Source organism: Anomaloglossus baeobatrachus, chromosome 5 (genome assembly GCF_048569485.1).
Source record: "Anomaloglossus baeobatrachus isolate aAnoBae1 chromosome 5, aAnoBae1.hap1, whole genome shotgun sequence".
Taxonomy (NCBI): domain Eukaryota; kingdom Metazoa; phylum Chordata; class Amphibia; order Anura; family Aromobatidae; genus Anomaloglossus; species Anomaloglossus baeobatrachus.
Window position 1 is genome coordinate 576,403,480 of NC_134357.1, and position 72,089 is coordinate 576,475,568.

The 72,089-nt window shown below is 45.9% G+C and overlaps 1 protein-coding gene across 2 annotated transcripts; it reads right to left on the reverse strand.

The window, feature by feature from the left end:
• Positions 1-10,082: 10,082 nt before the first annotated feature.
• Positions 10,083-54,489, reverse strand: LOC142312434 (uncharacterized). 2 transcript variants are annotated; one of them, XM_075351374.1, is made up of 6 exons: positions 54,076-54,489; positions 53,895-53,992; positions 50,658-50,748; positions 45,955-47,260; positions 29,699-29,711; positions 10,083-11,558 (listed from the first exon to the last, which is right to left on the reverse strand). In XM_075351374.1, exons 1-6 carry the CDS (start codon positions 54,206-54,208, stop codon positions 10,401-10,403), a joined length of 2,799 nt encoding a protein of 932 aa, XP_075207489.1. In that variant the 5' UTR covers positions 54,209-54,489; the 3' UTR covers positions 10,083-10,400. The 2 variants fall into 2 exon arrangements, with proteins under 2 accessions (XP_075207489.1, XP_075207488.1); XM_075351373.1 differs by lacking the exons at positions 29,699-29,711; positions 45,955-47,260; positions 50,658-50,748; positions 53,895-53,992; positions 54,076-54,489 and adding exons at positions 18,982-19,072; positions 19,270-19,367; positions 19,451-19,872 and having other exon boundaries at positions 10,083-11,929.
• Between the last annotated feature and the right edge of the window lie 17,600 nt (positions 54,490-72,089).

Genomic DNA, 72,089 nt, shown 5'->3' on the forward strand with positions numbered 1-72,089 from the left:
GACTGACCAGAGCAAGGCTGATGTGTAGCTTATGGACACCGTCCCCACACCAGTTACTTTGGGGTCTGACCAGGAAGAGGTCCATATGGAGTTTATGGACAGCCTCCCCACACCTGTTGTTTCAGGGACTAGCCAGGAGGAAGTTGAAGTGGGGTTCATAGATGGCCCCACCAAGCCTGTTGTTTCGGATACCACTCAGAGGGAAGTGAAAGTGGGGCTTGGGGATTACCTGCTCACACCAGTCATTTTGGAGAATGACCTAGGACAAGGACTATCCAGTCAGTTTGAAGCAGCCATCACCCATTTCCAAGCCAAGCAGGACCCTGATGTGGATCTTTCTAACATCTTTTCCAAGGATAATTCACATTCCCAGTCTCCAGCATCCACTTCTGAGCCAAGAACCGTGAGTAAGCCTAACCACACTGTGGCTATTGACTGGGGGAAGATTGATAATAAGAAATGTATGCAAGCCCAACTCATGGACCCCACCTTAGTGCTTGTCCACAATATGGCTGTTCAACTTGGGGGAGGTAATCAGGGGGAGGTGTATAGATGCGAGCCTCTGTTTCTGACCTCACCATTAAAAAGGACAGTGCCGTCAAGAGGAGAAGGATGATCGGAAGCCTATCATGTCTGGCTAATATTAAGAAGGGGGAGGAATGTGACGACATGGACTCTCATGGGTTAAAGTTTCTTAAAATTCAGCCAGACAGGATGATAGATTGTTTATAGACGGGGGATAAGTCTCTCATTGTTTTTACAAGATTCTTGTTGACTCATGTAATTGTGTTGGCCACTGAAAGCCAGATGTATTGTTTCTCCAGACTCTTCCAGTAATCATTGTATTTTAGTTGTGTATTGCTAATGTGATTACCTTAGTAGCCATTATCTAGTCTATGCATTCCAGACTACATGTATACCCTCAGTCTTTCTGTAGACATCATTTGGATGAACATTGTCCATGCAGCTTGAGATTCATCCAATGGGAGAGGCGATCTTGTCCAACCAATCGATGAGGACGCAGTGTATCCAAGTGGAAGGCTGTGGCAATAAAAGGGATTTCTTTAAGCCACCAGGTTGATGAAGGTTGTTGATGGATGCTGATGGATCCAGTCTAAGCTCTTAGGAGCTGACTAGAGGATCAGGATATCTTATGGCTTCAATCTAGGGACTCCGGTTCCGGTTGGAGACCATATCCACAGCCTAGGGATTTCGACTCCGGCTGCCAGGATTGTATCATCATACCAAGGACTACTTAAGGAAGAAACACAGGTTGGGACAATTTGGTCTCCTGGCTACAGACTTTGCAGACCTCAGCCAGCTTCCTAAATCCGGTGCTATTCCTTTCTCGGTGGGTGCCCGACGAAAGCGGGGTGCTGCTGGCTTGGAGTAAGTGGCCCTGGAAGCTCTGAGGCAAGGACATTCTAAATCCCTGGTGAGCCAGTGGAAGGGTGAGACTCTGTTGCCTGTTACATTTGTATTTTGCTGGTTATGTGTTATGTGCCGTTAATTGTTTGGGGATCCAATAAAGTCTAATTATTGTGGTTCCCTCACCCTGTGTTGTCTGAGTAGTGTTACGCCCACGGTTAAGGAGGCTGGCGTTCAGTTAGGATGAGCCCTGAGCCACGCTGTCTTTCTAAAGGCGGCTGGTTCAGTGGACGAGGCACTCACTGAGCCTATGAAGTTCAAAGCTCAATGAGGTTACAAAACCAATTTAGTGCGTTCAGTAAGTCAGTAAAAAGTAGTTAGGAGTGTTCAAAACAAGCAATTGATAAGGGTGCCCATACTTATGCACCGGTCAAATTTTGTTTAAATGGAGATTGCACATTTCTGTTAGTACAGGAAACCTCATTTCAATCCAGAAATATTACTGAGTCCAAAATTTATTAGATATATGAAACTGAAATAGCTGTTGCAAAAACCCAAATTGCTATAAAGAAAAAAGGTTAACATTAATAGGGGTGCCCAAACTTTTTCATATGACTGTATGTGAATTGGGGAATAGAGAAGGGAGTCAGTTCCCAATGATGATGAAAAAAACACTAAACTGATAGTGTCGTGGGCGGAGGAGGGGACGCTGCGCTTTCCCACTGCTCGGGTCCGGCTCACTGCTGCTGCTGCTCAGTGGTGGCTCGAGCGGTAGGCCGGATCCCGGGGACTCGAGCGGCGCTCCTCGCCCGTGAGTGAAAAGGGGAATTTGATTGTGGGGGATTTGATTATTGTCCGTGACGCCACCCACGGTTGTGGTGATTTTGGTGACACCACCGCTACTCTAGACGGGGATCCCGGGAGCGGTGACAGGGAGCAGCTTGGTTGTTATTTCTCCCCTCCGTGGATAGGGGGTTGTTTGTCCCGGGGCCCGGTGATGGGGGTAGGGATGGTTGGTGCAGGCGGGCTACGGGGCCTGGCGAGGTGCAGGGTCGCGGGGGCAGCGCTGTGCCGTACGGCACGGGGGTACTCACTCAGCCTGAGACGATGACACAGTTCTCGGTAAAACACTCGGCTGGATGGACGGGTCCCCCATACGGCTGCGGTTGCTTCTTCCCCGTAGGTTAGTGATGACCGTCTCTCCCTGCACCTATGTTCTATGTTGATTCCGATGGGTTCCCACCGGTAACCCGCTCCCCGACTTGGATGTAGGCTGGAGGAGCCCCTTTTTGCCCGCAGGCGCTGGCCCTGGGAAACGGTTGCCCTTGGCGGTGGCGGTGTCTCCCCTTCACGGTTGGACGGTTGCCTTCTGTCGGGACTTGACTGTTTGGAAACCCAGGAGGTCCCCTTCACTAACGGATTCGGCAAATTCACGGCGACTCCTAGCCTTACCGGGGTCCGAAAAGCCCCTGCCAATGGTGCTGGCTTCTCCTTGTGTACCGGTACGGTACCGCCGGGCCACCGCCCGTCCACGGTCCTTACGGCAAACTCCGATAGGCCACTCCTGCAGACGGTCACCACCGTCTGCCAACCTTGCTGCTCCGTCCGGGCCACACACCCGGACTCACTTCAGTCTACTCTCTTGCCACTTCACTACTCCTCGCTCTTCCTCCTTCCACTTTCACTGCCCAAGCTAATCTGCTCCTTTTCCCTCCTCCAGGACTGTGAACTCCTTGGTGGGCAGAGACCAACCGCCTGGCTCCACCCCCTGGTGTGGACATCAGCCCCTGGGGAAGGCAACAAGGGTTTTGTGTCTGGCTGAGATGTGCCTAATCGGGGTGTAGGGTGTGGTGGTGTAATTACCTGTGGCCCCTGGCTTGTCCAGGGCGCCACAATAGTGATTGTAAAAAACTTGATCCCACCAGATGTTTGATGTTCCCACAAAGGAATGGATGGTAGATGGAAATAGTAATTTGTAATGTGGCGCACCTGAGGCTTCCGTCGCCACAGAGACATTGCACCCCAGTCAGAGGTGTGATGTCCCATCCTGGGTAAGGAAATGGTACATGCCAGTTCACAGGTAAAACTGCACTACACCCATTGCTAGGCACACACTGGGACAAGGGATAGTGGCAGTAACCCTCCCATGCTGCGTGCTGGGAGGGGTCGTAAGACCCATCCCTGCTCCCATAGGGTGGTAGATTAGCAACCAGGGGGTGGGAAGAGCCAGCCGAGTGTAGAGCAGAGAGGAAGGTCAGAGTTTCAGTTTACCTCAGAGAGTGAGAGAGTGAGGAGCCAGCATGTAGCTGTGAAAGAGAAAGGAGCTCTGTGAGCTCAGAGTGTCCTCAACAGAGAAAGAAAGCAACAGAGAAGGAGAGAAACAGAGAGTAGAAGAAGAGCTCTAGTCAGGCAGGAGCTAAAGAAAGAAGAAAGTGACGCTTCCTGGTGAAGACCCTGGGACTCGGAGGGTCCAGGTGACACCAAGCAGAGAACGAAGGGATTCCAGGGCCACAGATAGCTTCAGAGCTGGTGGCCAGTGAAGTCAGCTGAGAAAGGACACAATTAGAGGGGTGCACTGGCATCAATCCCCAGATCTACCCGGGATCGGCGGAGGTCCCTGACGGTGGTCCCAGCAGTCCAAAGGCTCCTGCAGGCCTTGACAAGAACTGTGAGTAAAGACCTTGAAACTGCACCCCTGGTGTTGCCTCAGTTATTTCTCTGCATAGACACGAATAAGCACCAACAGTGTCCCCGGGGCACCGCTCCACCTGTGGGGAGCAGTACCACCATTGCTGCCATATCATCACCCCGGAGGCCTCACACAGCAGCGGCGGCTTAATAGCCGCATACCACAGGTGGCGTCACGAACACAAACCCCAAGTCATCAGCCATATTTAACTGACACCCACCAGGGCCACGGAGTCGGGCCCCGCCACCACTGATTACCCCCGGACTAGTCCGGTCCGGCACCGGGTGTCCCATAGCCCTGGGGTGGGCGAGTCAGTAATATGAACATGTTTATTATTATAGTATAGAGAAGTTACAGACATTGTTCAGACATAGAGATTGTGCGCTGAAAGTAAAGGCCCCGTCACACATAGATAAATCTTTGGCAGATCTGTGGTTGCAGTGAAATCATGGACATATTGTTCCATTTGTACACAGCCACCAACCTGGCACTGATTGTCCACAATTTCACTGCAACCACAGATCTGCAACAGATCTGCCACAGATCTGCCACAGATCTGCCACAGATATATCTCTGTGTGTGACAGGGCCTTTACTGTAATGAATGACAGATCGCTGTGATTGGGAGTTAGGAAGAAGAGGGAGGAGGAATGTTGGGTGTTTTGGGGGAGGGTTGTAATACTCTTCTCCACAGGGCCGCCACTAGAAATTTCAAGGCCCCATACTGGCAAAATTTTTGGGCCCCCTTGAGACTCCGCCCAGGCTCTACCCCAGCCCCGCCTCCACCCCTCAAACCTTCCACAGTCCTGCCGCCACTCTTTGAAAAACTAACAAATATATTATGCACATACATATCACACACGCCCTGCCCCTCCTATCTCACACAGCCTGTACACACACACACACACACACACACGCACCCCCATATCACACACAGCCTGCGGCACCCCCATATCATACACAGCAAGAGGCACCCCCATATCACACATAGCCTGCGCCACCCCCATATCACACACAGCCTGCGCCACCCCCATATCACACACAGCGTGAGGCACCCCCATATCACACATAGCCTGCGCCACCCCCATATCATACACAGCCTGCGCCACCCCCATATCACACACAGCCTGTACACATATACACACACAGCCCGCAGCAACCCCCCGTATTACACAGCCTGTACACATGTATATACACACACACTCTGCAGCACCCCCATATTACACACAGCCTGTACACATATACATACAGGCTGCAGCACCCCCATATTACACACAACCTGTACACATATATACACACATAGGCTGCAGCACCCCCATATTACACACAGCCTGTACACATATACACACACAGGCTGCAGCACCCTCATATTACACACTGCCTGTACACACACACACACACACACACACACCCCAGCACCCCATATTACACACAGCCTGTACACATATACACACAGGCTGCAGCACCCTCATATTACTCACAGCCTGTACACATATACACACATATCTGCAGCACCCCCATTTTACACACAGCCTCTACACATATACACACGCAGGCTGCAGCACCCCAATGTTACACACAGCCTGTACACATATATACACACATAGGCTGCAGCACCCCCATATTACACACAGCCTGTACACATATACACACATAGGCTGCAGCACCCCCATATTACACACAGCCTGTACACATATACACACAGGCTGCAGCACCCTCATATTACACACTGCCTGTACACACACACACACACACACACAGGCTGCAGCACCCCAATGTTACACACAGCCTGTACACATATACAGAAAGGAATAACTTCGGCACACTGTATGTTTCCCAAAGAGAAAAAGATGGACACAAGAAAGTTGATTTCAAATCCTTTTCTTTTATTCAATGTAAAAAAGTGGGCCGGATCCGGGGACTCGAGCGGCGCTTCTCGCCCGTGAGTGAAAGGGGGTAATGTGGTTTGGGGGATTTGGTCCATGATGCAACCCACGGTTTGTGGTGAGGTTGGGGCACCACCGCTGCTATTGACGGGGATCCCGGGAGCGATGGCAGGGAGTGATGGGAAGTCAGTGGAGTTTAGAGTTCAGTGAGTGAAGTTAGAAGAAGTGGAGAAAACTGACTGTGTCCGGGTACGTGGCCCGGGCACCGAGAGCAAGCTTGGCAGACGGTGGTGGCCGTCTGCAAGAGAGGCAGATCAACGCGGAACCGTAGGACCGGGGACGGGCGGTGGCCCGCCAGTACCGAACCGGGGAGCGAAGTGAAGCCAGCACAAACCGGCAGGGCCTGAGGACCCCGACCAGGCTTGGAGTCGCCGTTAAACAGGTCAAATCCGTTAGTGACCGGAACCCGAGGGGTTTCCAAACAGCCAAGACCCGATTGACGGCAACCGTCCAACCAGCACAAGGGAAATACAGCTACCGCCACAGCTAGAGTTCCCAGGGCCAGAGCCTACGGGCAAAAGGGCTCCTCCGGCCAATATACACGCTGGGGAGCGGGTTACCGGTGGGAAGCCATCGGGACCGAAGAAACACAAAAGGTGCAGGGAAAGGCAGCCATCACCACCCGTCCGGGAGAAACCACAGCAGCCGGCTGCGGGACCCGTCCATCCAGCTGTTTGTTTTACCAGAGACTTTGCATCCATTTGTGGCTGAGTGAGTACTACCGTGCTGTCCAGCACTGTGCTGCGCAGTCCAAGCGACCCTGCACCTTGCCCAACCCTGCCTCCCCGTCACCTCACCGGGCCCCGGGACCACCAACCCCCCTACCCACGGAGAGGAGAGAAACATCCCAGGTTCTCCCTGCCATCGCTCCCGGGATCCCCGTCAATAGCAGCGGTGGTGCCCCAACCTCACCACAAACCGTGGGTTGCATCATGGACCAAATCCCCCAAACCACATTACCCCCTTTCACTCACGGGCGAGAAGCGCCGCTCGAGTCCCCGGATCCGGCCCACCGCTCGAGCCACCGAGCAGCAGCGCCGGACCTGAGCGTGGTGAGCGCAGCGCCCTCCCCGCCCGCGACATAAGAGATAAAGGGACAGTTGTATCAACATCAGTTAATTGAAAATACCAGAAGCGTCTAGGGATTAGCTTAGTAAAAGGTCCAGGGAATCTGGCTGTCAAAATCCAGGAAACTGGCAGGCTAAAAGTGAAAGGGATAAATGAGCATGCAGAGCATACAGTGACTCCTGATCACCCAGCCGAGTTACCTACCCTGTGCCTCTGGTGCAGTGTGTGCAGACCGCGTGTCCTGTGTGGTGCTGACAATGTGAGGAGTGGGCGTTTAATGCTAATTGGAAGTGACGTCTGGATACCTCTCCCTTTTAAACGCCCACTCCTCACATTGTCAGCACCACACAGGACACGCGGTCTGCACACACTGCACCAGAGGCACAGGGTAGGTAACTCGGCTGGGTGATCAGGAGTCACTGTATGCTCTGCATGCTCATTTATCCCTTTCACTTTTAGCCTGCCAGTTTCCTGGATTTTGACAGCCAGATTCCCTGGACCTTTTACTAAGCTAATCCCTAGACGCTTCTGGTATTTTCAATTAACTGATGTTGATACAACTGTCCCTTTATCTCTTATATAGCCCACTTTTCATCCCTTCTCTCACCATTTTCTCACCCTTAGACTTTCCATTTATTCCTGGACCTTACAGCGCCCCCTTCTGGCTCTGAGTTCTGGTAAATCACCTCTCAGGTAAATCTCCCTTGGATTTCATATCCCAGACCCTACTACACCCTGAGTTATACCCATGACTTGATATGTATTTCCCCTTTCATATATGGAGGATCCCCCGGCCTCTCTATGAACCACGACCCGTATACTATATACAGTGCCATATCGTGCTAGATCTTTTACGTCACTGGAGGTAAATAATCCCCATTACAGTCTATGTCCTCCTCCTATGTATAACTCTTGTATACGTGACTCTTTTTCTATATATATATCTCTTTATATAGGTCTCATTTCTACAGCCTCTAGACGACCTACCTTTCCTTGTGCGGTCTCCTACTATAACACACAGGGACTCGTGTTCAGACCATATGTGCGGATATCATTTGAACCTTCCCTGACTAATAGGTATCTTCCACACAGTATTCAAGACATATCGTTATGTACTTCATTTTCATGTCATCTACTGTAACATTTTCCCTATAGTCCCGTGTGATGACACTACCACTTCCCTACAAGTGCCGTTCCTTCATGTCACAGCTTATACGCTGTTCGTGATTACGCATACTCTTTGTGGTACGTTCATACGGCATCTACTTTTCTAAGACTGTATCCTGCGATACCCCACAGGCTTATTTTTCTATCCCTTTCCACAGCAGGTGTTAAGCACATATATACATTCTGCTTGCTGATCTCCAGTGATTCCCGTCCATTCTAGGTGAGCTCTCCTGCCCCTGACACCTCACCTATTAGTTACACCGCGTACCACCTTCATCTCGTATTTATCCCATATACACCCATAATACGCGGTATATTTCCTTTTTACATGTCTAGATTTACTCCCTCTTGATATTCTTGATGTTGTGATCCTATGATTCTCTGCTGTTCCCTCCTCAGGATTCACTTATGCATTTCGTACTGTATTATGGTATTATGTCAACATTATCCGTATATTCATATTGATGGATTTCCTTTTGTTTTGTTTTATTGTATATAACACTACATCCAGTCTGTCCGACCTGAGGAAGGCCTCTTGGCCGAAACGTTGTTCCTGGCGGACCTTTTGTTTTGTACAGCACTTCTTCACTTTTTCACATTGAATAAAAGAAAAGGATTTGAAATCAACTTTCTTGTGTCCATCTTTTTCTCTTTGGGAAACATACAGTGTGCCGGAGTTATTCCTTTCTGTATTGACGCTTTTCTCCTGAGCACCTGTGCAAGGTGATGCAAGGTCTTTCTCTCTTTTTTTCTACACATATACACACCTAGGCTGCAGCCCCCCCATGTTACACACAGCCTGTACACATATTCACACATAGGCTGCAGCACCCCCATGTTACACACAGCCTGTACACACACACACACACGCGCTGCAGCACCCTAATATTACACACTGCCTGTACACATATACACACACACACAGGTTGCAGCATCCCCATGTTACACACTGCCTGTACACACACACACAGGCTGCAGCACCCCCATGTTACACACAGCCTGTACACACACACACACACAGGCTGCAGCACCCCCATGTTACACACAGCCTGTACACCCACATACACAGGCTGCAGCACCCCCATGTTACACACACCCTGTACACACACACACACAGGCTGCAGCACCATGTTACACACAGCCTGTACACACACACACACACACACACACGCTGCAGCACCCTAATATTACACACTGCCTTTACACATATACACACACACAGGCTGCAGCACCCCCATGTTACACACAGCCTGTACACACACACACACACACACAGGCTGCAGCACCTCCATGTTACACACAGCCTGTACACACACACACACAGGCTGCAGCACCATGTTACACACAGCCTGTACACACACACACATTACCTCATCTTGCATTTCCAGATGGTGCAGACCAGGAGAGGAGACACTGGGATCTGCACGGAGGCTGCAGAAGTTCCAGTCACTTTCCCTGTCATGAGATCAGGCACATGATTAGTCAGCTGACATGGAAGTTCCTGAATTTACAGGTCCTTCACCTTCTCAGCTCCTGCAGCCTCCATTGTGGTCCGGTACGTTTCCTGTCCTGCTCTGCAGAGCATGAAGAGAGGTGGCAGCTCTCTATTAGCGGCCCGGGCCCTCCTCATTGCCCTAATGGTAGCCCCTGCCCTTGGGGCCCGGTGAGCAGATGAATGAAACGGGAGGGGCCCGGTGAGCAGATGAATGAAACGGGAGGGGCCCAGGCTGTCATCGGGGCTCCTCTCCTGGCTTCTGCCCACTACAGGAGTCACAGTAGTAATACCCTGATGGCAGCCCTGCTTCTCCATATAGTGATTATATAAATATATAACAATGTGAAATGTTCAGTGCACATGGAATATTGCTTTTTATTGGATTTTTAGAAAACAGACATCTATTAGTAACTGAATATATTTTGACTCTAATGTAACTTCTAACATGCTTTCCTTTTCATGTACTTACTTGCCTTTACTTTGACTGTCTCTTTTGTGTTTTCTTGTCCTGCTTGCCAAATATATGGTTTCTCCCCATGTGAATTTTTCTTAGTGGTCAATAAATTATAATTTTCAAGTAAAACATTTCTCACCTTCTAGGTATGATAATGGCCCTTGTGAGTTTTGTGATATTTAAAAAGAAGTCATTAGTTTGTAAAATATTTCCCTCATTCTGAACATGGCAAGGATTTCTCCCCTGTGTGAATTCTGTGGTGTTTACCAAGTTGCGATTTTTGGGTAAAACATTTCCCACATTCTGAACATGAAAAAGGCTTCTCCCCTGTGTGAGTTCTCTGGTGTCTAACAAGAAGTGATTTTTGGGTAAAACATTTCCCACATTCTGAACATGAATATGGCTTCTCCCCTGTGTGAGTTCTCTGGTGTGTAACAAATTGTGATTTATCTGCAAAACATTTCCCACATTCTAAACATGAAAAAGGCTTCTCCCCTGTGTGAGTTCTCTGGTGTGTAACAAGAAGTGATTTTCGGTTAAAACATTTCCCACATTCTGAACATGAATATGGCTTCTCCCCTGTGTGAGTTCTCTGGTGTGTAACAAAGTGTGATTCATGTGCAAAACATTTCCCACATTCTAAACATAAAAAAGGCTTCTCCCCTGTGTGAGTTCTCTGGTGTGTAACAAGATGTGATTTTTGGTTAAAACATTTCCCACATTCTGAACATGAAAATGACTTCTCCCCTGTATGAGTACTTTGATGTGTAACAAGATTTTTTTTCCAGTTAAAACTTTTTCCACATTCTGAACATGAAAATGACTTTAACCCTGTATGAGTACTTTGATGTGTAAGAAGATTTGTTTTCCGGTTAAAACATTTTCCACATTCTGAACATGAATATGACTTCTCCCTAGTATGAATTATCTCATGGTTAACAAGACTTATTTTCTGGCTAAAACTTTTCCCGCATTCTGAACATGAAAAAGGCTTCTCACCTGTGTGAGTTCTGTGATGTGTAATAAGACTTGATTTGGTGTTAAAATATTTCCCACATTCTGAACATGAAAATGACTTCTCCCCCATATGAGTTCTTTGATGTGTAACAAGATTTGATTCATAGATAAAAAATTTCCCACATTGTGAACATGAAAATTGTTTCTCCCCTGTATGAGTTCTTTGATGTATAACAAGATTTGATTTCCGGGTAAAACATTTCCCACATTCTGAACATGAAAATGGCTTCTCCCCTGTATGAGTTCTTTGATGTCTAACAAGATCTGATTTCTGGTTAAAACATTTCCCACATTCGGAACATGAATATGGATTCTCCCGTGTGTGAGTTCTCTGATGTTTTAGAAGGTTTGATTTCTGAGTAAAATATTTCTTACATTTGGAACAAGAAAATGTCTTCTCCTCTGTGTGAATTGTTTGATGTTTAACAAATGATGTTTCAAGGGGAAAATTATTTCCATTATTTAATTGTGAAATTGGCTTCTTTCCTTTAAGAGCAGTTAGTTTCCTACTGCCTTTTTTGTGACTTTTATTTATTTTAGTAGTCTGTAAAGATTCAGAAGAGAGGACCCGTTTCATAGGTTCAGATGATAGATCTTTGCTGTGAAAGGAAGATGGGATATCTGGAATAATGGCATTCACTTTAGTTGAATCCTGTGTGATCTCAAGGTCATCTGACTTATAAATTGAAGATGTCAGTCGTCCCACTGGTCTCATGGTACAGTCATCTGTTAAGAATAAAACCTGTTATTTTTTTCATAAAATATGCTTGTTGCAACAGCACTACCAAATCAGATAAATATTAATCAAATAGCATCATAAAATTTAAATCTTTATTAATATAGAAATTTTAAAAGGAAGAAAATTCTTTCTTCTCTTGGATTTATGTAAACTCAATAAGCGGTCAGGGTTCCCAAACTATTTAGCTGGACCAGCATATAGCAATAATGCCCTATAGATTACCTCTGGCACTATACTGGCCCATAGATGGGGGCCTCTGCAACAGCCACAAATAGTCATACAAAGAAACACAAGAAAAAAAACCCACAAAAAAACAGAAAACAATACTATTACATTTGCTATCAAGTACTGGATAGTGGTCCTAGGTAAAAAGAACACAGCAAAAGCAACAGAAAAGACCTAAATAAATATATACATTTTCCAGGGTGCTGACAGCGGTCAAACACACGGGACAGTATATAATACAATACAAGGACTAGGACAGATCTCACCGCGCCCTATTAGGTCAGGGTATACAGAGTCTTCCACCAGGAAATTAGGTCCAGGGCCTTTCTCCAAATTTAGCTGTCCCTAAGACCTCCTGGAGAAAATAAAAGAGCTGTCTGGTACCCCAAGCTCCCGACCTAACAACGACGGTCCACAGCTAGATCTGTAACGCTGGACCCCTACATTGACCCTATCAGCGTCCCGACGCATTTCGTCTTAAACGACTCTTCAGGGGACATAATGCTTACTGTAGATGAGGTTCTTATACCCAGCTATCATCTGCTCATAGTATTAGAGAGCCTGACGTCTCTCAAATGGGGTCTTTTATAAATGTTAACATTACATCTAGTCCAATCATGCCCGTTTTATCTCACCTGGTATCAATTCCATTGAAAATTGCAATCGCCTCGCCATTAGCTCCCTTCACTTCCTGGATTGCACGGCGTGCGTTCCATTAGGAAACACGCCCACAGTATCCACCATAACGGTGATTACCTTATCATTTAGTCACTTCATTTCCTGCATTGCTCGGTGTGCGTTCCATTCAGAAACACGCCCACAGCATCCGGACGTTGGGGAGCGGAGGAGGGAACTCCTCCTCATTTCCTGACAGGCAATACATGCGCTCTATTCCAAGCCTCGTTCTCAGCGGCCGGAAGTCCAGCACAATTTGAGCACAATGTGGCCATTTCACTTAGGGGTACTCATGTTTGTTGCCAGCACTTTTGACAGTAATGGCAATTTACATTGTTACACAAGCTGCACACTGACACTGTACATTACATGAAAGTGTCAGATCTTCAGTGTTGTCCCATGAAAATATAGAATTCATTATTTACAAAAACATGAGAGGTGTACTAACTTTTGTGATATACTGTATCTGCAATTTTCACTCTCCAACATCCACTGCGTGCTAATTCCTGGAAAGTGCCTGTCAGTCAAAATAGTCACTACTAGGGCTGAGAGGATCCGGACTGTAAAAGTCCGGATCCGCGCGGTTTCAACACTCTGAGTGCCGGACCCAGGCCCGGAATTCTGGGTGCACGATCCAGATTCGGCAATTAAAGTAAAAATAAAAGAAGAAATAAGTGAGAGTTTCATACTTATCGGGACTCGGTTTAATGGCGGCACACTGCTTCCGGGTCGCGCATTCACTTCCTGTACTGTGCATTGCATACACACATCTTTACGTGTTTTCCACGCCCACCGGATATCCTCTCATCTGTGATTGGTTCCAGGTTGACGTGCCCCTACAGCCTGTAACAGTCTCTGCTGCAGTCATCGCTCATTGCGGCTCAGTAATAGGCTACACTTAGAGCTGGCAGTCTTCTCTACGGCTGCTAGCTGTGAGATGTAACAGAGCTGGATGTGTCGTCATCGAACCTTGTGTGGATTACGCAGGAGCTGCAGGGTGTTTGGGCTTAATAAAGTGGTGCGTTTTGTACTTTATGCCAAATAAAGGATTTTTCTCTGTCTTGTTTATTTACATTCATTTACAGGTTTGTGATGCTGGTAACTCATAGGCGCCCGTGCCATCACAACCTAGCTGTGCGCTGCTGTTAACCTCCTATTACCCCGATTGGCACCGCATCACACCACCAGAAAGGGCCGGTAATGTACCGGGATTGTCACATCTAACATATGCGGCAATACCGGGCTGCTGCGGGCTGAGCATACCAGCCTCCAGCCGGCATTAATATGGCTGGGGATGAAAATTAAGGGGGACCGCACGTCTTTTTTTTTAAATTATTTATTTTAAAAAAAAAAGCCGGAGTCACACTTGCGAGAGATAGACTGGTTTCCCCGCCCACTGGCTGTCCTGGCGCCTGTGATTGGTTGCGGTTAGTTGACACGCTGCCACTCAGGATGGGGGCATGTCTAACAGAAACCAATTACACGCGCCGATGGGTGGGTAAAGTAGTGAATATTGAATTGTTGGCTCCGGAAGGGAAAAACATGACCCGGAAGGAGTTTGCCGCCATGACAGCAACTCTGAATATGCCACGCTCGCTCCTACAGTGCTGGCCAAAAGTATTGGCACCCCTGCAATTCTGTCAGATAATACTCAGTTTCTTCTTGAAAATGATTGCAATCATAAATTCTTTGGTATTATTATCTTCATTTAATTTGTCTTCAATGAAAAAAATAAAAAAAAATCGTCAAAGCCAAATTGGATATAATTCAACACCAAAGATAACAAGGGGGTGGACAAAAGTATTGGCACTGTTTGAAAAAATCATGTGATGCTTCTCTAATTTGTGTAATTAACAGCACCTGTAACTTACCTGTGGCACCTAACAGGTGTTGGCAATAACTAAATCACACTTGTAGCCAGTTGACATGGATTAAAGTTGACTGAACCTCGGTCCTGTGTCCTTGTGTGTACCACATTGAGCATGGAGAAAAGAAAGAAGACCAAAGAACTGTCTGAGGACTTGAGAATCCAAATTGTGAGGAAGCATGAGCAATCTGAAGGCTACAAGTCCATCTCCAAAGACCTGAAAGTTCCTGTGTCTACGGTGCGCAGTGTCAAGACGTTTAAAGCCCATGGCACTGTGGCTAACCTCCCTAGATGTGGAAGGAAAAGAAAAATTGACAAGAGATTTCCACGCCAGATTGTGCGGATGGTGGATAAAGAACCTCGACTAACATCCAAACAAGTTCAAACTGCCCTGCAGTCCAAGGGTACAACAGTGTCAACCCATACTATCCGTCGGCGTCTGAATGAAAAGGAACTGTATGGTAGGATACCCAGGAAGACCCCACTTCTTACCCTGAGACATAAAAAAGCCAGGCTGGAGTTTGCCAAAACTTACCTGAGAAAGCCTAAAACGTTTTGGAAGAATGTTCTCTGGTCAGATGAGACAAAAGTAGAGCTTTTTGGGAAAAGCCATCAACATAGAGTTTACAGGAAAAAAAAAAAAAGAGGCATTAAAAAAAAATAACACGGTCCCTACAGTCAAACATGGCGGAGGTTCCCTGATGTTTTGGGGTTGCTTTGCTGCCTCTGGCACTGGACTGCTTGACTGTGTGCATGGCATTATGAAGTCTGAAGACTACCAACAAATTTTGCAGCATAATGTAGGGTGCAGTGTGAGAAAGATGGGTCTTCCTCAGAGGTCATGGGTCTTCCAGCAGGACAATGACCCAAAACACACTTCAAAAAGCACTAGAAAATGGTTTGATAGAAAGCACTGGAGACTACTAAAGTGGCTAGCAATGAGTCCAGACCTGAATCCCATAGAACACCTGTGGAGAGATCTCAAAATGGCTGTTTGGAGAAAGCCCCCTTCAAATCTCAGGGACCTGGAGCAGTTTGCCAAAGAAGAATGGTCTAAAATTCCTGCAGAGCATTGTAAGAAACTCATTGATGGTTACCGGAAGCGGTTGTTCGCAGTTATTTTGGGTAAAGGTTGTGCAACCAACCATTAGGCTAAGGGTGCCAATACTTTTGTCTGGCCCATTTTTGGAGTTTTGTGTGAAATGAGCAATATTTGATTTTTGTTTCATTCTCTTTTGTGTTTTTTCATTGCAAGCAAAACAAATGAAGATAATAATACCAAAGAATTTGTGATTGCAATCATTTTCAAGAAGAAACTGAGTATTATCTGACAGAATTGCAGGGGTGGGAATACTTTGGGCCAGCACTGTACCTACCTATCCCCTCCACAAACATTTTTAATCTCCGAATTCTGGTCCCCATTGACTTTTATGGGCACTGGATTCTGGAGCGGATCGGACTCTTTTTAAAATCTGGCTGTGATCCGCCAGTCCCGGTTTTTGGTGGGTTCGATCAACTCTAATCACTACAACTATGGAGAAATTCACTGAGGGCTATAATTTCCAAAACGGAGTCACTTTACGACACTTTCTTCTGCTCTGGTTTTCTGCTGTTCTGGGCTCGTGCAAATGGTGTGCCAGATCTCCTCTGGGATCTGCTCTAGCGACATCAGATTCTGTCACCAGGCACGGCCTTATTCATTCTGCCGGTGGAGCTGGTGATGGAGATGTCAGAGCCTGACGCTACAGGTGGTGCAGACTCTGTCTAGTCCCTAAGATTAGGGTGGCTGGGATGTGTAGTACAATCCAGTCTGGCAGTGTGTGCAGTCCAGCTGAGGTAATCAGCTCTCTGCTTCAGCCAATTGGAAAGCACCACACCCTACTAGAGCTGGAAGTATATTGCTGGAAGCTGCCAGATACAGCCTTGTTCTCCTCTGGTTCAGTCCTGTGTGTTCACATCCTCCGTTTCCTGTTCTCTTCCCGATCTGTTTGCTGACTACTCTTACATCTTCTGATTTTCTATTTTCTCTGCCTCCTGGTTCTGACCCGACTACCTGACTATTCTTCTTGCCATCTCGCACTCAAGCAGCAGCTAACTCTGTGGCCCCAGACTAGGGGTCCCTGTGTAAGTCCAGATCCATGAATAGTGGTTAAAGGGTGATGTTCAAAGTAGTCACTAGGATCTGAAAAGCCGAAAAGACAGTAAAGCGCTGTGGAATATGTTGGCGCTATAGAAATAAAATTAGTATATTATTATATAGTCCAAGTCTGTTCATGGTTGCCATGTCTTGAGCTGCCAGGTGACCACAAACACTCCCCCTCGTAACTTTCTACCTGTAAACTAGTTTTTGACTGCAAAATCTGTGTTCCAAAAACTAAATCGACTCTTTCCTTTCTGATCTCGGCCATGTGCCCAGACAGTACTGTACAGCCGAATATCGGGTATTGTCAGATTCAGGAGAAATTGGAAAATAATTAGTAAGTTCCATAGTTTCCTGTTACCCTTTGTGAAAATGAAAAAATTATGATCAAACCAAAATTATATTGAAAAATCTACATTGCTTTTTTGCATTCCACTTTGTGTTAATTCCTGAATGTGGTGTTTGATACTATGAAGAGAGCAATTTTCTAAAATCTAGATCCCTGAAAGTAATTTTAAAAGTGAATTGTTATCCAAAAAACAGGAATTACACCTACTGGTAATTGTATTTCCAGGAGTCTATCATGACAGCACACGAAGTGCGTTCTGGAGTGGAAGACACGCACTGCACATCACCATAAGCACAGTTGCGGCCATCATAGCAAGACACCAACAGCCCTTATGCGAAGAAAGTGGCTGGCGCTAGGAGCATTGTCCCGCTCTACTGGGGCAGGGTTAGGACTTCCCTGGAAGAGGTGTAGGCCTCAAACCACTTTACAGGAGGAAGGAGAAAGGTGAACCCCCCGAGCCTCCCGAGTCTGCCTCCAGGTAGGTGCCTCACGCTGCTGCACTACCTCCTGCGTCTGTCCTGTATCGGGACAGGAAAACACTGAGAGGGTGAGGGTGGGAGAGGCCTTTAACCTCTCGTGTGTTTCCTGTCCCTATAGAGGATATGAGGAGCAACCTCCTATGGTGCTGTCATGAGGAACAACCTGGAAAATAAGTTTTGTTGATTTAATTGAACATATAAACACTTGTTTCTAAACTTTTAAGCCTCCTAGCATCTACAAAAAAATAAAAGGATGTTAGAAAAATTAAAGGGAATGTTTGAAAATGCTGCCGTCCTAAAGTAGGAATAAGGTAAATGTTATTTAACTATTTTGTGTGGTTTCTATTTTAAGAGCATAAAACTTTAAAGTTTGAAAATTACAACCTAAAATTGCCAGAAACATAAAGTACAATGTGTCACAGAACAAATATCTTAGAATCATTGGAATCAGAAGAAGGTTCCAAAGTGATCACCTCGTTAGGAACGGAAAAACTGGGTGCGGGAGGTGGTGAGATCAGATTGTTTTGGGCGCTAACTACTGTAGTGAATAACTGAGTATAGACAATAATGAATCTACTGAAATGATCAAACTCATCACTCTTCATCAGTAAAATAATTAGTAACGAGCGGTGACACATCTCTGGGTGATTAGAGGATGTGGCTCTTATCTGTAGATTAGAGCTATCAGCCACGCACAGCTGAGGGATAGATCACGGATCATGGTCTTTTTTTGCAGTTTATTGCAATTTTGTTGAAGTTAGTCGGTTTTAAAGAAAATTGAAAAGTCAAAATAAAGGGAAACTATTGTAGAGAAATTCACACTTGGATCTCACTGGACATTTAATGTTGGCCATCATAAAAGCAAAGTTTGATCAAAAAGACTGGACCTGGTGTTGTAGGGGCCAAATTATCACATTCAGCAGCACAAAATACAGAGAAGGAAGATTCATCTTATATGATGCCAGGATTCTAGGGAAGAAACAGCATCATTACCCTCCGATATCTCCTACAGGCCATCATAATATCATTCTACAAGTGATTTTCTAACTTGTCCGCACATTCTACATACACTGTCGTTTAGATTTCTAGTTTACAGATCTGGGCAGCTGTGAGAACAAGACTTCTAACTCCAACAGAAGGACTCCAATGCCCAAAGTAACGGGGACAGATTCAGCACATCAGTTTAGAGGTAGAATGGGGACCACTTGATTGTGATATGGCCGAACTACACCACCGATAAATCAGCCACAGCCGGTGACTGAGAAGAATCTGTGACTTCTCTGCATTTAGTGGTCACTACTCACCTGGGCGGTTAACTGTAGGAATCTCCTCTTTACTCCGCTCATCACCCCTCACATATGTCTCTGTAGTATTAATATGGGGCAGATCTTCCCCCTGAAACAAATATTGTAAAAGTCACAGACAGATGGAGAAGTCCCATCTAAGATCAGCTCTAATCCTGCCATCTCCACCGCTCTCATTACACAAGTATAACACATATAATACTGGAGGATAAAACAAGACTGAGCACAAGACCTTCACAGCCGTCTACACATCATTGGGAGATTTCATGGCACCTTCTCTCCATCTACCTGATGATCCTGAGGAACATCGGGATCTTCTTGTTTACAGTCCTTAGGGAGAAGAGGACGGGGACATCTCTCTGGTGTTGTCCTCTTACTGGATAGACCTGGAGGAGACACATACAGGGACTGAATTCATTCCTTACATACAGATAATTATAGGCAGTGTGTATGTAGTCCTGTCTATTACCTGGTGAAGTGAGGGGCTGGGGAACCGCCATCATGACGTCCTTGTACAGATCTTTGTGTCCTTCTAAATACTCCCACTCCTCCATGGAGAAATAGACGGTGACGTCCTGACACCTTATAGGAACCTGACACATACAATGATACCGTCACCCCCGATCCCTTCATAGCGTTACTGTATAATGTCCCAGCATTCCCAGCAGTGTCACCTCTCCAGTCAGCAGCTCAATCATCTTGTAGGTGAGTTCTAGGATCTTCTGTTCATTGATGTCCTCATGTATCGGGGGGTGAGGTGGAGGCCCCGTGATTGGGCTCAGGGGTCTTCCCCATCCCTCAGACACAGGGGCCTGACAGCGCTCACTAGAGGTCTTCTTCACTACTGTGTAATCCTGGTTATGGAGAGACACAGTAATAAATCTCACTCCAGACATTTCCAGGGTCCTCACCTCTCCAGTTCTGTCCGTTATTCCCATAGATAAGAATGATGTAATGTGACGTCATCAGAATCTCTCACCTCTCCAGTAAGCCGGAAGAGGATCTCTAGGGTGAGGTGTAATATCCTCTCCACCATCTTGTCCCTGTCCATATCCATCCTTCACGGGGCAATCAGGAGAATTCTCTTCTATAGAAGATCTCCACTGAGAGGATCCGATATTGTAGGGACCTGAATGGGGAGAAGATGACGATGTAAAATCATAAAGAATCTGCTGTAATAATACAATTACTGGAGAGAATAAGGGGAAACATATAATGAGAATATTCTGGGGGAACATTATACTGTGGGGGCAGAAAGGGTCCGAGGACCGAGGGCAGAAAGGGTCCGAGGACCGAGGGCAGAAAGGGTCCGAGGACCGAGGGCAGAAAGGGTCCGAGGACCGAGGGCAGAAAGGGGCCGAGGACCGAGGGCAGAAAGGGGCCGAGGACCGAGGGCAGAAAGGGGCCAAGGACGGAGGGCAGAAAGGGGTCGGGGCCGAGGACCGAAAGGGGCCGATGACTGAGGGCAGAAAGGGGCTGAGGACTGAGGGCAGAAAGGGGCTGAGGACCGAGGGCAGAAAGGGGCCGATAACGGAGGGCAGAAAGGGGCTGAGGACTGAGGGCAGAAAGGGGCTGAGGACGGAGGGCAGAAAGGGGCCGGGGCCGAGGACCGAAAGGGGCTGATGACTGAGGGAAGAAAGGGGCTGAGGACTGAGGGCAGAAAGGGGTCGGGGCCGAGGACCGAGGGCAGAAAGGGGCCGAGGACCGAGGGCAGAAAGGGGCCGAGGACTGAGGGCAGAAAGGGGCGGAGGACTGAAGGCAGACGGGTTTCCTCACTTCCGGCCTCTCATAGTTGGGGCGTCTGTATCTATCAGAGGAAAAGGAACAAAAACCTCATGATTCCTAGAAATCAGCGAAAGAAAAACTCCAAGAAAGTCTCAGAGCTGAAGGGGTTAATGCTGCCTGCCCCAGTAATGGGGAATCTCCACACACCTCCACCTGCAGAGCCGCACACTAGATATATAATACCCTGCACCTACCTCCACCTGCAGAGCCGCACACTAGATATATAATACCCTGCACCTACCTCCACCTGCAGAGCCGCACACTAGATATATAATACCCTGCACCTACCTCCACCTGCAGAGCCGCACACTAGATATATAATACCCTGCACCTACCTCCACCTGCAGAGCCGCACACTAGATATATAATACCCTGCACCTACCTCCACCTGCAGAGCCGCACACTAGATATATAATACCCTGCACCTACCTCCACCTGCAGAGCCGCACACTAGATATATAATACCCTGCACCTGCCTCCACCTGCAGAGCCGCACACTAGATATATAATACCCTGCACCTACCTCAACCTGCAGAGCCGCACACTAGATATATAATACCCTGCACCTACCTCCACCTGCAGAGCCGCACACTAGATATATAATACCCTGCACCTACCTCCACCTGCAGAGCCGCACACTAGATATATAATACCCTGCACCTACCTCCACCTGCAGAGCCGCACACTAGATATATAATAACCTGCACCTACCTCCACCTGCAGAGCCGCACACTAGATATATAATACCCTGCACCTACCTCCACCTGCAGAGCCGCACACTAGATATATAATACCCTGCACCTACCTCCACCTGCAGAGCCGCACACTAGATATATAATACCCTGCACCTACCTCCACCTGCAGAGCCGCACACTAGATATATAATACCCTGCACCTACCTCCACCTGCAGAGCCGCACACTAGATATATAATACCCTGCACCTACCTCCACCTGCAGAGCCGCACACTAGATATATAATACCCTGCACCTACCTCCACCTGCAGAGCCGCACACTAGATATATAATACCCTGCACCTACCTCCACCTGCAGAGCCGCACACTAGATATATAATACCCTGCACCTACCTCCACCTGCAGAGCCGCACACTAGATATATAATACCCTGCACCTACCTCCACCTGCAGAGCCGCACACTAGATATATGGCTGCTCTGTGCTTACAGGACCTGTGATGATGTCACATGAAGGGGAGGAGTCAGGGTCACATGATCAGCTCCTCAGTGTATGCAGGGCTCTGCTGTGCTGGTTGTCATGGTGCTGGATGAGGGGAAGTTTATGTGTGGGGTCAGGAGGGGTTTACAGTGTGGATGTTGCACACCCGTGTGTGTGTGTGTGTGTGTGTGTGTGTGTATGTACGAGGTGTGCAGAGCCGTGTGTGTACGAGATGTACGGAGCGGAGCCGTGTGTATGTTGAGGAGAGCCATAAGATGAAATACTTAATTAACCTCTTGACAAGGGATTGTGGGAAATATGTCGATTTGCCTTACGTAATTCAGGTTTCAGATCATATACATGACACAGATATAAAGGTGGCTGTCATTGCCTGTTTCTCCACACCTTGCCTGGAATGCAAGGAATGTCCAGGTGTAAGAAGATACCATATAAGAGAAGACCAACCAAAAGATCAGATGACATTACAGACCAAACCATCCAGCATGGATCCACCAGATGACGTCCCTCCCATCACCATCACCATGGATCCATCCAATGATGTCATAGACCCGCCTACAATGACGCCCACCAATCAGCTCATGGACTAACACATTGTTCGACCTACTGACCAATGAACACATCCGGACATGCCCCTTGGCAAGGTTATATCAGAGCAAGCTCAGTTGTAATAAAGGCAGAGCATGGGCTGACTTCTGTCAAGGAAAGATGAATATCCGACTGTGTCTGATCTCATTTTTCAAGCATGCACTCGATCCACACCATTTAGACCAGGCAGTAGGCAACTAGTGATCTCTAATTAAGAGTTCACCTTAACATTATTGGTGCCCAACGTGGAGCCAATAGACGGAGACACCTGAAATCCTGATGAACCGGCAACTGGAATGGCATGACGTGCTGGACACCCCAGGAAACTGATCACTTCCTAACGAGAGTATGGTAGGTCTGCTGATTTTTCATAATCTCTAGTCTTCCCGTGGTCTCGGTGGGGTGTGTAGCACTGATTGCCTGACTGTGTCCGGTTTGTTGGGGTATCTGTTGACGGACAGACGGGTCTCACGGCTATTGGCCATATTAATCTCGGAAAACTGTCACATATTCAGTTGCCTGCTGTCTGTTGTGTGTATTTGTGAAGAGGGGAAATTAAGAGAGCATGTGGGTTTGTGAGTTCTGTTAGTTGTCGCCTGTGATATGGTTTGTGGTTTTGTGGATCTAGTGGAGACTTAAGTAGTTAATACGGTTTGGTACAAGACCTAGAGATATAGCGCAGGTTTTAATTGGTCAGGTTAGGCACGTGTTTTTCACGGGCTCTCAAATTTGTTGATATGGTAAAGGATTTTGTCTGTGGTATAGTATACGGTTGTCGCCTGTGGTACAGTTAATGGCTCTGTAAGGAAATACGTGGGACTGCTGGTACGTGGTAATCTTGGGGCCTAGCGCAGTGTAGCGTGGAATGGCTGGTACGGATACCATTGGGGCATAGCGTTTAAGTTGCGCATTGTGGCTGGTACGTGGTAGTCTTGGGGCCTAACGCTGGACGTGAAATGGCTGGTATGGATACCATTGGGGCTTAGCGCAAGCTTGGGTGATATAATTGCTATGACGTGTCTTGGGGTCTAGAAAAAGCGCTGGACGTGAATCGGCTGGTATAGACACCTTGTAGTCAGGGGTGATATTAGGTGGTTTTTTATTAGGCTAGTTATAAGTCCTCCAAGAGAGGCGAATCGGCCGGTATAGACACCTTGTAGCCAGGGGTGACACCATTGGTGTCTTTATGAATTATGGACCATGTAGAAACTGGGCAGGGACACCGTGACGAGGCGCCTGCTGCAGACTTAACAAAAACTTTACTTAGTGTTCAAGTTGTGTGTCAGTTGTGAGTCATCTACTCCTGTCTTTGTTTGTTGGTTTTGTTGGTGTTGTTTATCTTGAGAGAAAGATGGAGAAATTGATGAAGTTGTGTGTAGTTTTGGTCGGAAAAAATCCGGATGAGTGGAATGTGTTGAGATGTGGGGACTCTAGGCTGCAATCCTGTGATAAACCATGTGCTAGTCATGGAGGCAGACATTTTAGGTAAGATTTTAAAATGGTGGATGAAGCACATGGCTGAGGCATGATTGAGACAAAGACAGAGTGAGTCGGGGGATGTGCAATGGATTGGATGGAGTACTATATACTTAGACAGAAACATGAGTGTTTTTAACTGTAGTTGGATCAGGACTGTAGATATCTGAATGTGTATATATGATATATATAAATGTATGTGTGGTGTGTATGTATAAAATCCAGACTATGGAATATAGGGGAAATAGTTGAGGAAAAAAAAAAAAAAAATCAGTTTAGCTTCCCCTCCCCCCACATGATGTTGCAATCCCAACAAAGAGAAGGAAATCACGTGCTGTGGGGCCATTTTCTACAGGCCTCAGTGGAGCTGACAAAACTGCAGCCACTGAATAACATGAAGTGTTAGTAAATGTTTATAGCACTAAAAGATGGAACATTGAATGATTGGGTAGTTGTGGAAGACACTTAATATAGATCCAGTGTGCAGGTTGGATTGAGTCAGGACAGTCAAAAGGAACAATATCTTATTAATTAATAAACAATAAAAGATTAAGAGAAAAACCTTAAAATAAACGTACCTTTGCGGCAGATGTCATGATAAATAATACAGATTCCAATTACGAATGTGGCGAATAATCCTGAGAGTTGAATGTTTTAAAAAAATAAATAGATAAATATATCCATGGGATATCCATGTCTTGCAGAAAGGAAAAATAAATAAATAATAATAAAAAAAAATCCAACAGAAGGAGGGAGATATCACTCGTCCAGGGAAAATCAACAGTGTGCCTTTTGGGGGAAGGAGCAACCTTTAGAGAAAAAAAAACAAAACAAACCTGTAGTGCAGGCTTATTATCTCACCTTCGATCTATTGTGAGAGCAGCCCAAGACAAAAAAAAAGGGGCTTCCTGCATTTAATTCATTGCAAATTATATTGGAAAAAGTTCATTGACAATAGTTTTATTTTATTTTACTAATTTTATCCCAAAGAAATAAAAGTCAAATGTGGACATGTTTAGATTCATTGATAGCTTTTCAAGCATAGAGGTCTGTTAGATAATTTTTCTATGGCAAATCAACATTTTGTTTTCCCACATGGCCAGTTTATTTGTTCTAGATTCTTTTATCCCTTCAAGTTATAGGACAGTATCACAGAGATGCTGATAATGTCCTCAATGTTTCAAATATGAACGCCCCTACATCCAATATCCAGAGGTTGTGCTACATTATTATTATAGTTATTAATAATAATAATAATAATAATAATAATCATAATAATAATCATTTATTAATAATTACAATAATTTGATTTAAGGAATGTGGATTATTTATGGAATTCTGTGTTTTATATTTAATGTATTGAATAATCTGCTTTCTTTTTATAGAAAGAATGAATGCAATGCAGTTTTCTGTGGTCCAAGCAAAGGTTATAAAAGCCATTGAAAGGGTTTTCCATTATTAAGTTACAGATAAAAACAATATTTTTGCTGTTCCTGATTAAGTACAATCTATGCAATGTGACTTTTATGCCTAAATGTAGAGCTCCGGGGCCACACACTTTTTGAATCTAATTATGTTTTGGATAATAGATTCAAAAAGGGGGGGAAAGATGATGTGGAAAGTCACACATTATTTAAGGTTTTAATTTGTTCATCGATTGAGTTTTTCTATTAAGTTGTCTTTATATTTTTATCTGTAAGGAGGATACAGCAGACAGACATATATCTCATGATTGCTCTGATGTAACAAGAATCGTCAGGTTTTGAACATGTCTCAGATGAGCCCATTGCTAATGCAGATTTTGAGTTTTTCCGTAGATGGATCCAGATACCAAGATGCTGGTTGATTCTGCACTGGATATGCTGAGGTTACGCAACATGAGGTAATAAAAATCAAACCACTCCTCTCTCATCGTAATAGGAGAACAAGATGAAGATTTGCGATCGCTGTGGTTCGTAGAGCGGAGGGGGGTAAGATAGAAAAATGTGCATATAGGCAGCGGATCTTTTCTAGTGTGACGTGATAAATCTATAAGGACCGTAGAGAGTGTATGAGCCCAGGTGGAGGCGCTCTCCTGTTATCAAAAGAGCCGGTGACTGATGGAGCAGACAAGAAGCAGTGAATGGGCCTGGAGTTGAGAGTCCTTTACCAATGCAGACCAGTACCTCGGTGGCTCCTGTCACGTCGTCCGTGACATTGGTCACTCCTTGTGTTCTTAAATCCTTACAGGAACAAGCGATTCAGCAAGGAATGGAGTGTGAGACGCAGGGAGCCAGTGACTGAGGAAGGTCTGTGGACAGTGGCGTAACTAGAGTTGGATGGGCCCCGGTGCAAAGTTTAGACCTGGGCACCCCCCCTCCACATACACAGACACTCGGGGTACCTGACACTTGGCTCTCACCCACAGCACCCTGAAATCCCTCTATCAGCACCCAGCTTTCCTATGTTCTGATATTTATCCTGTCCTCAGCACCCAGCTTTCCCATATCAGAACATGGGAAAGCTAGGTGCTGAGAGATGTATAGCAGAGCATGGGAAAGCTGGGTGCTGAGGGAAAGAGCCTTTTTCCCTCAGCACAAAACATTTCCATCCCATACTTGTATCTTTGTCCCCCTTGTATAAAGTTCTCAAAATACTATAACAGCCCCCACATAGCCTTCCAAATAATTGTATAAAGGGTCCCACATAACCCTTCATATATTAGAATGCAGATACATAGCCCTCCATATATTATAATGCACGCCCATAATCCTCCATGTATAAAGTAGCCCTTCAATTATAATGCATTTCCCATAGTTCTCCATGTATTAAAATTCACCCCATAGTTCTCCATATATTATACTGCACCACATAGTCCTGCATGTTTTATAATGCACTTCCATAGTCCATGTATAAGGTAGCCTCCATAGTCCTCCATATATTATAATGCAGCCCCCATAGTCCTAGATGTATTATAACGCAACCCCATAAAACTTCAGATGATATTATGCAGCCCCATACTCCTCCATGTATAATTTACCCCTATATTCCATGTATAAGGTGTCCCTTCATTTTGTATTATACAGCCCCCCCCCCGACCTCCATTTTAATGCAGCCCTATAGACCTCCAGTATAATGCAGCCTCATAGACCTCTATGTATATTACACCTCTATATTCAATGTATAAGGTGTCCTTCATGTTTATTATGCAGCCTCACCAGGCCTCCATATATAATAATGCAGCCAACCTCTCCAGGCCTCCATGTATAATATAGCAGCCAGCCTCCCAGGCCTCCATGTATAATATAGCAGCCAGCCTCCCCAGGCCTCCATGTATAATATAGCAGCCAGCCTCCCCAGACCTCCACGTATAATAATGCAAGCAGCCTCCCCAGACCTCCATGTATAATAATGCAGCCAGCCTCCCCAGGCCTCCATGTATGATAATGCAGCCAGCCTCACCAGGCCTCCATGTATAATAATGCAGCCAGCCTCCCCAGACCTCCATGTATAATAATGCAGCCAGCCTCCCCAGGCCTCCATGTATAATAATGCAGCCAGCCTCCCCAGGCCTCATGTATAATAATGCAGCCAGCCTCCCCAAGCCTCATGTATAATAATGCAGCCAGCCTCCCCAGGCCTCATGTATAATAATGCTGCCAGCCTCCCCAGGCCTCATGTATAATAATGCTGCCAGCCTCCCCAGGCTTCCATCTATAATAATGCTGCCAGCCTCCCCAGGCCTCCATGTACAGTATAATGCAGCCTCCCCAGGCCTCCATGTACAGTATAATGCAGCCTCCCCAGGCCTCCATGTACAGTATCATGCAGCCTCCCAGGCCTCCATGTACAGTATCATGCAGCCTCCCCACCCCAGGCCTCCATGTACAGTATCATGCAGCCTCCCCACCCCAGGCCTCCATGTACAGTATCATGCAGCCTCCCCACCCCAGGCCTCCATGTACAGTATCATGCAGCCTCCCCACCCCTCCATGTACAGTATCATGCAGCCTCCCCACTCCAGGCCTCCATGTACAGTATAATGCAGCCTCCCCACTCCAGGCCTCTGACCACCGTGTACTCACTTATATATATAAAAAAAACCCAAGTACTCACCGCTCGCCTCCTTCCACTGCTGCTCTGTCCTGACGTCTCCTTGTTCCACTGCTGCTGTACTCCCTGCTCTCCTCCTTCCACTGCTGCTCTGTCCTGACGTCTCCTTGTTCCACTGCTGCTGTACTCCCTGCTCTCCTCCTTCCACTGCTGCTCGTCCTCCCCTCTCCTCGTTCTCCCGGTGCTGCGGTCGGCGTCCTCCCTCCCTGCGCTCTGTGCACTCAGCACAGCAGTCGCACAGGAGTGACGTCACCGCACAGGCACAGGGGGAGAATGATGATGCAGAGCGGCGCCGGCCGCTCTATGCTTCATTATTACTGTGCGCGGTGACGGGGGAGGGGGGCCCCGGTGCCGCCGCTGACATCGGGCAGGAGGGCCCGGTGTCGGGGGCGGCAGCGGGTCATATAGTGGGCGCGTGCACTGTGACAGATCAGCGCAGCTCCTCTCTCACTGAGAGGAGCTGGCTGCTGATCTGCCGGGTCCCCGCGGGCCCCAAACCGCCCGGGCCCGGTCGCGATGGCGACCGCTGCGACCGCGGTAGTTACGCCCCTGTCTGTGGATAAAGGGCGGTAAGCTTTCTCTGCCATGAGCACTCTACTCAATAATGGCCCAGGTAACCAATAAGCACGTGACAAAGAGTGTGGTGGTGGACAAGATCTGGGCAGCACCACTACTCAGTACCCAGGTGACCAGATATATCCAGTCTTGTAAGACGTGTGCCTATTAAGGTGGAAAAACTGTAAAGACCTCGTAGAAACACCCCCCTCATCCGCTCTACTGCTCCGGTGATTGCAGATGAGTCATATACATCTACCATGAGTAGGTTTATATGAGTTTTGTGCGTGTTGTGTGAATTTCTTTTCAGGTCTGCTCTGAAACATATCCAGTATGGAAAACATTACTGCTGAAAAACTCAGGATGCTGGTGGTATGTAAGAATAGAGTTCCTAAAAAGTGGTAAAAAGTACATATCCTATAGCAGAGGTCATTATAGAGATCTTACAGTACCTGGGGATGCCCCTGATGAACCCCTGTCTGCCACTGCGAAGAGGGGATAAATGCGTTGCACTTCTTTCATGCTAAGTGTCTGACAAATATGTGTTTATTTTATTAGCCTGAGTGTGAATTGGACAGTGGAGGGTCTGTGATTGGACGAGATCTCCTCATGACTTTACCTGGCCTTATTATTATATTGATACAGTGGGTACATGTTATACATGTGAGATATTTAATTTATTTTAGGGTTTGGTCCTTCAATTTTGCTGTATCATATTGATTTAAGCTACCAAACAGCTATGTAAATACAGAGTGTGAATATTTAATCTTTGGGAATGAATTGGATATATATAATTGCATATTGACGCCTCTTTATCCCCTGTATCTCACGTTTCTATATTCCCTCACTGACATTAGCAGCACGTATTAGCTTAGCAGTGTAGGGATAGGGAGGGCGAGCCGTCGGTGAGCGGGGGCACCAATTTGCCTTACAGGGTGCCGACCTCCGCTGCGAGGTAGGGAGAGTTTAGGGCTATTGCCCCAATCCCTGCCCCTCCTTTATTGGAATATTTAATTGTGTCTATAGTCACATGGGTGTATGTTGTTTAAAATTTTAATGATTATAACATAAAAATGTAACGATCCCTGAGGGGGGCGTGGCCGGCTGCAGAGTGATGAGGAAGTGAAAATCCTCTGCTCTGTGTTTCACTCAGCAAAGCTACAAAATACAGCAACTTGGATGGACCTTAGCCTTTATTGAACAAAAGAGAGCACAAGAGGACTCCCTCTGGATCATTTCGGTACCAAAATTATCTAAATCGGGCTCTCCTAGCCTGAGATATCACAGATTATAGCAGGCTCTATCACAGCACAGAGGGACCGAGGAACAGTGGACACAACAAGCACTGGTGAGTGCATATAAACCTGGGCCAGGGGTGCACAGTTTATCACACTAGGCCTGATTCAGGGAATATAACTGTTAACACAGTGGGAGACATAACTGGGCTGAGCAGCAGCCTTTTCCCCACAGCTCCATCCCTCCCCCTCCACTTCTCTCAGACTGCAAGGGACAGTTTCTGCAGCATTGCATATGCTAATTAACCCCTGTGGTGAAGTTGCTTATTCTTGCTGGAGCTGAACTTTAACAACAAATAAATCAACAAGCCACTAAGTGGTGAAGGCAGTGCTGCCCTGACTTTATATCACCCTGTAAATAGGAGATTCTCCTATATAATAAACTATGCAGCTGCTTTTAAAACTTATTCTACTGCAAAGCAACCCTGTGCAGCATTCAGCCTGCAACTCACTGTATAATACCCTACTGTGACAAAGGTCTTGCTGCCAACTATTTGTGAGATCAAACCACCATAAACAAAGATTAATAACAGATTTTGAGTTATCTGGAAGAGGGGAACGAGCAGGAGCCCTGGAAGCAGCAGTGAAGGGCAGCAGTGTAGGGTCCTGAGCAGGGTAAAGAAGAGCTGCGGTGCAGTAATCTGCCGTCCTGGCCTGGGGGCCTGAGTGTGGTCTTGTGGCAGTGCAGGGAGAGGGGCACTCCGACCCCCCTCTTCCCTGATATAAGTGAGATAAGGAAGAAAACTCGTAGCAGTCCCACAGAAGTGTTTTTCAGAGCCTTCCATTTCTATATATAAAAACTCACTCCCTGCATCATACTCTACTGCCATCTAGTGGTCATTGGAACAATAGCTTGCTGTAAAGAGATTTGTACAGGAGGGAGCCATGAAAGGGATATACACCCCTGTATAATGTCTGCGTAGAGGGGAGGCTCGCCTTACCGCCCATATAGAGGACATGAGTCGACAGCTACAATTTTAATGATATTGCATTAATAAATAATATTGAAAGGAAATATAATACATGGCACAGACTAGGTGACGATCTGGCTGGGCTGAGGAGGAGAAGAGGTCCAGGCTGGTCATACAGATTAAGAAAGGGGCAGCCGTTTGTGACCCCTCTGGACAAGTTTCTTACTAAGAGAGACTGTGTTGCGAATGACCCCATGCCACCAAAGTCACAACGACAATCAACCCATAAAGGTACTCAAGCGAAAAATAAAACTGCGTGGTTGGATCCATCGGATATGGACCTAGACTCTGCGCCCTCACTATCTGCTCTAGTGTCTCAGCAGGAGGACGGGGGAGGGTCACGTGACTCCCCATCAGAGGCTGAGTCGGGAGATATGGAACACCATTTTGACTATAGAAAATTAAAAAAGTATCTGGATCTCCTTCCTACCAAGGAAGACTTCAAATCCCTGATCTCAGAGGTGAAAGAAACCTGTAAGTCAGAAATTAATTCCATCCGCCAAGATGTTGGGCTATTAGCAGATAGAGTGGACTCAGTTGAAAGGGATCACGATGCCACTAGACAGTACATCATCAAATTACAGAAAAATGTGACTTCCTATGCTCAGGCCCTGAGTGAAGCTAACAAACATCTGGAAGACCTAGATAACAGAGGACGCCGTAATAATATCCGAGTGAGAGGTGTCCATGAGGCCACGGGTAATGAGGATGTCCATGCCATTCTTGAAACCATATTTAACACTGTGCTGGAGCGCCCTATAACTCAAAGGATAAAATTGGACAGAGCGCATAGAGCATTACGCCCCAGGGGGCCTCAAAACCAATCTCGTGACATTATTTGCTGCGTCCACGACTTCCAACTAAAAGAGTCCATTATGGCTAAAGCCCGTACCTCAAAGAGAATTGAATACCAAGGGACTCGGATCCAATTATTCCCTGATCTTTCTTGGATCACCTTACAGAAAAGAAGACACCTGCAGCCACTTCTTGCATCCTTAAAAGATAAGGGCATCCGATACCGCTGGGGGTACCCGTTTGCCCTCATAGCCTCAAAAGATGGTCGTACGGCTGTGCTACGCTCAACTCAGGACCTCCCGGCTTTCTGCACTGACCTGGGAGTCCCTTCACCCTCCCTGGTGGACTGGGAATTGGAGATGCCATCCAGTCCACCCCGTCCAATCTGGCAGCAAGTGGACTCTAAGGGGGGATCTCCCTCATCACGGCCTAAGGCACGACCAGCTCCAACCTGAGATGACAATTTTTATTTATTTTGTTTTTCTTCTGGGAACTGGAGCCCCTTGTTTGCATCTATGGTGTCAAGCTGAAGCCCCCTTGGGGGTATTGGGGGGGGGTTCATGCCCTCCCTCGTTTATTACAGGGACTTTGGTTGGTCCTTTCTTTCATAAGTAGCTGTTCACTTTTTCCTTTCCTCTTCTGATATTAATATATCTGGTTATGACTCCTCATACTATTTGCATTGGGGCGGTGAGAATTGAGAATTGAATACTCCCCTCTTGTAGATGTTTTGAATTTAGCTGCCGATACTGACTGCGATAGCAGAGTGTCCGTAGCTACAAACCCCCTTTAAGGGTTAGAGTTACCCTGGTTCCTCCTACGGAAGAGTTGGTAAAGGAGGTTAGGGTTTATATACTGGTAAAGTTATGCCAATTTTTTCTTCTTTGACCCTGGCCGGAGAGGACGGTGGCGGAGGTAAAGGATTTTGCCCATGGCTTCACTCCTCTCCGGTAACATTTGTGACATGTAAATGTTATGATCTATGTGTTATGTGTTTTGTCATTGTGCTTTCCCATCCCCTATGTGTCTACCCTAATTGTGGTGAGGGAATCCTCTGTACCCCATTGAGAACCACTCAGCATGGGCCCTTAGGCAATTTTGAGATGGGCAATACCCGGTTAGCCTTCGTATGTAATGCTAATTTTTCTTTATACTACTACAGCTTAAAATATGGTTAAAATTTTAACGTTAAATGTTAAGGGTCTAAACTCAAACATTAAGAGGCGTATGGCACTTGGTGAGATGCGGACCCAGCGAGCTGATGTGGTTTTCTTGCAGGAAACGCACTTGAACCTCAATGGGAACTGCAATTTTGCTAAACACCTTTACCCCACGATTTTTCTAGCCTCCCAGGAAAGGAAAAAAGCCGGTGTGGCGATTTTGATATCAAGAACCTGTCCAATTCAAGTTACTACCTCCCTGGCAGACCCACAGGGTAGATACCTTATCCTACAAGGGACATATAAGGAAGTTCCAATCCTTTTGTGTAACATTTATGCCCCTAACACCTCCCAGATCCTTTTTTTGAACCGGGTATTCCTCAAATTAACACGCCTTCCCCCCTCAGTGTGGATAGTGGGTGGAGATTTTAACACTATTTTCTCTGACTCTTTAGACAGGTTGACCATTAACAATCAATTGTCGAGCCCGTCTCAGCGTAAATTGACAGCTGCCTTTCGAAGACTGATCCGCAGGTTTGCCTTATTTGATTTGTGGCGAGTTAAACATCCCTCAGAAAAAACCTTTACCTTCTACTCTCCCCCTCATGGTACACACACCAGGATCGATTTCTTCTTTGGCAACGTTCAAGCCCTTAGATTGACGAGCAGTGTAGATATTGGTGCAATAACGTGGTCAGACCACGCGCCAATGACTCTCACCCTAGATCAGACAACCCAACGTACAAGAGTCTGCCACTGGAGGCTCAATGAGTCCCTCCTCAAGAGAACTCCCTACAGAGACAAACTGGAAGCAGGGCTGATAGAATACTTCGAGAACAATGAGGGGTCAGTGCCTAATTTTTCCACTGTTTGGGAAGCCCATAAGGCCGTCTTTAGAGGGCAATGCATAGCATTAAGCTCCCGTATCAAAAAAGATAGACTTTATCAGAGAGATCAGCTCCTTAAAAGTCTCAGAGACTTAGAAAATAGGATGACCCTTAACCCATCAATACGTACCCTTAGAGGTATAGTAAAGACTCGTGCCCAACTGAAGGACCTAGAGGTCAATATAACAGAAAAATTACTACTCTATAGCAGGCATAAATACTATGACAAAGGAAATAAATCTCACTCTCTTTTGGCCCGCCAACTTAGAGAGGATAGGGGGAACTCATCCGTTTATGCCTTGAGAGATTCGGGGGGGAATATTTTTTATGACCCCACTAAAGTTGCAAAGATCTTTCAGGATTATCTGTCGAGACTGTATTCTTTGTCTAGCCCTCTTCCTGCAGACCCAGGAAGACAGAGGGAGCTAATCCACTCCTTTCTTGAGCAGTGTAAGCTGCCTACTCTTACTAAGAATGCTGTAAATACACTGAATAAAGAAATCACGTGTGAAGAGGTAGGACAGGTGCTTAAATTACTTTCTAATGGAAAATCACCGGGTCCAGACGGCCTGACTTACTTCTACTACAAGGCATTTGCGGATCGACTTACCCCCTATTTAGTTAAATTATTTAATAGCTTCCTCACGGGCTCCCCTATACCCACAAGTATGTTACATTCTTATATTACGCTCATACCCAAACCGGGGAAGGATGCTCTGGATTGTGCCAATTACAGGCCCATAGCACTCCTTAATGCTGATTTGAAAATCTTTACTAAACTACTGGCTCTACGTCTTTCAGTCCTGCTCCCTCACCTAATACACAAAGACCAGGTGGGTTTTGTCCCATGTAGGCAAGGGGGAGACAACACCAGGAAGATCATTGACTTAGTAGAAGTTGTTAATAAGACAGAGAGTGAAGCACTCCTTCTTAGTTTGGATGCGGAGAAGGCGTTTGACCGTCTGGGGTGGCCATTCATGTTCGAAACATTGCATCATTTTGGAATTTCGGGTGCATTTATTACTGCCCTGAAAAGTCTATATTCATGCCCCTCAGCTTCGGTCAAGCTTCCTTATGCCACATCTCAACCCTTTCAAATACACAATGGCACTCGTCAGGGATGCCCTTTGTCCCCCCTTCTCTTTGTTATGTGTATTGAGCCATTGGCTGCTGCTATTCGCATTGACCCTAATATACGTGGAGTAATGGTGAGAGACAAGGAGTTTAAGCTATCCTTATATGCGGATGATGTCCTATTGATTTTGTCCCAACCACATATCACCCTCCCGAATTTGCATTCCTTATTACTACAATTTGGAAGGCTGTCAGGGTATAAGGTCAATCAGAGCAAAACGGAAGCTCTGCCTCTTAATATTCCACAGGTGCGGGTCTCCTCCTTACAGGAAAACTACAACTATAAATGGAAAAACATATCCTTGACATACCTTGGGATACAATTAACATCTAAGTATAAGCTCTTGTATCAGCAGAACTATCCTAGTTTATTTACTGAGATAAAAAGGCTCCTGCTCAATTGGAACAAGCTCCCATTGTCTCTGTTTGGAAGAATCTCTGCAGTCAAAATGTCTGTCCTGCCGAAGCTACTTTACCTATTTGAGACCCTTCCGGTGTGTGTACCATACAAAGAGTTGCGCAACATTCAGTCTGTTATACTTCAATTCATTTGGGCCCATAAGAGACATAGAATCAAGAAAGCGACTTTGTTTGACAGTAAACTGAGAGGAGGCCTGGGAGTCCCTGATATTACTAGGTACTATTGGGCAGTACACTTACGTCACATCCCTGCATGGTCTAATCGCAGTGCCTTCTCTAGATGGATGGAAATAGCGAAGTTATGGCTCGCCCCAATACACCCCAATTCCTACCTCTGGGGCACCTCATCAAACAAGCCTGACCCACATACCCTTGGCCCTATAGCCTTCACGAAGAGGATATGGGACTGTTGTGTCAAAAAGTTTCCACTTCAATCCGAACACTCTCCCTTGACTTCTTTTCTTTTTAATCCCAGAATGACGGACGGTATGCAGGGTACAGCGACTAAAACGTGGTTTGACAGGAAACTCTTTTGCTTTGCTGACATAGTAGATGCACGTTCCAGAGTCCTTCTCCCCTACGCCACCATAGCTGATAAATTTAATCTCCCTGGCAATTCCCAATATCGCTATTTACAAGTTAGACACCTGATGCACTCCCTTTTTACCTCCCTAGAAGTCTCCACCCCTACACTTTTTGAGAGATTATGCAGAGCTGGGGTCTCTACTAAAGGCCTCATCTCAGATATATATCGTATTTTAATTACCCCCTGCCCAGAAGACAAGCCAAAGCATACATATATGAGGAAATGGGAAGATTTCCTTGGTGAGTCCATTCCCTTGTGTATGTGGAAACGGATCTGGGATACTGCCTCTAAGACATCCTCATGCTATGTCTATAAGGAAAATCAGTATAAATTACTTATGTATTGGTATCACACCCCATCACTACTACATAAACTAAACCCAGCTATACCTGACAATTGTTGGAGGTGTGGAGTTACAGGGGGAGATATACCGCACATATTCTGGGTGTGCCCCAATATCCAGCGTTTCTGGAGGTTGGTGCAATCCCTTATATATAAAGTAACTGACCTTCGGGTTTCCCTGGATCCTAAATTCTATCTATTAAATATACCACTTGCTCAGCTGGGGAAAAGAGTGAAGCGGTTACTATTACACATGACCACAGCAGCTAGATGTCTAATTGCCCGTAACTGGAGGTTGGCCCATCCACCCTCACTTACAGATCTCCAATCTCGGATCCAAGATGTGAGAAGGATGGAGTATCTATCTGCCTTGTCAAATAATACAGTAGATCATTTTGAGAGTGTTTGGTCACTTTGGGACACTTATTGGGCCAATAAAGAATAATAGTGAGGTATGGTCTTGATGGAAGCCTGATATATTCACCCTCCCCACTCCACCCCCCCCTTCCTTAAACTTCCCTGTTTAGTCTTGTATTGTTTGTCTTGTCACATCCCCTGTTTTTATTGTATCAGTGGATAATAAGATATGTATACAGATTTTTGGTTTACAGTTATTGCTCACATGCTTGTGAGACATACCTATGCATCCATGTACTTTTTCCATGTCTGTTAAAAAATTTAATAAAACATTCAGTTATAAAAAAAAAAAAAATGTAACGATCCCCAAGATAATGGTGGACGCTGGCAAATCATGTAACAAATTTTCCTTTTTCTTAATAATTAGATCTTTATATAAGATATTTTTGGTTTAGCACCTACAATGTGATTATATTTCTTAGATACTTTAGATACAGTGTGATATCCTGACCAGTGATGTACGTGCTTTACACAACTGCCTATATAGTGTGTTAAACATGTGTATCCTCCAATTCCAGATCCTAAATCAGTGTCAGGAGCACATGGTCTCCAGCCAGGAGACTGGGTGATCCTAAAAAGACAAGTCAGAATGAGCCATGAGTCAGAATCAGATGGGCCGATCCAGCTTTTCCCAACCACAGCGACTTCCATGAAGCTTGAGGGAAAACCCATCTGGAGACAGCAGCCGCTGTAAAGAGTCCATCGTACCAGCAGAATGGGGGTCACAACACACATAGTGCTGGACTATCTCACATAGAACCTTATGGAGAATTTCTAGATTGGGGATGATACATGGGAAATAACCATAACCAAGGGAACAATGGGTACAGGAACATTATACAAATAAGGGCTCATGGTGGAAAAAACATTATCTGACCTGAACCAGCTCATTAGTTTAAGGATGTAAGTGACTTTTTAAGGGTAACATACACTTGCAGGTAACTGGTATTGTCTTATTTGTTGGTATTTGAAGCCGTAAAAGTGCTACTCTGTGTTACTGAAGGTAATCGGATCCATGCATAAGGGAGATCTTGTTAAAGGCCTCCTGGTGGTAGATTAGGGACTCAAGACAAGAAGAGATCCATTAGTGTTGTGATACAATTAGGTGTATTAAGGTAGAAAAGTCTCGAAGACGCGGACAGCACTTGGATATTGACTGAGAATCAGTCTTTCAGAAACAGTAATGCTAAAAGCTGCAGCATAACAGTAAGAAGCTTATTCTTACAATTGCCTTACTCTTTCTAATCGATTAATCTCAAATTCTGAGTAAGCGCTTCGGCATTAAATAGTCTGTTCTAGTTACCTATACCTCTGTGAACTGTGTGTGCGGGATGTGATCAACTCTCTGATCAGCAGTCTGTACCAGCGGGGGCAAAGGCTTAGCATTGCTTGTATAGTGGATAGCAAAACGAAAAAAAGGTTGCAGTTAAAGCATTAGAGCTGATGTGTTAGAGGACCACGGTAGGGTCAGAAGGTTAATAAAATATTTAGGGGGGACTGTTGAGGAGAGCCATAAGATGACATACTTAATTAACCTCTTGACAAGGCATTGTGGGAAATATGACGATTTGCCTTACATAATTCAGGTTTCAGATCATATACATGACACAGATATAAAGGTGGCTGTCATTGCCTGTTTCTCCACACCTTGCCTGGAATGCAAGGAATGTCCAGGTGTAAGAAGATACCATATAAGAGAAGACCAACCCAAAGATCAGAAGACATCACAGACCAAACCATCAGCATGGATCCACTAAATGACGTCCCTCCCATCATTATGGTTTCATCCACTGGAGTCAGACCCGCCCATCAACAGCAACACGGATCTTCCCATTGGCTAGCTCATGGACTGTCCCACTAAATGGGCATATCTGAACTTGTGTACGCCCCTAGCCTATATCAAGAGGACGCATGCTCTTCTCTGTCTGTTTTGGTGCCATCTTTACTGTGACCAAGAAGAGACTTCATATCCGACTGTGTCTGGTGTGAATTCTTTTATGCATGCACTTGGTATATACCAATTCGGCCAGCCAGTAGGCAACTAGTGATCTCTGGTTAAGAGTTCACCTTAACATTATCCTATGCAGACTGCACTATTATACTGATAAAGAAGCCATACTGTGAAATGCATGGACCCACGGGACTGTCACATATGAAGGGTTTGAAGTTAAGCTTTTTCCTGATGTTTCTTCTAGAAACCTCTACATGAGATGCCAACTTATGCCCTTACTGCAAAAAATCAAGGAAAAAGGTGCGTCATACAGATGGGGATACCAATTTCACCTTATAATGGGGTCCAATACCTGCTGAAACGCCTGGAGGAGGTGGAGGGTCTTTTCCAGTTCCTTGAAACCCCTGCAGTAGCAATTCCTAACTGGCTACATCTGGACAGATCCAATGGATTACCCCAAAGACAAAGAGGAAATAGGCGCAGATTTGCAAGACCCCAGAGGAGCTCCAAGGATTCCAGGCCAATGGGAGAATTCTCCCGGGAGGAGCCAGACTGATGACGCGAGATCGGAGGTGGTTCCTTATTCAGAGGTGGGAGGTGCGGGTCGAGGAGGAAGATCTGGCAGTCCCTGTAGGATTATTGGACTTGAGAAGGACACTATTATGATGGGTCACTGATGTGGGTTATATCTGTGTCTTTCTCCTCACTGACGGGGGGGGTCTGTTTCCCCTCTTCCCCCCCTTTTTTTTTTCCCTCTCTCTCTCTTCTCCTCTTCTTCCTTTCTGGGGAGTCACAGGGTCCCTTAATACTGTGTTACTGTGTTGATAGTTTGACATACAAGTTTAAGAATTGTGCCTCTCACCGTTCGGTCTAAGATCGGGGGGTGAGATGTGAGTTTTTAGCCTAGTAGGATAATGTCATTAATGCCTATAGCTTGCTCAGCTGTCACCCTTGGTTTTCCGCGCACCCCAAGGGTGGTTCTCCTGATTGAAGGTCACCAGGTCTCCAAATTTCGTGAGACTGTAAAGTTTTATAGTGTATTATTTACTGGTCGTTCTTTTAGGCCAGCTGGTTTGTTTACTTTCCCTTCTTGTCGAATACTTTCTGTATCAAGAACTAGTTGATGCAATTGGGTCGTCCAAAACAGGAAAGGCACCTGGGCCAGATGGTTTCCCCCTTGTATATTATAAAAAACTTAAAGAAATATTATCCCCGCACCTACTGTCAGCATTCAACTCCAGGACGTCAGGAACCCCGAACTCTAATGCAGACTCGTTGAGAGCGCACATTACGGTCATACCTAAATCAGGGAAAGATCCAACACAATGTGCGAGCTACCGCCCAATCTCCTTGTTAAATGTGGACACAAAGCTATTTGCTAAAATTCTAGCAAATAGGCTGGCACCTCTACTTTCACGAATAATTCATCCAGACCAGACGGGCTTTATGGTGGGTCGTGAGGCACGGGATAATACAGTTAAGGCCATTAATTTAATACATAAAGCCAAAACTGGGGGCATACCATCCATGCTGCTGTCAACAGACGCCGAGAAGGCATTCCATAGAGTGGGATGGACTTTCATGGAAGCCACGCTCGGGTGTCTGGGGTTGGGACACGAAATGATGGGTCGGATTACGTCTCTGTACTCGGTACCCTCGGCTAGGGTCTGAGTGAATGGGATCCTGTCGGACCCATTTAAAATATCTAATGGCACCCGTCAAGGGTGCCCGCTATCACCCTTAATCTTCATCCTGACGCTTGAGCCCTTCCTCAGACACGTACGAGCCAACCCAGATATTGCAGGTATAGGAGTGCTTCAAGACACGCATAAAGTAGCGGCATATGCTGATGACCTCCTGTTTTTTGTGTCAGCCCCCAAAATCTCTCTTCCCAACTTAATGAAGGAATTTCAGAGATATTCCAGTTTATCTAATTTTAAGATAAATTTTTCAAAATCGGAGGCTTTGAACATCAACCTCCCATCCAAAGAAGTAGAAGACCTGAAAACCACGTTTAGCTTCCGATGGGCAACCCAGCCCCTAAGCTATTTGGGGATACGGCTGACCGGGGACCTGAGCCTCCTTTACGCTCAGAATTTCCCATCGTTGTTAGCCTCTATTAGGAAAGATTGCGACAGATGGGGGAAATCACTGTTCTCCTGGTTTGGTAGATGCCAGATATACAAAATGAATGTCCTACCCAGAATCCTGTATTTGTTACAGGCGCTCCCAGTTAAAATACCTTCGGGATTTTTCAAATCCCTAGAATCAATTCAGTCCTCGTTCGTCTGGGCAGGTAAATCGGCACGTATAAAAAGAGCCATCTTGCACAGGACCAAAGGTGGGGGGGGGGATTGGGCTGCCAGACTTGAGAAGATATCATTTGGCGGGATATCTTACTAGAAAGATTGATTGGTGCCGGAACAGGTCTCAGAAGAAGTGGATACAAATTGAGCAGTCCTTCTCCCCAATACCCCTTAATAAATTGCCGTAGGTGCTCTCGGAGGTCCCTGCAGGATTGAAAACACATCCAACCATCGGCCCAACCGTGACATATTGCAACATCGGGAGAGTACAGTCAGAAATGATTCCCAGGAACTCCAGCCTTATGCATATCTTGAGCCATCCTGCCTTTGAACCTGGTAGGGTGGATCCGATCTTCCGGATGTGGATTAGAGGCGGGGTGGATCGAGTGGAGGAGTTTGGAGACTGGGGATCCTGGCTTTCGGCAGCTAGTTTGGCAGTTAGACAAGATCCTACCCTGCTTGGCCAGTGGAGATGCCTACAATTGGCGCACTTTTTCAGTAGTCTTCCCACCAGGTCCTACTTTCAGCGACCTAAGACACAGTTTGAACAATTATGTATGGGATCAGGCATAATACGTCACTCACTGTTGGCGGTATATTCGCTTTTATTTCACCTTCAGATCAACAACTACCCCCCTTCGCTACACAGTGGGAAAGGGATTTGGGAATTCAGTTGACACCAGCACATTGGGAAAGGATCTTCAGATTGGCCCACACGTCTTCCATTAGTTCCAGGTTCCAGGAGGCTAGCTACAAACTTTTATCTAGATGGTACAGAGTTCCCTCCAAGCTACATGTCATGTTTGAGTCAATAAACCCTATATGTTGGAGGTGTGGTAAGGCAGAGGGCAACATTCTACATGTGTTCTGGGGGTGTGAAATGATCCAGCCCTTCTGGAAGGGAGTGTCCGACACTATCTGACGGGTTACTGACAAGGATGAGGAATTGGGGCCGGCGGAGGCCCTGTTGCATCACTGCGGGATTCCCGAAAAAAGATATAAGAATTCCCTGAGGAAATTCCTCATTACGGCAGCGAGAGTATGCATACCAGAAAAATGGAGGAGTAAGTCATCTCCCACATTAGTTCAATGGATCAACAAGGTCACTGACCTCATGCTCATGGAGGATTTAACCTCATCATTGCACGATTCATATGAGAAATTCTGGGCTACGTGGCGGGAATGGCTGGATTTCCAGCATTCCGAGGACTATGATGTTCTAGTGGGGGGCGCAATGGGCGCTGAGGGAACCGCAGAAGGCAACACATAGCCGCACCCTCTACCTCCCTCCCCACCCCATACCTTCCCCCCCACCCCCTTCACCTCCCCCACTCCCCCCCAACCCACCCTTTTTCCCTGGTATTCATTCCTCTCTATTCTTTCTAACTAGCTTGCTCCTTCTTCCTCTGCTCTCTTTCCCTTCCTCTTACTAAGCACTCTTGCTGATTACTTATGATTATTTGTTTAATATTTACTTATTTATGAAACAGTTCAGTGGAACCCGAAGTCTTGGACGCCTAAGTGAGGGTATTTGCGGGAATACTGCCTGATAATATATGAATATGTAAATTTTGCTTTATACCCAATCCGAGGCATATGGAATGTATTTGCAAAAAGGCCGATATGGTCCTAACAAATGTACTTAGTTATGATGCTGGTTCCCTTTGAAAAATTTTAAAAATTTGGAAAATAAAGAATTTAAAAAAAAAAAAAAAAAAAAGAGGAGACTTTGTGCAGCAGGCCTTCATGGTAAAATCGCTGCTAGGAATCCACTGCTAAGGACAGGCAACAAGCAGAAGAGACTTGTTTGGGCTAAAGAACACAAGGAATGGACATTAGACCAGTGGAAATCTGTGCTTTGGTCTGATGAGTCCAAATTTGAGATCTTTGGATCCAACCACCGTGTCTTTGTAGAAAAGGTGAACGGATGAACTCTACATGCCTGGTTCCCACCTTGCAGCATGGAGGAGGAGGTGTGATGGTGTGGGGTTGCTTTGCTGCTGACACTGTTGGGGATTTATTCAAAATTGAAAGCATACTGAACCAGCATAGCTGCCACAGCATCTTGCAGCGGCGTGCTATTCCATCCGGTTTGCGTTTAGTTGGACCATAATTTAGTTTTCAACAGGACAATGACCCCAAACACACCTCCAGGCTGTGCAAGGGCTATTTGACTAAGAAGGAGAGTGATGGGGTGCTACGCCAGATGACCTGGTCTCCAGAGTCACCAGACCTGAACCCAATCGAGATAGTTTGGGGTGAGCTGGACCGCAGAGTGAAGGCAAAAGGGCCAACAAGTGCTAAGCATCTCTGGGAACTCCTTCAAGACTGTTGGAAAACCATTTCCGGTGACTACCTCTTGAAGCCAATCAAGAGAATACCAAGAGTGTGCAAAGTAGTAATGAAAGCAAAAGGTGGCTACTTTGAAGAACCTAGAATATAAGACATATTTTCAGTTGTTTCACACTTTTTTAAGTATTTCATTCCACATGTTTTAATTCACACAGTTTTGATGCCTTCAATGTGAATCTACAATTTTTAAAGTCATGAAAATAAAGAAAACTCTTTGAATGAGGAGGTGTGTCCAAACTTTTGGTGTGTACTGTATATATATTTAAATATTGTCAATGGAAACACAGACCACCTCCCCGAGAAGGGGATGCCACCTTGCTTCCCCGCTCTATCAGCCCTGGGCGCCCCATCACCAGGAAGCGGCAGTGCCACCATCCCTCACTGCAACCCACGGGTGGCGTCACAGACACAACAACTCCCCTGTAAATACCCCCTTCCGGGTCCGGTCACCACTCGAGCTGTAGCAGAAACCCAGATCCGAACAGGCCCCCGAGAGAGAGAAGTGGCAGCGGCCCCGCCCTCAACACTTGTCTGATCTATAAGTCATTGTATAAAGAGCTATAGAGGCAGCACTATTCTTCTGTATAACATATGTGATGTTGCTGTAGCCCTAATATTTCTGTACATGACGTCTCTGTATAGATAATCATGGATTATTTTAGACACTCAATCACAGCAGATGTTCCCACAAAGAAGGAATGGATGGTAGATGGAAATAGTAATGTGTAATCTGAACATGTTTATTATTGTAGTATAGAGAAGTTACAGACATTGGTCAGACATGGAGATTGTGCTCTGAAAGTAACTGTAATGAATGGCAGATCGCTGAGATTGGGAGTGAGGAAGAAGAGGGAGGAGGAATGTTGGGTATTTTGGGGGGGACGGTGCAATACTGTTGTCAATATAATGAATATATAAATATCTAACAATGGGAAAAGTTAGCTGCACATGGAATATTGCTTTTTATTTGATTTTTAGAAAACAGACGTCTATTATTAACTGTATATATTATAATTCTAATATAACGTCTAACTTGCTTTCCTTTCTTCTTTACTTACTTGCCTTTACTGTCACGGTCTCTTTTTTGTTTTCTTGTTCAATTTTTTCAAATTTATATTTTCTCCACATGTAAATTTTTTTTACAATATATATTTTATTTCAATTTTTCACATAACAACAATCAATACAAATCACAATCGGCGTAACACTACGATAATATTAACAACCACCACTAAGCAAAATAAAGAAAAAGAAGAAAAAAAAAAAAGGAGGATGGGGAAGAACACCAATCCGGTCTATTCTATATGTAGGAATCAATAACAAAAACATATATAGAGATCAAAGCCCCATAGGATAAATAGCACATGAAGGAAATACCCCAATTTTTCTGAATTTGTTTTCTCCTCTCTATATTATGGACAAGGGCAAATTCATAATGAGTATTAATTTTCCTGACAAGCTCCTCAACCGAGGGAACTGAAGGGAGTTTTCACTTTATAGCCTGACATCGTCTGGCCGAGGTAAGTATATCAGCAATAACAGGTTTCACATTTTCAGGGAAGTTATCGAGTCCTATATTCAGGATTGCCAGTGCATCATCCATAATTACACGAAGACTAGTTACAGATGAAATTAGATCAAACACCTGCTCCCAAAATATCATAGCTTTAGGACAGGACCACCATTCATTCCCGAACGTGCCTTTCTGAAGACAACCTTTCCAACAGAAAGGGGAATAATCCGGGATCATGTGAGCCAATTTGCCTGGAAACAGATACCACCTTGTATAAATGTATTTCATTTGTTCTAGGTGAGTTATACAAGCTGATATCCTATAAGTCCATTCCGAGGCAGCCCACCATTGTTGAGGGAAGAATGTAAAAGATAACTTTTGTTCCCATTTTATCATGTATGACAACTTCACATCTTCCAACGAGGAGTTTAGAAAACTATATAAAATTGAGACCCCTTTAATATTATATTTCCCTTTTTGATAAAGTCTATGTAGAGAGAGAGGAGGTGAATTGTACTCAAAGTCAGATCTAGCACTAAGGAGATGTCTCACTTGGAGCTATTAATAAAGACAGTTTATATGTAATCGAAATTTCTCAACCATCTACAAAAAGGACTTTAACTAAGAATCTCTATAAATAGCCACCGATTTAGAAATGCCACACTCTTCCCAATCAGCAAGGCTTTAATAAGGGGTAAGGGTTTCTAAGGATCTAATAGAAATATCAAATAAAATAAAAGAGAGATCCCCTTCACCCCACCTCCTCAACCAATACAAAAGAGAGAAGATGGTAGGGAGGTAAAAAAATTGCATTAGATGGTTTAATGTCTACTTCCAAAAGGCTTCTAGTATCCCATGTGAATATTTTATTACTGGTCAACAAATTATAATTTTTAAGTATAACATTTCTCACTTTCTAGGTCAGATAATTATTTTTACCATTGTAAGATTTGTGATGTTTAAATATAATCCATTTGTGTGTCTAATATTTCCCTCATTCTGAACATGTCAAGGGTTTTTCCCCTGTGTGAATTCTTTGGTGTTTTGCAAGATTTGATTTTCGGTTAAAACATCTCTCACATTCTGAACATGAAAAAGGTTTCTCCCCTGTGTGAATTATCTGATGTCTAATAAGACATGATTGATCTGTAAAACATTTCCCACATTCTGAACATGAAAAAGGCTTCTCCCCTGTGTGAGTTCTCTGATGTGTAACATGATGTGATTTTCGGTTAAAACATCTCCCACATTCTGAACATGAAAACGGTTTCTCCCCTGTGTGAGTTCTCTGATGTTTAACAAGACATGATTGATCTGCAAAACATTTCCCACATTCTGAACATGAAAAAGGCTTCTCCCCTGTGTGAATTGTCTGGTGTGTAACAAGATTTTTTTTTTGGTTAAAACATCTCCCACATTCTGAACATGAAAAAGGCTTCTCCCCTGTGTGAGTTATCTGATGTGTAACAAGATGTGATTTTCGGTTAAAACATCTCTCACATTCTGAACATGAAAAAGGTTTCTCCCCTGTGTGAGTTCTCTGATGTTTAACAAGATATGATTGAGCTGCAAAACATTTCCCACATTCTGAACATGAAAAAGGCTTCTCCCCTGTGTGAGTTCTCTGGTGCGTAACAAGAGTTTTTTTTTGGTTAAAACATCTCCCACATTCTGAACATGAAAAAGGCTTCTCTCCTGTGTGAGTTCTCTGATGTCTAACAACACATGATTGATCGGCAAAACATTTCCCACATTCTGAACATGAAAAAGGCTTCTCCCCTGTGTGAATTGTCTGGTGTGTAACAAGATGTGATTTTCGGTTAAAACATCTCCCACATTCTGAACATGAAAAAGGCTTCTCCTCTTTGTGAGTTCTCTGATGTGTAACAAGACTTGATTTTTGGTTAAAGCATTTTCCACATTCTGAACATGAATATGGCTTCTCCCCCGTGTGAGTTCTCTGATGTAAAACAAGATATGATTTTTTGTTAAAGCATTTCTCACATTCTGAACATGTGAAAGGCTTCTCCCCCGTGTGAGTTCTCTGATGTTCAACAAGATGTGATTTTTTGTTAAAGCATTTCTCACATTCTGAACATGAAATTGGCATCTCCCCTGTGTGACCTTTCTCGTAATTAACAGATTCTGAAGAAAATCTTTTCTGCCCTGGGTGAATTTGTTTATTAATTTTTTGATATTCTGAAGTTGAAAATGGCTTCTTTGCTGCAAGAGCACTTTGATTTTTAATGCTGCTTTTGTGACATTTATTTTTCTTAATAGTCTGTGATGAATCAGAAGGTAGGACTTGTTTAAGAGAATCAGATGATAGATCTTTGCTTTGAAGAGATGATGGTATATCTGGAACAGAGGCATTCACTTCAGTTAAATTTTGTGTGATATCACGGTTATCTGATTTAAAAATCAAAGATGTCAGTTGTGCCTCAAATCTCCTGGTACAGTCATCTGCCAAGAATAAAAATTATTTTCAATAATATATATAAACTAGCTGTAGTACCCGGGGTTGCCCAGGAAAGTTTCTCTGTGTCTGCGTGTGTCTTTCTCTATGTCTGTGTGTGTCTCTGTATGTCTGTTTCTGTGTGTGTGTCTGAGTGTGTCTCTCTGTCTCTGGGCGTGTGTCTCTCTCAGTCTCTGGGTGTGTCTCGGTGTCTGTGGGTGTGTCTCGGTCTGTCTCTGTATCTCTGTGTGTCTCTGTATCTCTGTGTCTCTGTCTGTCTGTCTCTGTGTGTGAGTCTTTGTGTCTCTGTCTGTTTTTGTCTCTGTCTCTGTGTGTCTCTGTCTCTCTGTGTGTGTCTCTGTATCAGTCTCTGTGTCTCTGTATCAGTCTCTATGTGTCTGTGTCTCAGTTTCTGTGTGTCTCTGTGTTTGTGTGTCTCTGTGTATGTGTCTGTGCGTGTCTCTGCCAATATCATATTACCTCACACATAAGCTGCTTATACTAATCATTATCTCACACAAACTGTCTTATACTAAGAATGTCCTTCGTTGCCTATAGCAACCAATCACAGCTCCTATTAATGACCTGCAGCTCTGAGCTCCATTGACTTTAATGTAAGAAGAGTTTGTTTGGCCAATAACTGTAAAGCGTGGTGTTAAATTTTCCTCTCAAAATATAGTCTATGACGTTCCCTGAATCAAATTAGGTGGCTGTGCAAAATTTTGTGATTGTAAATGCAACGGTGCGGATTCCTTTAGCGGACATACACACAAACATACACTAGGCTTTATATATTAAAGATATAATTTATAAAATAGCTAGTAACGCTGTAACCAGCATCTCCGCACTGTCCAGCACCCTTTCCTTGGTGCAGGTCTCCCTGGAGTGAGTTTAGTTCATGCTCATATATTCTTAAAGGGCCAGCGTGCACCTAACCCGTAAGTTCCTCACAACCTATGGCTGAGAGGCAATAGGTATTTAAGTAATCCTCCCCCTATGGGAGGTGCCTGGGCAACGTGGTCAATCCTTAGAGACGCGTTGCTGGTTGTCAGTTACCATGCCACCTGCTGAGTCTTATGCTGTGTATGTTAACACATGTTTGTTTTCTAGTATCCACTGTACATGCTGTATCTATCTATACCAGCTGTGCCTGCCATATCCGCTACACCTGCTTACACCAGCTGTCCTGTCTGCACCCAACCACATCAGTGACTCTCAGTCTCCAATCACCGATCCCTGCGGTCAGCTATCACAGTACAAAGACTCCCTGGCATATTATCTGGCAGCTACCTCCCAGCACAAGCCTATCCTCACCATCAGAGGCTGAACATGGGAACACATAGTGAACATGGTAAATAAAAAACAAAGTGTAATTGCACTTTTTTGCAATTTCACTGCACTTGGGAATTTTTTTCCCATTTTTCAGTACATTATATGATAAAATGAATAGTACAATTTAAAAGTACAACTCATCCCGCAAAAATTATAATCCCTGATATGCCTATGTTGACTGAAAAATAAAAAAGTTATGCTTCTTGGAAGAAAAGGAGGGAAAAAGGAAAAATATGTGAAGATGGGGTGAAGAGGTTAAATTTTGGAAATGATGTGGGTGGGCTGCCCGGCCTCCATGTACCCACTGTGGGATAATCCTAACCCCCTACATATGTTACAGTTACCCTGTGCCCAACGTTCGATAAAAACGCCCCTATCAGCACATTCATCAGAAGGGAGAGAAGGAAGATCCATCAATAAGATGCTGAGATTCTAGGAAGATGGAGTCATTGCTCTCAGTGGAGAAACAATAAGAATCTTGTAGTTATGATACTTATTAATGGAGAACAAAAATAAAATAAATGATGTTACAAAGCAAGCTTTCCAGACTACTGAGGACTCTTCATCAACTACAAGATTATTATTCTGTTTCTCCCACTGAGAGCAATCAATCTTTATTCACCTGGAGAACACGGCACCAAACTAAGAATCTAGGAAGTCACCAGCATCATTACCCTCCGCTTTCTCTTAGGGGTCCACCATACTGATTAGATTTTTCTTGCCATGATTTTCTAATGTGACGCGCTGGACTAGCCAGGTAGTCACAGGTAGATCCCCGCATTACATCTGTCCCCCAATAAGGTAACACCAGCCAAACCATAAACCCTAGTCACCTCCCGCAGAGCTTTATGGACAAAACAGGGAGGCGGAGCCAGGCGGTTGACCACGCTCACTGAGGGCCTGAGGCAGGAAAATAGAGTGAGTTCAAGTTGAGTTCAGTTGTGAGTGGAGTGAGGAGTGAAGAAGTCTGACAGGTGCCGGGGTTGGAGCCCGGGCACCTTTGGCTAGGAGGCAGATGGTGGCCTAGCCTGCAGGAGCCGGGAAGACGGCTCGGTGGAACCGTGGTGGGCCGGGACAGGGTAGTGGCCTGCCGGTATCGACCCGGGGAACCGACTCGGAAACCGGAGCACAAAGGGGGTTACTCAGACCCTGAAACGAGGTCCAGAAGCCACTGGACTGAGTTAATCAACTGATTGCGGTCTGCACCTTAGGTCCTTTCCCACCCAAGTCCCGACTGAAGACAACAGCCCACCGAGGGGGATAGAAAGCCACCGCACAGGCAGAGAGATCCCACGGGCCAGGGTCTGTGGGCAAACGGGCTCTTCCGACATATACAAAGCCAGGGAGCGGACTCCCGTTGCTGAAGCATACACTACATGGTGCAGGAGAAAGGCAAAGACCACCAAACCGGGTGGGGGACGAGACGCAGCCGGCTGCGGCCACCGACCACCATCAACTTTGTTCATTAGAGACTTGTATGTGTCAATAACAGTGACTACAACAGTGCCATCCGGCCGCGCACCGCCCTGCACCGCCCAGCTACTCTCCCCCAACGGGTCCCGGGGCCATCATCCCTGCCCACGGAGGGGTTAACATCTTGCTGCATAACCATCTCCCCCTGGTGCCCCGTAACTGCAGTGGTGGTGTCCACCTTCACCACAACCCGTGGGTGGCGTCACGAACTTAAACACGGCTCCGGCCGTGCACCTACCTACCTCCCTCCTAAGTAGCGCCAGCACACTTTCAGAGCGAAGTGACCCCCGGGCGCTTGAGCCACCCACCAACAAGCCCGGATCCGAGCGGCTCGGCTGCAGCCGAGCGCGGGGCGGTACACTAATTTCAGGGGATAGGGTGGATCCTACCTGTAAGATCTGGCTGATACAAGTCTCACTCCAACAGAAGGTCGTCCAATGCTCAAAATAATGGGGGCAGTTTTGGGTGGAGGAACATGTGGTGGTCTAGCAGCAGAATGGTGACCATTTGATATGGCCAGACTACAACCCTGAAAAAGCAGCCACAGCCGGTGACTGAGAAGAATCTGTGACTTCTCTGCATTTAGTGGTCACTACTCACCTAGGCGGTTATCTGTAGGAATCTCCTCTTTACTCCGCTCATCACCCCTCACATATGTCTCTGTAGTATTAATATGGGGAAGATCTTCACCCTGAAACAAATATTGTAAAAGTCACAGACAGATGGAGAAGTCCCATCTATGATCAGCTCTAATCCTGCCATCTCCACCGCTCTCATTACACAAGTATCTATATATATAATTGCCTTATTCTGTCTGTCTTGCTCCAAAATAACATCATTACAGTGACAACCGGTGCATTGGCCGCTCACCTCAGCTCCCCGCACACATTGGCCGCTCGGCTAAGCCCTGCCCCCCGCACACATTGGCCGCTTGCCTCAGCCCTGCCCTCAGCACACATTGACCGCTTGCCTCAGCCCCGCCCCCCACACACATTGGCAGCTCGCCTCAGCCCCGCCCCCTGCACACATTGGCCGCTCGCCTCAGCCCAGGGGTGGGATTCAGCTGGTTCTGTCTGGTTCGGGCAAACCGGTTGTTAAAATAACAACCAGTGCGCCGAACCGGCAACAATCAGCGTCGGCGATCCAGTTCCCTGTATTCATTTGTATCGGCGTCTTTAAGATGCCGATACAAATGAATCCCCGTACCTCCGTGCAAGCCACACTTCCAGGTTCAGTGGAGCCAGTTTTCTCTCTGACCCGGCGACCGGCGGCGTGATGACACTGCAGAGGTCACGGGAGCATGGTGAGATTACCTCACCATATTGCCGCCTGTCAGTGTGCAGAGTGCAGCGGAGGAAGACGGAGAAGAGGCTGCCGGCACTTGGAGCAAGTAAGCGCTCTGTGAGCCGAAGATGCGACTATGCAGGGCAGGAGGAGGCCACATGGACGCTGCAGGCCAGGAGGAGGCCACATGGACCCTGCAGGCCAGGAGGAGGCCACATGGACCCTGCAGGCCAGGAGGAGGCCACATGGACCCTGCAGGCCAGGAGGAGGCCACATGGACCCTGCAGGCCAGGAGGAGGCCACATGGACCCTGCAGGCCAGGAGGAGGCCACATGGACCCTGCAGGCCAGGAGGAGGCCACATGGACCCTGCAGGCCAGGAGGAGGCCACATGGACCCTGCAGGCCAGGAGGAGGCCACATGGACCCTGCAGGCCAGGAGGAGGCCACATGGACCCTGCAGGCCAGGAGGAGGCCACATGGACCCTGCAGGCCAGGAGGAGGCCACATGGACCCTGCAGGCCTGGAGGAGGCCACATGGACCCTGCAGGCCAGGAGGAGGCCACATGGACCCTGCAGGCCAGGAGGAGGCCACATGGACCCTGCAGGCCAGGAGGAGGCCACATGGACCCTGCAGGCCAGGAGGAGGCCACATGGATCCTGCAGGCCTGGAGGAGGCCACATGGACCCTGCAGGCCAGGAGGAGGCCACATGGACCCTGCAGGCCAGGAGGAGGCCACATGGACCCTGCAGGCCAGGAGGAGGCCACATGGACCCTGCAGGCCAGAAGGAGGCCACATGGACCCTGCAGGCCAGGATGAGGCCACATGGACCTTGCAGGCCAGGAAGAGGCCACATGGACCCTGCAGGACAGGAAGAGGCCACATGGACCCTGCAGGACAGGAAGAGGCCACATGGAGCCTGCAGGCCAGGAGGAGGCCACATGGACCCTGCAGGCTAGGAGGAGGCCACATGGACGCTGCAGGGGAGAGGAGGCCACATGGACGCTGCAGGGGAGAGGAGGCCACATGGACGCTGCAGGGGAGAGGAGGCCACATGGACGCTGCAGGGGAGAGGAGGCCACATGGACGCTGCAGGGGAGAGGAGGCCACATGGACGCTGCAGGGGAGAGGAGGCCACAAGGATGCTGCAGGGGAGAGGAGGCCACATGGAGCCCCCCCCCGAATACATTGGCCGCTCGGCTCAGCCCCCCTCACGCATTGGCCGCTCGGCTCAGCCCCCCGCATACATTGGGCACCTATACACCTCCCCCCAGGACTACTCCACCTATTATAATCCTCTCTCCCAGAACTCCTCCTCATATTATACTCCTCTCCCCCCAGGTCTGCTCCTCCTATTATACTCCTCTCCCCCCAGGTCTACTCCTCCTATTATACTCCTCTCCCCCCAGGACTACTCCTCATATTATACTCCTCTCTCCCCAGGACTACTCCTCCTATTATACTCCTCTCCCCCCAGGACTACTCCTCCTATTATACTCCTCTCTCCCCAGGACTACTCCACCTATTATACTCCTCTCCCCTCACCTCCAGGACTACTCCTATTATACTCCTCTCCCCTCACCTCCAGGACTCCTCCTCCTATTATACTCCTCTCACCCAGGACTACTCCTCCTATTAGACTCCTCTCCCCTCACCTCCAGGACTACTCCTCCTATTATACTCCTCTCCCCCCAGGACTACTCCTCCTATTATACTCCTCTATCCCCAGGACTACTCCTCCTATTATACTCCTCACCTCCAGGACTACTCCTCCTATTAGACTCCTCTCCCCTCACCTCCAGGACTACTCCTCCTATTATCCTCCTCTCCCCCCAGGACTACTCCTATTATACTCCTCCTATTATACTCCTCCTATTATACTCCTATTATACTCCTCTCTGAGGGGTGCGCAGCATGGGGGATGGAGCACGATGGGGGGTGCGCAGCATGAGGGATGGAGCGCGATGGGGGTGCACACCTACCCCAAAACACACACACACCGCAACACACGCACCGCACAACACACCACACCCACACACACAGACAACGCCGCACATACACAACATCCAACACATAAAACACCACGCACACATAAACACCGCGACACACAAAGACAAATATACACACACACTGCGCAACACATACACAATGCACAAAACATACCTCACCCCAAAACACACATGCACCCCACAAACACCCACACACAAACCGCGCAACACACACAGCACCACTTTCACAACGCTGCAGACACACAGCGCTCCACAAACAACGCAACACACAAACACCGCTCTCACACCCTCCCACACCCAGGCAACACCCAGAACATTTATAGCGCCCTACACAAACACTTGGCAACTACACACAACATCTATAAATATATAACAAAAATCATATATTAACTACACAATAAATTCTAGAATACCCGATGCGTTAGAATCAGGCCACCATCTAGTAACACATATAATACTGGAGGATAAAACAAGACTGAGCACAAGACCTTCACAGCCGTCTACACATCATAGGGGGATTTCATGGCACCTTCTCTCCATCTACCTGATGATCCTGAGGAACATCGGGATCTTCTTGTTTACAGTCCTGTGGGAGAAGAGGACGGGGACATCTCTCTGGTGTTGTCCTCTTACTGGATAGAACTGGAGGAGACACATACAGGGACTGAATTCATTCCTTACATACAGATAATTATAGGCCGTGTGTATTTAGTCCTGTCTATTACCTGGTGATGTGAGGGGCTGCGGAACCTCCATCATGACGTCCTTGTACAGATCTTTGTGTCCTTCTAAATACTCCCACTCCTCCATGGAGAAATAGACGGTGACGTCCTGACACCTTATAGGAACCTGGCACATACAATGATACCGTCACCCCCCGATCCCTTCATAGCGTTACTGTATATTGTCCCAGCATTCCCAGCAGTGTCACCTCTCCAGTCAGCAGCTCAATCATCTTGTAGGTGAGTTCTAGGATCTTCTGGTCATTGATGTCCTCATGTATCGGGGGGTGAGGTGGAGGCCCCGTGATTGGGCTCAGGGGTCTTCCCCATCCCTCAGACACAGGGGCCTGACAGCGCTCACTAGAGGTCTTCTTCACTACTGTGTAATCCTGGTTATGGAGAGACACAGTAATAAATCTCACTCCAGACATTTCCAGAGTCCTCACCTCTCCAGTTCTGTCCATCTTTTATTCCCATAGATAAGAATGATGTAATGTGACGTCATCAGAATCTCTCACCTCTCCAGTAAGCCGGAAGAGGATCTCTAGGGTGAGGTGTAATATCCTCTCCACCATCTTGTCCCTGTCCATATCCATCCTTCACGGGGCAATCAGAAGAATTCTCTTCTATAGAAGATCTCCACTGAGAGGATCCGATATTGTAGGGACCTGAATGGGGAGAAGATGACGATGTAACATCAGAAAGAATCCGCTGTAATAATACAATTACTGGAGATAATAAGGGGAAACATAATGAGAACATTCTGGGGGAACATTATATTTTGTGGGGGCAGAAAGGGCCGAGGACTGAGGGCAGAAAGGGGCGAGGACTGAGGGCAGACGGGTTTCCTCACTTCCGGCCTCTCATAGTTGGGGCGTCTGTATCTATCAGAGGAAAAGGAACAAAAACCTCACGATTCATAGAAATCAGCGAGAGAAAAACACCAAGAAAGTCTCAGAGCTGAAGGGGTTAATGCCGCCTGCCCCAGTAATGGGGAATCTCCACACACCTCCACCTGCAGAGCCGCACACTAGATATATAATACCCTGCACCTACCTCCACCTGCAGAGCCGCACACTAGATATATAATACCCTGCACCTACCTCCACCTGCAGAGCCGCACACTAGATATATAATACCCTGCACCTACCTCCACCTGCAGAGCCGCACACTAGATATATAATAACCTGCACCTACCTCCTCCTGCAGAGCCGCACCCTAGATATATAATACCCTGCACCTACCTCCACCTGCAGAGCCGCACACTAGATATATAATACCCTGCACCTACCTCCACCTGCAGAGCCGCACACTAGATATATAATACCCTGCACCTACCTCCACCTGCAGAGCCGCACACTAGATATATAATACCCTGCACCTACCTCCACCTGCAGAGCCGCACACTAGATATATAATACCCTGCACCTACCTCCTCCTGCAGAGCCGCACACTAGATATATAATACCCTGCACCTACCTCCACCTGCAGAGCCGCACACTAGATATATAATACCCTGCACCTACCTCCACCTGCAGAGCCGCACACTAGATATATAATACCCTGCACCTACCTCCTCCTGCAGAGCCGCACACTAGATATATAATACCCTGCACCTACCTCCTCCTGCAGAGCCGCACACTAGATATATAATACCCTGCACCTACCTCCACCTGCAGAGCCGCACACTAGATATATAATACCCTGCACCTACCTCCACCTGCAGAGCCGCACACTAGATATATAATACCCTGCACCTACCTCCACCTGCAGAGCCGCACACTAGATATATAATACCCTGCACCTACCTCCACCTGCAGAGCCGCACACTAGATATATAATACCCTGCACCTACCTCCACCTGCAGAGCCGCACACTAGATATATAATACCCTGCACCTACCTCCACCTGCAGAGCCGCACACTAGATATATAATACCCTGCACCTACCTCCACCTGCAGAGCCGCACACTAGATATATAATACCCTGCACCTACCTCCACCTGCAGAGCCGCACACTAGATATATAATACCCTGCACCTACCTCCACCTGCAGAGCCGCACACTAGATATATAATACCCTGCACCTACCTCCACCTGCAGAGCCGCACACTAGATATATGGCTGCTCTGTGCTTACAGGACCTGTGATGATGTCACAAGGAGGGGAGGAGTCAGGGGTCACATGATCAGCTCCTCAGTGTAGTCCTATATTGGCGTGCAAACAGTGAGGTGCGGTGTCAGTGGACGGTTTTAGTAAACTATTGTTGCGTATGTATGTGACCCCTGTTGCGTATGTATGTGACCCCTTGACACTCTTATTTCAATCTTTGCTAAATTGAATTCTTTATTGATAAGTTGAGGTGAGGAGAAGATTTCTTGAACAACTTTAAAATAAAGATGTTTTGATCTGATCGCTCTTGATCACAAGTCACTGAATATGTGTGTATGACGTATATGGAGCAGATCCGCATGTGTACGATGTGTACAGAACAGTGCCATGTGTGTACGACGTCTACATAGCAGAGCTGTGTATGTATGATATCTATGTAGCGGAGTCGTGGGTGCACAATGTGTATGTAGCGTTTACCCTCTTTTACCAGTTTATTAATCCCCAAAACACCCGTGCAGGTCCAACATAATTCACACGAGGTCCCACAACGAATCAAGCTCTGCTACATGTAAAGTCACAGTGAGCGATTATGGCACATGACTACCTGCTATGAGGCTCAGACAGAGACTGATCAGCGATCAGTGGTGACGTCAATTAGGTTAGTTGCGACCACAGGTGGAGGTTCCTATAGTCCTCCACTTGTGACCGCAGGTAACTTGACCTCAGGTGACTTCAGTGACCTCACCTGAGTTCATTCACCGCACATCACACGACTCACTCTGTGCCTGATCATCACAGTGTACGTAGGAAATACTGTGGATAGAAGCACAGGACAGGGTGTTACCAGGTAAGGTAACAGATAAGCCAAGGTAATTTAAACCCAGAACTGCTTTTTATGAATCCAGTAATTTGCATGATTTCACGACAAATTTCATTACCACATACAGAAATGACAATGTTTTTATTAGAAACGTTTTGGAAAAACATTGGAACATGTTATTAAATGATACTATTTTAAAGGATGTTATGCCTACTCATCCGGGTATCAGTTTTAGAAGGGCCACTACCCTGAGAAATATTGTAGCCCCCAGCAGGTTGAGAAGTTCCAGCCAATCTAGGATAGTTAGGGGGTCAAGGCCGATGCTTCCTTCTGTGTGTCCTCTCTAGTGGTCTTCCCTCCACCCCAGCTTCTGAACGGGTCATCGGTGGTTGCTGCACTCCTCGCGAACCCTGGGATTCCCCTTATTCCTAAGAACCTGGGTTGAATCTCCACCTCCAGACCATGGGCCCCTTTCTATTCTGTCATTTTTTCCTGACGTCTCTTCCTGATGCCTTCTCGACCACCTTCCTGGGTGCTGACCTGGCGCTCACTGAATTCTGTGTGAGATGGCTCCTAACTTCTCTTGAAGGTGCCCCGCTTCCTGGGTTGCTGAACCAGTGGGCAGGAGGTCCCATACCTCATGATGGCCACCCCCGGCACCTACCCTTGCCCAGTCCCAGTGAAAGAGCTCCCATGTCATGTGTTGGATGTCTTATGGTGGTTTACCGGTGATGACCTCCTCCATATCCAAGATGAATACTGCACCCTAGATGAGGTGCAGTACCCTGTGGCGCCTGAAGCTACAAGGTACAATGAACTCTGTGTTGCAAGCAGGCTCATATTGATACTTTGCAAAAAACTGTTTATTCTGTAAGTCAATCCAACATCCAACATAAGAGGAAATTCTTCTGCTCTTCCTCTGTTCGGAAGATTTTCTGATAAAGGGCCCTCTCAGATGCAAGTCTTATTTTATTGTATACCTGATAGAATGCGAGTGTAATAAACAATATGTGGGCAGGACCTCTCAAACACTCCATGCGAGTGTAATAAACAGTATGTGGGCAGGACCTCTTAAACACTCCATGCGAGTGTAATAAACAGTATGTGGGTAGGACCTCACAGACACTCCACAACAGACTTCATTCCCACAGGCGGAATATTAAAACTGTTTTTTTACTACACAGTCTCTCTAGGCATTGTACGATAGTTCATAATCAAAATATGGCTTTAAGGGTGACCCCATCGATCAGATCCCTCTTAATACCCCTAATAGAGTGGAGGTATTAAGTACAAAAGAAACATTCTGGATATACAAATTAAACACTTTGAAGCCTATAGGTTTTAATGAGGTGACATATTTGTTTTATTAATATTATTTTACTGATCTATTTTTACTCAATTTAATAGATTTCTTGGTTTTATATTATTTATTTATATTATATTAATTTTAATTTATCTTAATTCAGGTCTCGACTTTTAAATATGTTTCATTTTAATAATGTTTATATTTATACATTTATATAACTATAAACTGTATATGATTGATGATAATGATTCATGTTTCTAATTGAGGGATGGGGTGCGTGATTATGGGGTTCTCTGTGTGGTTATGCCGGCACTGTCCTTCGCACTGTAGTCATGCGGGAGGGCTTCTCGTTTGAAGCTTGTGAACTTTCCGTAATCTGCGCAGACGTAGTGAGGAAATTCCCATTGTCTGAACTCTTTTAACCCCCACGCATGCGCGGTGTGGTTCTCTCCCATGGACCTGAACTCCTGTTACCCCTCACGCATGCGCACTCCTGCTTTGCTCTGGCACTCGCTTTCTGAACCTTCACAGCTAGAATCACTATACTAAGGAATACAAATATATGGTGCACATCAACACTCCCCACCAATAACTAATATTATATAATTCCATTAAAATTCATTATTTCAACATTCCTTTTTGTTTTTAAAACTGAAGAAATGTTCATTAATTACTTTCCTCCATGGAGTTTTCTTCATTGTTTCCTGAGCGGCTTCATTTGCAGAACATTAAAACCCGCAGGCGGACCGCCACCTCCATGGCTTCTAACTGGGTCTGTTTAGGGCCTTTATACAAAAAGAAAGTTTTTAAATGTTCACACATATTGCTTTATTTGCTTATATGAACTCCTTCTAGTACGTTAACCTCATATGTACGATTGCCGCACGCGGTCTCTGCACACACTGTATATTATGTCTGCACTACTATATGAAACCTCTCAGCACTTCTTACCCATAAGGACTTTCCTGTTCGTGGTCTCTGAACATTCGCGCTGCATATCAATTTTTCCACAACCCGTCACTATACACACGCAATTCTTTATTTTTCTTCAGTTTTTTCCTTTTTCCCTTTGATAAATAATAATACACGATTGTGAGATTCAAAGTTTTTAATTTTTTTTTTCTATTTCTGTAATATCATCATCAATTTAGTTTTTTAAAACAACCCCCTCCCCCTTTTTAACACAAAATATACCATAACCTTTCTTATCTTCCCATTGTTTATCATGATCCCCTATATAGGGATGTGGATAGAGCCTCTAGCCAGTGTATTACTACGATCCCCAGTAGATCCCACAGTTCTAGACTCTCAGCATTCTGTTATATTTTCCTTCTTCCCTCTGTACTAGTCTGTCTATTGTAACTTGTATATGTATTCTTTATGTAACCCCCTTCTCATGTACAGCACCATGGAATCAATGGTGCTCTATAAATAAATAATAATAATAATAATAATAATATTTCCAAGAAATATTTTTGCATTATTCTTTTGCTCTTTTTGCTTTTTGTTTTGTAATTTCTATATTGTTGCGATATTTGTTACCTCCAAGACTTTTAAAGTCGTCCGTTTATACATTATGCCTTAAATCTTGTTGCCATTATCTGATTAGTCGATTGTCCCACCAGTATTTAAAATACAGTGGGCGGTCCTCTGACATATCTGTATGTATATCTACAGTATATATATATATATATATATATATATATATAGGTTCTTTCCTCTGTAGTAGACTGTTGATTTTTCCTTGATGTCCTGATCAAGGATACAGAGTTCTCTGAAATGCGTCGACCCGAATAAAAGCATAAAGAGATGAAATAATCAACATCTGATTTTCTGGTGATAGTGTGGCATACACCCGATCTCACCCCCGTTATGTCTGAATTCGCTTTCCAGAGCTGCGGCTGTCGCCATCAATTATGTGCATTTAGGAGTTGTGACTGGCACAACCCTAATAGGTGAATGAAATTACCTTGGCTTATCTGTTACCTTACCTGGTAAGACCCTATTCTGCGCTTCTATACACAGTATTTCCTACGTACACTGTGATGTTCAGGCACAGACTGAGTGAGTCGCGTGATGAGCTGTGAATGACCTCAGGTGAGGTCACTGAAGTCACCTGAGGTTAAGTTACCTGCGGTCACAAGTGGTGGACCGTGGGAACCTCCATCTGTGGCCACGGCTAACCTGAGTGACGTCATCACTGATCACTGCTCAGTCTCTGCCTGAACCTCACAGCGGGCGGTCATGTGCCATGATCACGTGCTATGACTACATGTAACTTAAACCGAATAATGTCAACAAGGATGTATGTAAGGATAGTCTACTGTGGACACACTATGTATATATAGTGTGTCCACAGTAGACTATCACTATACTAAGAATAGGCTATTATAATTGAACAAAAACCCAATTCACATAGAATAGCCATTAAAAATAGTAAAAATACACAATTTTATTAGTTCATCACAAAAGACATAAAAACAGCAAGGAAAAATAACAACAAAGGGATTGGATCAAGACACAGCGATAAAGCACCAAAACAGTCCATTAAGATTATAAATATGTATCAAATTATTTTTTTAGGTGCAACGAGAATATGGCCCATCATTTGGTAATATCAATTAAATATTGGATATCAATACAATCAAACTAGCAGCTACAATTTACTAAAATATAAAGTGCACTAGTGAAAATAGCTAATTAATAAATAGTAATTGTTAAAAAGTAGCAGCAATTTAATTATACATAGTATCCCATAGTATCTCATATATAATACATGTGCAAGGTTGCAGAGATCAAATGACAAAAATATAAGATAATATTTATGGTTCTTTAAATCAACCAAGGTGTTTACCTGAGGCCATGACTGTATCAGCTGTGCTGACGCCAATCCCAGACCCACCCTACGCGCGTTTTGGCGTACCTTCGTCAGGCGAGAATGAATGGTGCTGGAGCAGCAAAAGCCGATGCTATTTAAAGGACCCGTATTCAATCAAATGGGGAAAGAATTCCCGCCGGAACAATTACATGGCGCATGTGTGCCAGACTCCAGGACAGCAAGACGTCACTGATCAGAGACGTCACCTGGAAGCAGAGCAGGTGACGCGGCCAGCACAGAGCCACGTGATAAACACGTGACGCGATGACGATCACATGACCCGATCCGCGCCAAGTATGAGACGCCTCCAAGCATGACGTCCGCTCTCCCAATCTGCGCATGCGCTCCATACCGGACATATATATAAAGAAGATTAAAGTATACAACTGAGGATAACATGAGCCATAAGTATGTAGAATGGGATTAGGGGTGCTGATGTTATCAAATGTACCACAAATATGTATCCATATGAAGGGAGGACATAAGGAAACATATATAATAGGAAAATAAATGAATAGGATAATACTATAAAAATCAAAAAATCCCCCCAAAAAATGTGAGATATACACACATGAAAAGTAAATAAAAATTAAAAAATGAGTGAAGAATAAGTAAAAAAAAAAATGAGTGTAAGATGAATGCAATGTGTATAAAAGTGAAGAAAAATATACAGTACAGACCAAAAGTTTGGACACACCTTCTCATCTCTAGAACAACTATTAAGAGGAGACTTTGTGCAGCAGTTCTTCATGGTAAAATAGCTGCTAGGAAACCGCTGCTAAGGACAGGCAACATGCAGAAGAGACTTGTTTTGGCTAAAGAACACAAGGAATAGACATTAGACCAGTGGAAATCTGTGCTTTGGTCTGATGAGTCCAAATTTGAGATCTTTGGATCCAACCACCGTGTCTTTGTAGAAAAGGTGAACGGATGGACTCTACATGGCTGGTTTCCACCGTGAAGCATGGTGGAGGAGGTGTGATGGTGTGGGGGTGCTTTGCTGCTGACACTGTTGGGGATTTATTCAAAATTGAAGGCATACAGAACTAGCATGCCTACCACAGCATCTTGCAGCGGCGTGCTATTCCATCTGGTTTACGTTTAGTTGGACCATAATTTATTTTTTAACAGGACAATGTCCCCAAACACACCTCCAGGCTGTGTAAGAGCTATTTGACTAAGAAGGAGAGTGATGGGGTGCTACGCCAGATTATCTGGCCTCCACAGTCACCAGACCTGAACCCAATCTAGATGGTTTGGGGTGAGCTGGATCGCAGAGAGAAGGCAAAAGGGCCAACAAGTGCTAAGCATCTCTGAGAACTGCTTCAAGACTGTTGGAAAACCATTTCCGGTGACTACCTCTTGAAGCTCATCAAGAGTATGCCAAGAGTGTGCAAAGTAGTAATGAAAGCAAAAGGTGGCTACTTTGAAGAACCTAGAATATAAGACATATTTTCAGTTGTTTCACACTTTTTTAAGTATTTAATTCCACATGTTTTAATTCATAGTTGTGATGCCTTCAATGTGAATCTACAATTTAAAGAGTCATGAAAATAAAGAAAACTCTTTGAATGAGGAGCTGTGTCCAAACTTTTGGTCTGTACTGTATATGCAATAAATACTATGCATATACACATTGATGTATCTACAAACTAAATAAAAATTAATGAAGGATTAAAAGGGATAACAAATGGGGTTCCAATCAAGTATAAACGGCCACTCAGTATAACATGACAAGTAAAGAAAAAGAAAAAACTGAGTTTTGTAAAGCCTTGCATAATCAAAGACAGACTGCCCCCCGAGGAAGCATTTCTGCGAAACGCGTCGGGGCTTCCCCTTCCATTACCTGGACCACTGACACGGCGTTCATATTGGCAACATATATGGGTAAGCACTGCTCTAGCTTTGAATAATGATATATGTCCCCCTTACTGTGTGTGCCCTATCGGGCCCCCTCCCTTCACTGATTGTTTGGGCCATTACTATACAGTAAAGTTGGAGCTAATACTCTTTTATACAATATGCTGTTGTTGAGGTCCTAGTATGGGACTTCCCCGATTCTTTTTTCCAAATCATTGTCAGTATTTTATGTCTCTACTTACATGACAGTGCCCCTATCTGTTTTCTAATAAACATTATATAAATTATTGGGGATGTGTCTGTCTTTGATTATGCAAGGCTTTACAAAACTCAGTTTTTTCTTTTTCTAAACTAAATAAAAATGATCCTAATAACCTAGATGAAAAGTGTATGTTGCAAAATGGAAACGTGTAGCATATAAATATAATGTGATAGTGATGTGAATATGATGTGAAAAGAAATATAATAATATATTAAACATCACCATTGTTGAATATATCATATTACCCACACCCACCCCCATGCATAAAAAATATATAAAAAGTGAACATTAAATAAGTCCTAATGAACAAGACCATATGTGTCTCGTCACTTTCTTGTCTTTATCTTCATATCTCTTCATTTTAATTTCATCTGTATTCATCTGCATCCAGAAGTCCCAAATTAGCCCCGAGATAACATGCATCCTCATGTTCATATACTAAAAGATATATATTAATAGTATTAATAATTATACACAAATTAATAAAGCAATTCTGACAACAATAAAAATATGATGAAAGATTAAAAGACAAATCAAACAGATTAAAACCAGTGGTCAAGGCGACAAATCAGGACCCTATTGTTGTATTATATATACATAATATAAATATAAATATATATCAAGAAAAAGAAATGGGGAAATTAAATCAATTATTATTGGTTTGAATGAAGAAATAGTTCAAAACTAAGTGTTTCGTTTAGACCTTTAGGATACACAGTGTCCAAAGTCTATATTCATTTGCATTCTTGTTGGGCCAGTCTCCTCATCACATTCCCACCACGTATGCCTGTAATGATATGATCAATGCCTTTTACCTTGAATAAAGAAGAATCACCATTGTGCAATTCTAAAAAATGTCTAGGTATCATCTTCAAGGTATTAAGCGGGCTTTACACGCTACGATATCGTTAATGTTTTATCGTTGGGGTCACGTCGTTAGTGACGCACATCCGGCGGCATTAACGGTATCGCAGCATGTGACACTTATGAGCGATTTTGAATCGTTGCAAAAACGTTCAAAATCGCTCATTGGTGACATGCCCTCCTATTTTCTAATATCGTTGACGCTGCAACTAGCGATGTAGTTCCTCATAGCTGCGGCAGTACACATCGCTATGTGTGACGCCGCAGGAACGAGGAACCTCTCCTTACCTGCGGCCGCCCACAATGCGGAAGGAAGGAGGTGGGCGGGATGTTACATCCCGCTCATCTCCGCCCCTCCACTTCTGTTGGGCGGCGGTTCAGTGACGCTACTGTGACGTCGCTGTGACGCTCAACGAACCGCCCCCTTAGAAAGGAGGTGGTTTGCCGGTCACAGCGACGTCGCAGGGCAGGTAAGTAGTGTGATGGGTCCGGGCGATGTTGTGCGCCACGGGCAGCGATTTGCCCGTGTCGCACAACCGATGGGGGCGGGTACGCACGCTAGCGATATCGGTCACGATATTGCAGCGTGTAAAGCGACCTTTAATATTCGTTTCAGTTTTAGCAGCATTGATATCCCAGACGTGCTCTCGAATCCGTACCTTTAACTCTCTTGTTGTCAATCCCACATAAATAAGGGAACAAGGGCATGTGGCATAATAAGTCACAGCCTTTGTTGTACAAGTGATGCAGTGGGTAATCTTATACATCTTGGTGCCAGCAGAATTGGCAAATTCAGTGGCCGTCTCCATATTGGGACATGCCACACATTTATCGCAAGGTTTACAACCCCATTTTGGTCCCGGAATAGAAGGAAAAAGTTTATTTAAGGTGGGTATATAATGACTAGATGTTAGTACATCCCCAATATCCGATAGCATAGCTATTGCTGCTTCGGCACCATTCATTTTTCCCTGACGAAGGTACGCCGAAACGCGCGTAGGATGAGTCTGGGATTGGCGTCGGCACAACTGATACAGTCATGGCCTCAGGTAAACACCTTGGTTGATCTAATGAACCACAAATATTATCTTATATTTTTGTCATTTGATATCTGTGCAATCTTGCACATGTATTATATATGAGATACTATGGAATACTATGTATAATTAAATTGCTTCTACTTTTTAACAATTACTATTTATTAATTAGCTATTTTCATTAGTGCACTTTATTTAATTAATTGGTTGTTATTAATATATATAGCGTTTTGTTTTTTTTCCAAGCTGCTAGTTTTACATTGTTTGCACATTGTTGCTATTATAAATGATATTTTGTACTTTATATTTTAGTAAATTGTAGCTGCTAGTTTGATTGTATTGATATCCATTATTTAATTGATATTACCAAGTGATGGCCCATATTCTTGTTGCACCTAAAAAATTAATTTACTTGTTCTATTTATTGATCGATTATTGTAACTGTATATATATATTTATTTTGTTCTGCCACTTTGTCTATTGTATGCAATCAACATTTAGTTTGTTCTGAAATAGTCGGCAATTTTTTTGCCCTCTAATTCTATTCTTATATTTTTGAACTATTTATGTATGATTGCATATATCAATACCATAGGGAATATTCACATTTTAAACATGTATGTGACTGTATGTTTTATGTTATATGTTTTATCCATTTTTATATATTATTGCTACTTCCATTTTGCTGGGTCCCCTATAACCACCACATTGGGAGTTGCCTTGAGCAACTTACACATGTGTTCCAGATTACAAGTGGTGGGGAGACCCGACAAAAGGAAGCTGGTCGCATTCAATGTCAGAACATGATTAAGACCTAACGTCGAAACGTGTTGTTCTGTAAGCCATGCGACATATATGCCTTATGTGGAGACACGGGGCTCAGTGGGTGCGCTCGTCCACTAAAACCCGCCACCTTTAGAAAGACAGCGTGGCTCAGGGCTCATCCCAACTGAACGCCGGCCTCCTTAACGGTGGGCGTAACACTATTCAGACAACACAGGGTGAGGGAACCACAATAATTAGACTTTATTGGATCCCCAAACAATTAACGGCACATAACACATAACCAGCAAAACACAAATGTAACAGGCAACAGAGTCTCACCCTTCCGCTGGCTCACCAGGGATTTAGAATGTCCATGCCTCAGAGCTTCCAGGGCCGCTTACTCCAGTCCAGCAGCACCCCGCTTTTGGCGGGCACCCACCGAGAAAGGAATAATGCCAGATTCAGGAAGCTGTGTGAGGTCTGCAAAGTCTGTAACAGGTGACTGAACTGTCCCAACCTGAGTGTCCTCCTTAGGTAGTCCTGGTTTGATGTTACAATCCTGGCAGCCGGAGTCGAAATCCCTAGGCTGTGGATATGGTCTCCAACCGGAACCGGGGTCCCTGAATTGAAGCCATAAGATATCCTGATCCTCTAGTCAGCTCCAAAGAGCTTAGACTGGATCCATCAGCATCCATCAACCTTCATCAACCCTGGTGGCTTAAAGAAGTCCCTTTTATAGCCATAACCTTCCCTTAGGATACACTGCGTCCTCATCGATTGGTTGGACAAGATTGCTTCTCCCATTGGATGAATTTCAAGCTGCATGGATAATGTTCATTTAAAGGATGTGCATAGAAAGACTCAGTATATCTACATGGAGTCGGCAAGTCACCGACTAGACAATGGCTACTAAGGTAATCACATTATCAATACACAACTACAATACAATGATTACTGGAAAAGTCTGGAGAGCAATAGCTAAGCAAACATGACTTAGCACACATAAGAACAATAGTCTGGCTGAATGTTAAGAAACTTTAACCCATGAGAGTCCATGTCGTCACATTCCTCCCCCTTCTTAATATTAGCCAGACATGTTAGGCTTCCGATCATCCTTCTCCTCTTGTCGGGAAAGCCCATCCGCATTTCCATGGTTCTTGCCCTGTTTATGGGAGATGGAAAAATTGTAAGATTGAAATGCCAGACTCCACCTGAGCAAGCGTCCGTTGTCCCCGGCAGTGCGATTTAGCCAACTCAATGGATTGTGGTCAGTGAGGACTGTGAACTCATTGCCATAGAGGTAGGGCTGCAATATTTTTAGGGCCCAGACTATGGCCAGGCATTCTTTTTCTATGGTGGCATAAGCCCTCTCTCGGTCCAACAGCTTCTGGGAGAGGTACGCTATCGGATGTTCCTCACCGTTGTCCCCCACTTGGCTAAGTACAGCTCCTAGTCCTGTGTCCGATGCGTCTGTTTGGACAATGAATCTGCGACGGAAGTCAGGAGCAGTCAAGACTGGGCTTTGGGCTAGCCGGTCTTTCAATTGGAGGAACGCAGTTTCACATTCTGGGGTCCAGATAAGGTTACGGGCATATCTTTTTGTTGTGAGGTCAGTGAGCGGTTTTGCTATGGTACTGTAATTGGGGATAAACTTTCGATAGTAGTTTGCGGTTCCTAGAAACGCACGGACCTGTTTTTGATTGACCGGGCGTGGCCACTGGATAATGGCTCCTACTTTTGCAGGTTCGGGATGAATGCACCCACTTCCCACCCGATGTCCCAGGTATAGCACTTCGGCCATACCCATTTGGCATTTGTCAGGTCGGATGGTGAGCTGGGCTTTGGCTACCCTCTGCAGCACCTGGGACACATGCTGAAGATGCTCTTCCCAAGTGTCGCTGAAGATAGCGATGTCATCCAAATAGGCCTGGGCATACCCCTGACATCCCTCTAGTAAATGGTCTACCATCCTCTGGAAGGTGGCTGGGGAATTTTTCATCCCAAAAGGCATGCTGGTAAACTCAAAGAGGCCAAAAGGGGTTATGAAGGCCGATTTCTCTTGAGCGTCTTTTGTGAGTGGGATCTGCCAGTATCCCTTGCTCAAATCGAGGGTAGATATAAACCGAGACCCCCCTAGCCTATCTAGTAGTTCATCCACCCGGAGCATGGGGTAAGCATCTGTAATCGTGACCTCATTGAGCAGTCTATAGTCCACACAGAAACGAGTACTCTTGTCCTTTTTTGGCACCAAAACCACACTGGCAGCCCATGGGCTATGGGAGGGGACTATGACTCCCATATTTAACATGTCATCCACCTCAGCCTTCATCATTGCCAACACAGGAGGGGTCACCCGGTAGGCGGGTTGTCTTAGTGGGGTGGCTGCCCCTGTATTGACATGATGCTGGACCAGGGGGGTTCTACCAGGCTGACTTGTGAACAGTGTTTCATATGTTTCGAGTAGGTCTGATATCTGTCGCTTCTGTGATGGACAAAGCTGCTCCCCTAGTGATACATCTTTTACCCCCATTTCCCTTTTGGAGTCCACTAATAGGTCTGGGATCTGGTCCAACTCTGGATCATCTAACTCTGGACAGCAAACTGCTAAATTGGTGACTTCTCGTTCCTCATAAGCTTTTAGCCTGTTGATGTGGTAGGTACGCTCACGAACACCTGCTCGATCCAGGGCCACGGTGTAGTCAGTATTGCCACATTTCTTGGTAATGGTGAATGGACATGGCTTGCGGCTTGTTTTTCCGCACCGGTACTAGTACTAGGACCTTCTGTCCACAGGCAAATTCTCGGCCGGGCAGTGCGGTCGTAACATCGTTTTTGCCTTTCCTGAGCCACTTCTAAATTCCCATGGGCTAACGCCATGATGTGCCTCATCCTTTCCCTAAACCTTTGAACATAGTCCAGTATGGGAACCTCTTCTGTGGGGAAGGTGCCCTCCCAACTCTCTCGTACCAGCTCTAGGGGCCCTCGTACTTTTCGGCCGTACAGCAATTCAAAGGGAGAGAACCCAGTGGAGTCCTGCGGCACCTCCCGGTAAGCAAAAAGGAGCTGCTGCAAGTTTTTCTCCCAGTCTCCCCCCTCGGACTCCACATGTCGGCTAATGAGCTGTTTGAGCGTTTTGTTGAAGCGCTCACACAATCCATTTGTTTCAGGATGGTAGGGGGTTGTGCGCATGGGGCGGACTCCATGTTTTTCCCACAGGGTGTGAATCAGTTCACTTTGGAACTGTGCCCCCTGGTCAGTCAATACTTCCTGTGGAAACCCTACCCGGCTAAAGATGTCCAGTAGAGCCTGAGTCACGTGCTCTGTATCTATGGAGGTTAAGGCAACGGCTTCTGGGTAACGGGTGGCAAAGTCTACCAGGGTGAGGATGAATCTTTTTCCACTGAAGCTGGGGATGGCTAAGGGGCCTACTATATCAATGGCAACTCTCTGGAACAGTTCTCCTATCAAGGGCATGGGTTGAAGTGAGGCACGGCATGGGGCTCCCCCATACGCTGACACACTGGGCAAGAGGCTCTGTATTTTTGCACTTCTTGAGTGACCCTTGGCCAGAAAAAACTACGCAGCAGGCGGGCCCGGGTCTTTTTGGTCCCCATGTGCCCAGCCGCAGGAACATCATGAGCTAAACGCAATAGTTGGGGTCGGTATTGCTGGGGTACCACAATCTGATGTACACGGGTCCAGGGTTTTTCTGGGCAGGATGCGGGCTTCTCCCGATATAAGAGGCCTTTTTCCCATCTATATACCTCCCCCTGATTTCCTCCCCCAGGTTGGGTGGCCGCACTACGGATAAGCTCTAGGGTGGGGTCTGACAGTTGAGCTTCCCTGAACTCCTTACGATCTATCTCCCCCCAATCAATGGCCACAGTTGGGTCTGATGTACTCACATTTGTTGGCTCTGATGAGGAGGCTGAAGATTGAGGAGTTGGGTTCTCCTCTGATGGGCTGGAAGAAAGACCTGCACCAGGATGGTGTTTGGCTTGGCTGCGGGTGATTGCGGTGACAAACTGGCTGGATAGTCCTTATCCTAGGTCATTTCCCAAAATTACAGGGGTGGGGAGGCCGTCCATGAGCCCCACTTCAACCTCTCCTTGGTCAGTTCCCCAGTCCAACTGCACTCGTGCCAGAGGGATGTTCGAGCGCTGGCCCCCAGCAAGGGTGATGGTCACTTGGCGGCCAGGTAAATGATGTTCTGTGGGAACAATATCTGGGCTGACCAGGGTGATGGAAGATCCCGAGTCTCGAAGTCCCTGAGCCTGTATATCACCGACCTTGACCGTCTGGATGTGGGGATGGAGGTTAGCTGGTGTACGGTGTCCGGCCTGCCGTAGGGTGTGGACTGGATAAACCACTTCCTCAGCTATTGGTGTTTCTCGGCAGTAGCATTCCTCAGGTCTCGTTGGTTCATCTCGGCATATGTTGACTGGTAGACGGGCTCCAGGCATGGGGCTCCGGTTTTGTAGACACTCTTTGGCCATGTGTCCAAGGCGCCCACACGTATAACAGCGCCGTGGGTTAGACAAGTCACCCACCCTGTTGGTAAACCTTTGTCTTGTTGGGGCTTCTGTGGGGTAATGAGTTAGTCCAGCACGTGAGTCTGGGGGTCGCTTGGATCCATGGTTGAGGGACCTCCTCAGATCGGTGGGCCTATTGGGCTTCCAGCTGGGTCGGTTGGCTGTAAATTCGTCAGCCAATCGCGCTGCTTGCTCTGGGGTGTCGGGCTTCCTGTCAGCTACCCATTCTCGGATTTCCGGGTCCATCTGCTCCAGCAGCTGTTCAAGCACTATCACATCCCGGAGGGCAGCAGCGGAGTGGGCAGCCCGACCATCGAGCCAGCGATTACAGTGTCGTCGGAGTTGACTGCCAAATTCGACGTACGAGACACCCTGGCGAGACATAGTCCGGAACTTAGTGCGATGTCTCTCGGGTGTTATGCTAAAAAGGGCCAACAAAGTGTCCTTAATAATTCCGTAGTCCAAGCAGTCCTGAGGCCCAAGTGATCGGACAGCCTCCTGGGCCCGGACCGGCAAGCTTGTCCACAGGTATTTGGACCACTCATCTGTGGGCACCTGGTGCATACGCATTAGCATCTCAAAGTTTTGCAAGTGTTCATCTATCTCAGTGCAGGAATCATTAAACACTGGCACATCCCTGTAGCGAAGATGACTTCCTTGGTGGTGGTCTATCCTGGAGGTAGGTGCTGATGGTGAGGAAATTGGAAATCCAAACACAAATTGCAGAACACCAGCCCTCTCTTCCCTTGAAGCTTCAGGCCCCAATGTAGTAAACAATTCCTTGACTAGGTCTGCTTGGGTTTGGTTTGTTTCCAGACTGTCACTGGATCTAGGATGAGATACAGGGTTTACCTCCTCTGATACCACAATGACAGTGTCCTCATCATCCTCTGCATCATTCTGGGCATCCCAACAGACTAATTTCCGGATCAAGTCTGACCGAGTGTCAGTGTTCCTGTAGTCAATCTTTTGCATCTGGCACAGATCCTGTAGCATCCATTTACTGCTGCGGTCGTAACTCCTCTCTGGTCCTTGTCCCATGGCTGAGCTGGTGGGGTTGGACATGGCAGCGTCCGAAACCTGAATGCCTCCCCTATGGCCTGCTGGGTATGCTTATGGGCCTCCCTGGTTGTTGAGCCCTGGACGGTGTCCGAAAACACCAGTCCACTGCAGCTCCCCTGGGTAAACCAGGCTGAGTAGTATCCCACTGCTGCCACCAATTGTGGAGACACGGGGCTCAGTGGGTGCTCTCGTCCACTAAAACCGCCGCCTTTAGAAAGACAGCGTGGCTCAGGGCTCATCCCAACTGAACGCCGGCCTCCTTAACCATGGGCGTAACACTAGTCAGACAACACAGGGTGAGGGAACCACAATAATTAGACTTTATTGGATCCCGAAACAATTAACGGCACATAACACATAACCAGCAAAACACAAATGTAACAGGCAACAGAGTCTCACCCTTCCGCTGGCTCACCAGGGATTTAGAATGTCCTTGCCTCAGAGGTTCCAGGGCCGCTTACTCCAGTCCAGCAGCACCCCGCTTTTGGCGGGCACCCACCGAGAAAGGAATAATGCCAGA

Excerpts from the sequence above, each read along its gene's own strand:
- LOC142312434 (XM_075351374.1), bottom strand. The coding sequence starts at position 54,208 with ATGTGCCAGGTTCCTATAAGGTGTCAGGACGTCACCGTCTATTTCTCC. Across the intron at positions 50,749-53,894 it reads ATGTTCCTCAGGATCATCAG|GGTGAAGATCTTCCCCATAT; the intron begins GTAGATGGAGAG and ends TATTTGTTTCAG. Across the intron at positions 47,261-50,657 it reads TCCTACAGATAACCGCCTAG|ATGACTGTACCAGGAGATTT; the intron begins GTGAGTAGTGAC and ends TATTCTTGGCAG.